General features: G+C 53.2%; 3 protein-coding genes across 6 annotated transcripts; 1 reads left to right on the top strand and 2 right to left on the bottom strand.

The window, feature by feature from the left end:
- Positions 1–3967: 3967 nt before the first annotated feature.
- LOC109561650 (CD209 antigen-like protein C) lies at positions 3968–7275 on the bottom strand. Its single transcript, XM_070792903.1, has 8 exons — positions 7121–7275; positions 6896–6970; positions 6690–6779; positions 6331–6420; positions 5992–6069; positions 5607–5758; positions 5010–5122; positions 3968–4398 (listed from the first exon to the last, which is right to left on the bottom strand). The coding sequence occupies exons 1-8, from the start codon at positions 7158–7160 to the stop codon at positions 4257–4259; spliced, it is 780 nt and encodes a 259-aa protein (XP_070649004.1). The 5' UTR covers positions 7161–7275; the 3' UTR covers positions 3968–4256.
- Positions 7276–25650: 18375 nt separating this feature from the next.
- EVI5L (ecotropic viral integration site 5 like) lies at positions 25651–58072 on the top strand. Of its 4 annotated transcripts, none has more exons than XM_070792904.1 (20): positions 25651–25807; positions 40127–40310; positions 41575–41764; positions 42095–42319; positions 42401–42475; positions 43068–43193; positions 44345–44488; positions 44628–44717; positions 45858–45955; positions 46043–46103; positions 49085–49138; positions 49965–49997; positions 51021–51161; positions 54016–54144; positions 55422–55562; positions 55642–55797; positions 55884–56030; positions 56109–56204; positions 56288–56383; positions 56557–58072. In XM_070792904.1, exons 2-20 carry the CDS (start codon positions 40174–40176, stop codon positions 56839–56841), a joined length of 2424 nt encoding a protein of 807 aa, XP_070649005.1. In that variant the 5' UTR covers positions 25651–25807; positions 40127–40173; the 3' UTR covers positions 56842–58072. The 4 variants fall into 4 exon arrangements, with proteins under 4 accessions (XP_070649005.1, XP_070649009.1, XP_070649007.1 ...); XM_070792905.1 differs by having other exon boundaries at positions 25665–25807; positions 40131–40310; XM_070792908.1 differs by lacking the exon at positions 56288–56383.
- A 2754-nt stretch (positions 58073–60826) lies between these two features.
- Positions 60827–65976, bottom strand: PRR36 (proline rich 36). Its single transcript, XM_019963392.2, has 6 exons — positions 65640–65976; positions 64825–65099; positions 64613–64712; positions 64265–64377; positions 61973–64183; positions 60827–61805 (listed from the first exon to the last, which is right to left on the bottom strand). Exons 2-6 carry the CDS (start codon positions 65090–65092, stop codon positions 61297–61299), a joined length of 3201 nt encoding a protein of 1066 aa, XP_019818951.2. The 5' UTR covers positions 65093–65099; positions 65640–65976; the 3' UTR covers positions 60827–61296.
- Between the last annotated feature and the right edge of the window lie 3245 nt (positions 65977–69221).

The raw sequence follows: 69221 nt of genomic DNA on the forward strand, positions 1-69221 counted from the left end.
TAATTCAAAAGCTAAAGAGTCAAGTACTGATGTGATGAAGAGATATTTGAATCAACTAGGGAAAGATATGGCAGAAAAAGACAAACTTATTTCAGAAATGCAGACTAAATAAGGTACCCAAGAGAGAATAAACGCAAATGAAAGTATAATAAAAAGACGTTGGAAAAAGACAGAAAAACAACAGAGAGAGGGACAATGACATAAAGAGGAAGAAATAGAAAAGCTTCGGAGGTGGGGAGAAATGAACGGCAATGGAATTTTGGACATTGAAGGAGAAATACACACTTTTGGGGATCCTTGAAGAAACAAAACAAAACAGCAAATATTTAAAGTCATAGGGAATCCCTTGGCAGTCCAGTGATTGGGACTCCACACTTCCCCTAGAGGGACCATAGATTCAATCCCTGGTGAGGGATCTAGGACCGTGCATGCCACACGGGCAAAAACAAAAATTAATCAATTTTTAAAAGGTAACATATGGGACTTCCCTGGTATGCCAGTGGTTAAGAATTCATTTTGTGATGCAAGGGATGTGGGTTTGATCCCTGGTCGAGGAATTGAGATTCCGCTGCTTTGGAGCAACTCTACCTGGGCACTACAACTACTGAGCCCACAAGCCATAGTTGGAGAGTCCGTGTGCTGCAATGAAAGACCCTGCATGATACAAGAAAGACCCAACACAGCCAGATGAATGAAGTAAAATCATAATAAAATTTTTTCCTGAAATAGAAAATCACCTGAAATTACACATTGAGAGGGCTGACTAGGTACCTGGGAAAGTAGCCCAGAACGTCAACTCTGAGGCATATTCCTATGTCTATTTGACATAGGAAAAGCTACTTGATTTTGAAGATTAAGATAAAATTCTTAAGGTCTTCCAAATCAAGAAATTTATGAAGTCATAAGAATTATACTGGTATTAGACTTTTCAAAGCTAATATTCAAAGCAATACAACAATGGAGGAACATTAAAAATTACTCAATGAATGAAAGTATGAACCAAGGATTTGATATCCAGCCCAGCTGTCTTTCAAACATGTACAAGAAATTAAGGAATTTAATCTATGTATGTGTGTGTGTGTATATATATATATATATATGTACACACGCACACACATGTGCTTAGTCACTCAGTGGTGTCCAACTCTTTGGGACCCCATGGACTGTAGCTCACCAGTCTCCTCTGTCCACGTGATTCTCTAGGCAAAAATAGTGGCCTGAATAGCCATACCCTTCTCTAGAGGATCTTCCCTATCTCCTGCAGCTCCTGATTGCAAGTGGATTCATTACCATATGAGCCACCTGGGAAGTCCCAATCCCAGGTGGCTAGGTGCTAAAGAATCTGCGGGTCAATGCAAGAGATGCAGGAAATGCAGTTTCAATTCCTATATCAGGAAGATTCCCTGGAGGAGGAAATGGCAACCCACTCCAGTATTCCTCCCTAGAAAAATCCCATGGATGGAGGAGCCTGGCGGGCCAAAGTCCATAGGGTTGCAAAGAGCCAGACACACCTGAGCATGCATGAAATGCACAAACAGGAGGGTGGTGGGGAAACACCAGGCAAACTCAATCTGAGGAACAGTGTACAGAAACATTGACCAGCACTCATCAAAAATGACAAGAGCATGAAGGTCAGGACAAGATTAGACCATTACAGATTGGAGGAGACTAAGAAATGACAATTAAATGCGATTTGACGTCCTGAGCCAGGAAAAGAACCAAATAAGTTCTGTAGTTTGGTTAATAATAGTGTATCAACATGACATTTCCTGGGTTTGATCATTATACTATGGTTGGTAAGATGTTAACATTGGTGGAATGTGGATGAAGAGTATTTGGGAATTCATGTCTATTTCCCCAACTTTTCTTCTAAGTCTTAAAATCATTTCACAGTACAAAGTAAAATAAATAACTGCACTCCAGTGCTTATTTCACTCACAAATTTTATCTTAGCATAACGTTTCTATTGAGTTTGTGCCTTTAGTGGTTACCCACCAGCTGACCCCACACTCAGGCGTGGTTTATTTGGGAGATGAACCTGAGAGGCATGAGTAAGGCAGTGGGGATGTGAGAAATGGAAAAGTGGGAATTAAGATAACAGATAGAAATAAGGTCTTTAATTGACTTATCTGAAAATAGTGAGTTTAGACTGCTTATCCAGTGTGTGTGTGTGCTTAGTCGCTTCAGTCATGTTCAACTCTTTGCAATCTTATGGAATAGCCTGCCAGGCTGCTCTGTCCGTGGGATTGGAATGGACGCCCTCCTCCAGGGGATCTTCCCAACCCAAGGATCGAGACTACGTCTTCTGCATCTCCTACATTGCAGGCGGATTCTTTACTGCTGAGTCACCTGGGAATCCTATGCTTATCCAGTGGGACCAGTGTAATCACAGGGTCTTTTAAATGTGGAACAGAAGAAGCAGTGTTTGAGCCACACAAGGTGAGAAAGACTGAGTCATGGCTGGCTCTGCAGATGGAGGGAAGGAGCCCCCAGCCGACAATTGCTGGCAGCCTCTAGAAACTGGAAAAGGCAAGAAAGCAGATTCTCCCCAGGAATATTCAGAAAGGAAGGCAGCCCTACTTGATTTCAAGCCCGCGAGACCCATTTTGGACTTCTGACTTCCAGAACCGTAAGATAACACATTTGTGTTGTCTGAAGCCACTAAGTTTGTGATAATTTGTTACAGCACCAATAGGAAGCCAATGTGTACTTAGTCACTCAGTCATGTCCAACTCTTTGGGACTCTATGGACTGTAGCCTGCCAGGCTCCTCTGTCCATGGGGATTCTCCAGGCAAGAATACTGGAGTGGGTTGCCATGCCCTCCTCCAGGCGATCTTTCCAATCCAGGGATCAAACCCAGGTCTCCCGCATTGCAGGCCAATTCTTTACCATCTGAGCCGCTGGGGAAGCCAAAACACATGCCTAGAAATAGTGGGTTTTTTCAGATTCATATGAAGAAAATCATAAAACTTTACTGAAGGACATTTTTAAAGTACCTGAATAGGGGAGGGTAGGTGGGGAAGGGATAGACTGGGAGTTTGGGATTAGCAGATGCAAACTGTTATATACAGAATAGATAAACAACAAGATCCTACTGTATAGCACAGGGTAATATATTCAATATCCTGTAATAAAACCATAATGGAAAAGAATACAAAAAAATATATATGCATAAAATCACTTTGCTGTACACTAGAAACTAAGACAACATTGTAAATCAAGTATACATTAATAAAATAAATTTTTTAAACCAAAGTACCTGAATAATAATTGGTTCATGAATAAATGAACACATAGCTAGACAGACACATATAAACATATACATATTGTATATATGCATATTCCCAACCAAAATTACAAACTGATTCAAAACCCTATCTGGGGACTTCCCTGGTGGTCCAGTAGTTGGGAGTCTGCCTGCCAATGCAGGAGACAGGGTTTCAATTCCTGCTCTGGGAAGATCCACATGCCGAAGCGCAGCTAAGCCCGTGTGCCACAACTTCTGAAGCCTGTGGGCCCTACAGCCCAAGCTCTGCAAAAAGAAGCCACTGCAATGAGAAGCCCGCGTATTGCAGTGAAGAGTAGCACCCCCCCATCCCATTCCCCACTTACCACAGCTAGAGAAAGCCTGCATGCAGCAACGAAGATCCAGCACAGCCAAACATAAATAATTTAACTAAATTCAATAAAAACTGTATCTGGGGGACTTCCCTGGCAGTCCAGTGGTTAAGACTCCATGCTTCCAATGCAGGGGGAGGGAAATACAGGTTCCATCCCTGGTCAGGAAACTAAGATCTCACACGCTACGTGGTGCAGTCAAAAAACAAAACAAAACGGTATCAACTACACAAAAAAGAAAAGCGTATTGAAAAAAGACAATGTCCTCCAGTGCATCAAACAGATTATCAAACTACAGTGACTCAAACAGTGGCAAAGGAACAAAAATAAGTTCAATGGGACACATAATGCAAGGTATGACTTTATTAGGGGGATATCATGGTGGGACAGAGTGGGGAGCTGAGCCTATCGATAGATGTAGAAAAATGGTCTATAGCTTGTGGAGAGATTGGTCTTAGAGAATCTCAAAGTCTTCTGAATACTAAGGGGATGGGCATTCACCAAAGGGGAAAACAGAAAGGGGTGGGGCCCAAGAGGAACCTCGGAGTGCATGTTCCAGTTGGCTGATCTCTGCTAACCGGGCAGGATCGGGGGTGGGGCGGGGCGGGGCGAGGTGGGATGGTGGAGGCAGCAGCCCTCAGAGGACTGGGCAGGGAACCGAGGGCTTCTCACAGATCCAGGGGTTTTCTGTAACACATCTGCCATCATTCCAGCCATCGTTGTGCAGTTCCACACAGTCCTCATCTCCGTGGTTGTTGGGCTCCCCTTTTTTCCAGAAGCTGTGAACCGCATCAGTGCAATGAGACCCCTACTCCACCCAGTGCCCACCCCCAATTTTGGAGGGCCTGGTCCCTGGACTTTGACAGCAAATTGCCAAGTACCAGCCAGAGGTTGGTCAGGAATTCGGAGGCAGGGTTTTTGAAATGTGGGTTCAAACACCACATCCACCAGAATCAGTTCTGGGAAAGTTAAATGTGGGCTTCCCCGGTGGCTCAGATGGTAAAGACTCTACCTGCAATGTGGGAGACCCAGGTTTAATCCCTGGGGTTGGAAAGATTCCCTGGAGAAGAAAATGGGTACCCATTCCAGTACTCTTGCCTGGAGAATTCCATGAACAGAGGAGCCTGGTGGGCTACAGTCCATGGGGTTGCAAAGAGCCTGACACAACTGAGTGATGACACTAACACAAAATTAAATGCAGATTCCTGGGCCTGTACCTAGACGTATAGAATCAGACTCCCACCCAACTCCTACCCCCTACCCCCAGATGAAGGCAGCACTCTGCATCTTCACCAAGCTTCTCAGGTGATGCTTTCCAGTCCAGAGTCTGAGCACCCTTGGTCTGGAGTTCCTGCCCACCTCTCCTGGGACATTGTCACTGGGAGGTTACCTGAGTTGGACAGGACTGTCATCCACCCACCGCCAGGAACCCTCACTGTGGTGGTCACTGAGGCCGATCCAGGTGGGTTTATTATTTCTGGGATACCAAAAGTTCAGGAATTTCTGGGGGTGGGTGGGGAGAGGGGTATCAGGAGGAAGATCCCTGGACGCCACACATCCCATGTCTGCCCACATCTCCATGGACCCCTACCTCCCACAGAAGTTCTTCTCACAGTCTAGCCTAGAGGCCTTACTCAAGTTGTATGTGTTAACATGTGCATGGAGGCTGTGGATGTGTGTTAATGTAATACACATGTGGATATGACTTGTGTCTCAGTTAACATGCATTGTATATGGCCTCAAGGGCACTCTGAATTCCCTTCCTGTCCATACATGGGCTCCTCTCATCCATGTTCTTCTCTCACATGACCTTCCTGAGTCCATTATGATTCCTCCTCCCAGAAGCCTTCCTTGATTGTATCTCACCTCTCATCCCCCCGCCAAACCCCCAGCTGCCCATCTCTCAGAGGGCAGAAGAGGGAAGCAGAAGGTTCTTTCTTGACCTGGCAATATGGCCCAGCCTCTCGGGAGACCTTGCCCAGCCCACCTCCTCCTCAGTACTCTCGATGATAACTAGGTGGGCCCCAATAAGCAGACAGGCAGAGACGGCAGATCTCCAGTCACTCTGGGTCCAGGAGAAGAAGTAGCAGCTTCCATCGAAAAACTCCCAATTCTGAGGACAAGGATGGCACAGGCCAGCTGGGGAAGAGGAGTGGAGTTGGGACAGAGACATTGCTTGGCTCCTAGGCTCCAGATCTTCGGAACCCAGGGCTAGGCCCTTCTCTTCAGCTGTCAGGTCAGTTCCTCAAGAAACCCATGAGGAACATTCCAGCTCTGCTCTGCCCTCCTCAGCCTGGCAGCTGCAGCAGGTGTGGCCCAGCCCCCACCCACCATCCTGTGACTTCCTCTTGACCTTGGTGTGGTTCCCTTACCCAGGGTGGCATTCATCCGGGTCAGGCGCTGTAGGATCTTCTCCAGGTTTGATTGCATCTGCTTCTCTGCAACTTCAGCTGGAGGGAGAGGACGTCAATTATTAAGCACCTACTGTGTATGTGGTGCAGAGAGCCCCATGAGAACATCGTGTGTGGATGTCAGGTGACCCAGAGAGCCCATCATACAGACGAGAAAACTGAGGCTTAGAGAGTGACTTGCCCGACATCGCCAGCTCACCAGGACCTCTTGCAGGGGTCCGATCCCCTCCCTGACTCCTGCCCTCTCTCCTCCACCCCTGGCAGTGGTGGCTTGTCCACAGCCATACAGCCCCTCCCTACTCAGACTCCGGAACCTGGTGTCCAGCCACTTATCCAGGCTGTTGTTCTCACGGTCTTCCGAATCTCTCTGCAGACACTGGATCCTGGAAACTACAACGGAGCAGAGAAATCCCTCTTTAAGCACTGACCCTGAGCCAAATCTGCTTTCAAGGTCTCCCCACCGGGAGGATGAACCACCTTTCAAATAAGGAAGCAGACTTAGAGAGGGAGAGTTACTGGCACATGGTCACACAGAAGGTGACACAGAGCCCGCACGACCCAGCCCTAGTAGGTCTAGGGACTGTGGAAAAGGGCAAAGACCATCTCAGAGAGAAAACCCAAAGGGACCGAGGACTCTAAGCCCCTAGATGCTCACTCACCTTGAACCAGAGTGGTCAGCTGGAGCGTGAAGAAGCCCAGTGAGACGAAGAGGAGCAGCAGGAGAAGCAGAGGGCCCCAGGTCAGACACTCTGCAGGACCAGCAGATGGCTGGGGCTCGGGGCTGGGGGCAGACTCTGCCCCCACTCCACCCCCTGCCTGCCCCCGTTCCCCTAGCTGCCTGCTCCTGAACCAAGCACTCCCGTACCTGACAAGCTCCTCAAACTGTGTAGTGGTCGAGGGTGTCTCTCAGCCAGTCTCTGGCCCCCAAATGTCTCCTCCTCTGGACAGAACAGAGCACATGCACTTGAACTTGGAAGTCGGCTGAGCCCTGCTCTCAGAGTTGCAAGCTGGCTGCCAGGCCCCAAGCACCATCAGGAGCCTGGGACCCTGTCATCCCCACTATCACCCCAGACTGGGGGCCCAGCCTCACCAGAGTCATCTGGCTCCTTGTGTTCATACATCTCTGCCATCCTTCTTCCCTTTCTGTTCCTCTTCCCAACACTTCTCTGGACTATGGTTTTTATAAGCTCATGTATTTCCCTCTGTAGCCCCTCCTCAGACCTGTTCTTTCTCAACTCACAGAGAATGAGGAACACGATAGGGATAACACTTCCTCTCAGAAAAATCTGGGGACCCGTGAAGCGGCTGACACAACTAAAGAGAGGTCACTTCAGGCGGGGCAGAGGCTGGGCAGTCAAGTTTGCAGCCAGAAGGCACTATTCCAACCCCTGTCCAACCCTGGTACCTTCAGCCTCATGTTTCCAGAGCCCCAGTTCCTTCACCTGGGAAATGGGACAATGAGCCTGCCTAAAGGAAACTGACCCTGAATATTCCTTGGAAGGACTGATGCAGAAGCTGAAGCTCCAACACTCTGGACACCTGATGCGAAGAACTGACTCACTAGGAAAGACCCTGATGCTGAGAAAGACTGAGGGCAGGAAAAGCAGGTGACAGAGGAGGAGATGGTTGCAGGGCATCATTGACTCAGTGGTCATGAGTTTGAGCAAAGTCTGGGAGAGAGTGAAGGACAAGGAAGCCTGGCGTGCTGCAGTTCATGGGGTCACAAAGAGTTGGACAGGACTTAGTGATTGGATGATAGCAATCCTGCTTCACATTATAATGATGAGGTTGAATACAGTGCACTAGTAATGGATATAAATGGCTTATTCTAATGATAAGTACTCAGTAATAACAGCACTTGAGCATGTGCCAACCATTCTCCTTGGTGTGTGTTCTCCCTCACTGCCCCCAGTAATAAATCCAGACTCGTTAACCACAGTGGTCTAACAGTTCTCACAATAGCCCTATGAGAAAGGTAGTTACTATCCTTCTTTATAGATGAGGAAACCGAGAGGGCAAGGAACTGCCTGAGGTCACACAGCTCAAAAGCAGTGGGGCTGGGAGTTGACCCCTGAATCCCTGCTTAACCACTACACAGGGCAGTTACTTTTTCCCCCTTTGTAACTACTAAATATAATATAGATAGTCACTTTGAAACTTTGTGTATCGAACTTCCAATTTATTTCTATACTGACCCTATCTGATTCAACTGAGTATATACAACTATCCTTTTCCCCTTAATCTTAAAGTGAGTCTTTTGTAGACAGCATATAATGGGATCATCTGTTTGATTCTTTCTGTCAATCTCTACCTTTTAGTTGGAGAATTTAACCCTTTTATATTTAACATAATTACTGATATGGTAGACTTTTTATCTGCCATTTTGCTATTTGTTTTTCATATGTCTTATTTCCTTTTTATTCCTCGGTTCCTTTGTTACTATCTTTTTCATGTTAAGTAATTTCTTCTTTTAAAAAAAAAAAAGAAGAAGAATTGATTTACAGTGTTAACTTTTATGTGAAATGGAAAACCAAAGAATTTATGTGGTTTGCTTCATTGCAGTATTTGCTTTATTGTGCTAGAACCAAAATTCACAGTACCTCCAAGGTATACCTTGTAATATAATATGGCAACTATGGATATCATATTCTACCTCCTTCTGAAGGTTTGTTGCCATTGTGATTTTCCATAGTAGTTGTTTCTTGTTGATTTAATGATTTTTCTGAATTAATTCTGCAAAGTCTCTATTCTCTGTCATGTACGATCACTTAAATCTCTACTTAGCTTGGTGTTTAGCAAGTGATTGAACAAACTTCCTTGAAAATCTGAAACTAAAAGTCTCCCAGTCTTCATCCAGGATCTCTGTATGTTTTGACACACAGTCAACACTCAGTCAGGAAACTTGCAACCCAGCCTTATCTGCCACTTCCCACTTTCTTGGAGCCTTGAAGTCAGCCAGAATTAAGAGCTTAGGAACTTGTCAGATCTTTCCTGAGTATGCACACAGCCCTCCACATGCATGTAGCCTTCCAGATTCCCAGGAATATGTTGGAGCTTTTCAAAGCCTCTTATGTTCATGCTCAGTCTCTCAGTCATGTCCAACTCTGCAATCCCACGGACTATATAGCCCACCAGGCTCCTCTGTCCATGGGATTTCCCAAATAAGGATACTAGAGTGAGTTGCCTTTCCTCCTCCAGGGGATTGCCCTGACCCTGGGATGGAACCCTTATTTTCTGCATCTCCTGCATTAGCAGGTGAATTCTTTACCACTGAGCCACCTGGAAAGCCCTTTCAAAGTCCCTAGGGACATCTCATTCCTTAACTTTTCTTTTTAAGACTGTTTGGTTAGGTTATTCTTTGTCCCAGCTGTTATCCACCACCTCAGGGAGCTGTGATGTTAAAATATTTGACAGACACCCCCTGGGGAGAGGTTTTTAGCATTGGGCAAGTTCGAGTGAAGTCAATGAAAGATAATCTTTTCAAGGGTGGTCTTCCAGGGAACCACTAGATAGATCAGGTAATACTATTCCTTGGGAACAGGGCTTTATAAGAGCTCTGACTCCGTTTTTCTTCCTGTACCAGAAATGTGACCTGTTATTTTTTAAGGCTATCTTGTTTTTAAATTTTATTTTATCGAAGTATAGTCAATTTACAATGTTGTGTTAATTTCGGCTGTACAGGGAAGTGGTTCAGTTATTCACATATATACATTCTTTTTCATATTCTCTTTCATTATGGTTTGTCACAGGATATTGAATAAGGCTCCCTGTGCTCTACAGTAGGAACTTATTATTTACTCATTCTATATATAATAGTTTGCATCTGCTAATCCCAAATTCCCAATCCTCCCCACCCCCTTGGCAACCACAAATCTATTCTCTATGTCTGTGAGTCTGTAAAGCTATTTCTGTGTTGGAGAGTGAGGAATGGGACTAGGGTGAGTTAAAATTCCACCAAGCTCACTGTTCTTTATTGAGATTCAGCCGTATTTCTTGTCTAAATACTCCCTGAATTACTGTAAGCTTTTGGTTGATTGCCAGTGTTCCAAAAGTGTTGATTCTGACAAATTCTTCAGTTTTTCCATTGCTTTCATGGAAGGGCAAAATTTTTACTCTGCCATTTTTGCTGACATTTCTTTTTTTTTTTTTTCTTTCTTTCTGTTTTTTTGATGGTTAAAGTGTCTTTGATTTGGCTAGTGGGAGCCTTTCACTCTGGCTCTGTGTCCATTCAACATGTGCTTATCAGTTTTTTGCTGATCAGGCTTTCCTTGCCCAAACCCTGGAATCACCCATTTTCCAAAAGAGACCCGGTTGCTTGTAAGTGGAGAATGACATTCAGAACCAAGACCTGAGTGTTGAGTGCATCGTTATTATTAGGGTGTCATTAATCCCAGGACCTCTGAGTAGACAGACAAGAAAACAGATACATGCACATTTATTTCTCTATCAGTTAGTTCAGTCGCTCAGTCATGTCAAACTCTTTTTCGACCCCATGGACTGCAGCACGCCAGGCCTCCCTGTCCACCACCAAGTCCCAGAGCCTGCTCAAACTCATGTCCATTGAGTCGGTGATGCCATCCAGCCATCTCATCCTCTGTTGGCCCCTTTTTCCCCTGCCTTCAGTCTTTCCCAGCATCAGGGTCTTTTCAAATGAATCCGCTCTTTGCATCAGGTCACCAAAGTATTGGAGTTTCAGCTTCAACATCAGTCCTTTCAATGAACACTCAGGACTGATCTCCTTTAGGATGGACTGGTTGGATCTCCTTGCAGTCCAAGGGACTCTCAAGAGTCTTCTCCAACACCACAGTTCAAAAGCATCAATTCTTCAGCACTCAGCTTTCTTTATAGTCCAACTCTCACATCCATACATGACCACTGGAAAAACCATAGCCTTGACTAGAAGGACCTTTGTTGGCATATTTCTCTATATATATCACAGAGTTGGAAACAACTGAGCGACTAAGCACACACACACATATGTTGAAAACCATGAGTTCACACCAACACTAAATACAGTAGAGTTCATTTCTAATTTGCCCTCCATTCTTTTTTTTTTTTTTTTTTTTCGGTCACACAGTTTTCAGCATCTCAGTTTCCCAAGCAGAGACTGAACTGGGGCCATGATAGTGAAAGCCTGGAATCCTAACCACTAAGCCACAAGGGAATTCCCACTCCATTCATCTTTGTAACACTCTTCTCTGATGGTGGGAAACCTGGTTCTCATTATCCTGGGTGCATTTATTTACTCATTTCATCAATCCCACCATATGTATAGCCAACCTCATTTTCCCATCACCATCCCTTATACTATGTAGATGCACTGGGCACTCACCCGCTCCGGCCAGGTAGACAGGCCCTCCTGTTGTTGTCCTTCTTACCTCACTTGGGCTCTGACATCGCATACCACTCATCTCTCCACTAGGATGCTCTCCTCCCCAAGTCTGGACTCCAGCACTCTCAGATCAGATCAGCCGCCATTTTGAATGCTTCCTTCTGTCATCTAAGAACTGGCTGACTTACCTTGTCCCCAAAACACCTCTCCATCCATGTAAGCCTGTCCATACCCAGAGCTTGTGCCTGCCTGTCCTCTCGTATAGAAGCTGCAACTGCTGTTGGATCACCTACAAGGAGTTTTTGTTGTTGTTGTTAATTAAAAAAAGAAAAAGTCACACCACATGGCATGTGGGATCCCAGTTCCCTGGTCAGGGGTTGAACCTGTACTCCCTGCAGTGGAAGCACAGAGTCTTAACCACTGGACTGCCAGGGAAGTCCCTGAAGGGCTCATTTTTATTTCTGAAACCCAGCTCCTCGAGGCTTCCTTGCATTTACCACTTTGACTAGTCCTATTGAAAAGTGTGGGGTCTTCTAGTTATCACCGTAGAAAGGAGGGTCTTTGGGAAATTTCTGCATTTTCACCAGTGGAAATCCTGTCATCACTCTTTCAACACTTACTTTGTGCTAAATGCTTTTCAGACACGACCTCAGCAAATCTCCACAACACAGCTACTACTGCCCTCATTTTACCTATGAGCAAACAGATCCAAGGGCTTCCTGGGTGATGCAGTGGTAAAGAACCCGCCTGTCAATGCAGGAGGTGAAAGAGATGTGGGTTTGATCCCTGGGTTGGGAAGATCCCCTGGAGGAGGAAATGATAACCCACTCCAGTATTCTTGCCTGAGAATCCCATGGACAGAGGAGCCTGGCAGGCTACAGTCATAGGGTTGTAAAGAGTTGGACATGACTGAGCAACTGGGTATACACATACATACAGAGGTTCAAAGGTCACATCAAATGTCCATGATCCATCAGCTTATAAATGCTGGGGGTTAATCCATGAAAACACATCATTTTCTTTTCTTATGTAGGTTTTGTTGTTGTTGTTTTGTTTTATTTTTTTAGTTTTTGGTCATGCCCTGCTGCATATGGGATCTTAGTTCCCCCAGCAGGGATGGAACTCACACCCCCTGCATTGGAAGCACAGAGTCTTAACCACTGGATCACCAGTGAAATCCCAAGCACATCATTTCATTCATCGCTGTGTCCCTCAATTCAAACCAGCTCAAAAAATACCCATTGGAGTGCGGAATGAGAATTGATCGCTTTGCGTCTCTTAACTGAGAAGTCTAAGAGAAAGAGAGCTCCAAAGAATTGATGTTTTTGAAATGTGATGTTGGAGAAGACTCTTGAAAGTCCCTTGGACAGCAAGGAGATCAAACCAGTCAATCCTAAAGGAAATCAGTCCTGAATATTCACTGGAAGGACTGAAGCTGAAGTTAAAGCTCCAATATTTTGGCCTCCTGATTCAAAGAGCTGACTCATTGGAAAAGGCCCTGATACTGGGGAAGATTGAGAGCAGGAGGAGGAGTGGGTGACAGAGGATGAGATGGTTGGATGGCATCACCGACTCAATGGACGTGAGTTTGAGTCAACTCCGGTAGATAGTGAAGGACAGGGAAGCCTGGTGTGCTGCAGTCTATGAAGTCACAAAGGGTCGTACACAACTGAGTGACTGAACAACAACAAGAAAAAGAGAGAAGAGGACAAAATTTGAACCTAGGTGTCTCACCCAGAAGGTAACCTTCTAGACCAAAAATTGGCAAATGTGTTTTCTGAAAAGGACCAAATATTCTAGGTGTCATTTCTGCCACAGTTACTCCCACTGTAACCCTGTAAAAACCGGGACAATATGTATCAGTGGCTGGGTGGGGCTGAGTTTCACTAAACTATTTATAAAAACAGCTGGAGCCAGCTGTTCAGAGGAAGGAGACCAACTCTGTTTTATTCACTACTACATCCCAGTGTTAAGAACACTGACTGGCAAGTAATGGGCAATTCAAAGATGATAATAAACGAATTATCACTTGTATATTCTTTTTTTCCCTTTATCTCTTTCTTTTTTTAAGTTTTTTTTTGGGGGGGGGGGGGAGGGGCACGCCATGTGGCTTGAAGGATCTTAGCTCCCTAAACAGGAATTGAATGCCCGCCCTTAGCAGCAAAAGCACAGATTCCTAACCACTTGTTGTTGTTCAGTTGCTAGGTTGCGTCCGACTCCACCACGCCAGGCTTCCTGTCCTTCACTATCTCCCAGAGTTTGCTCAAACTCATGTCCATTGAGTCGGTGATGCCATCCTGTCGCCCACCCCTCCTCCTGCCCTCAATCTTTCCCAGCATCAGGGTCTTTTCCAACGAGTCAGCTCCTCGCATCAGGTGGCCAAAGTACTGGAGCTTCAGCTTCAGCATTGGTTCTTCCAATGAATATTACCTAACCACTGGACCACCAGGGAAATCCCATTGCTTGTATATTCTTGATGGAAAAGTAGTGATACAACCAGAGTGAGCAGTGCTGGTGGGATGGTTGGACAGAGCATGGGAGATATAGCTGTGCAACATGTTCAAGGTGTTTTGGAGGAGTTTTTGCTCTTTAAAAAAAGGAGCAGGAATGGGACTCCCATGGGGGTCCAGTAGCTGAGATTGTGCATTCCAATGCAGGGGACACAAGTTCGATCCCTAGCTGGGGAACTAAGATCCCACAGGCTATGGCCAAAAAAAAAAAGTTTTTTTAAAGAAGAGAAAGAAATGAATTTTATTGGGCAATTGTTTGGTGCCAAGAGACCTAACTTTTCTCATGACAGACCTGTGAGGTGGGTCTGTATCATAGACTGAATGCTTGTGTCCAACATCCCCACCTTGGTATTCCTACTTTGAAACCTAATCCCCAATGAGATGGTATTCAGAAGTGGGGTATTTGGGAAGTAATTAGATCAAGAATGGGATCAACACTCTTATAAAAGAGACCCCAGGGACTTCCCTGGTGGTCCAGTGGTTAAGATTCCAAACTCCCAAAGCAGAGGACTACATGGTTCAATCCCTGGTCAGGGAACTAGATCCCACATGTTGCAACCAAAGGTTCATACGTTGCAACTAAGACCCGCACAGCCAAATAAAATTTTTTTAAAAATTTATTTTAAAAGAAAGACACCAGAGAGCTCTCTCCCTGCTTCTGCCACCTGAGGACATCGCCAGAAGGAGATGGTCTTCCATGGATCTGGAGGCATATCCTCAGGTTGTGCTAGTGGTAAAGAATTTGCCTGCATTGCAGGAGGTGAAAGAGACATGGGTTCAATCCCTGGGTTGGGAAGATCCCCTGGAGGAGGAAATGGCAACCCACTCCAGTATTCTTGCCTGGAGAATCCCATGGGCAGAGGAGTCTGATGGGCTACAGTCCATGGGGTCACAAAGAGTCAGACATGACTGAGCACACACACAGAAAAACACAAAATTCTCAGCAGACACCAAATTTCACCACATATTGATCTAATTTATTTTATTTTTTGGCTGCACTGGGTCTTTGCGGCAGCATGTGGGCTCTTTGTTGTATTGGGCAGGCTTTTTCTAACTTAGTTTCCAAGCTCAGTCTTAGTTGCTCCATGGCATGTGGGATCTTAGTTCCCTGACCAGGGATCGAACCCCCTGTCCCCTACATTGAAAGGTGAATTCTTAACCACTGGACTCCCAGGGCAGTCCCCTCACATGTTGATCTTAGATTTCCAGCCTTCAGAACTCTGAGAAATAAATGTTGGTTGCTTAAGCCCTTAGAAGTCTATGGTATTCTGTTATAGCAGTCTGAATGGACTAAGATGATCTGTGTCCCCATTTCTCATATGGGGAAAACTGAGGCTCAGGAGTTGAGGAGACACACCACTCATGGCCTCAGAGCTAGAGACACAGTTTGGAAGGTGGTGGCTTTCTCATATCCAAAGACACATCAGCAGAGTTGGAACACCAGCCTCTCAGAAAGGTGAGACAAGACACTCTATTGGATGGGCTGTTCCTACTACATTCATTACAAACCTCTCTGCCTTGTAGGGCTTCCTTGGTGGCTCAGCTGGTAAAGAATCTGCCTGTAATGCACGAGACCCAGGTTCGATCCATGGGTTGGGAAGATCCCCTGGAGAAGGAAATGGCAACCCACTCCAGTATTCTTGCCTGGAAAATCCCATGGACAGAAGAGCTTGGAGGGCTGCAGTCCATGGGGTCACAAAGAGTCAGACACAACTGAGCAACTCACACACACTGCCTGGGGTTCAATATTTTGTGATGGGATCCTGAACTGGCCACCCCGTTTTTCTCTCCTGGGGCTGCAGATGCTTGCTGAAAAACTTTCTGTTCCTCTAGGAAGCCACATTCTCTTTCACTTCCCAGCCTCTGCACATGCTGATTGCCCTAACAGAAAACACCCATTCTCCAACCACCCTGTCCCATCTCCTCTTGAAAAATCAGTCCTTCAGGATGTAACCTTTCCCCTAGAACATGATCTTAAGAAAGCTCTAGAGTATTTTCCAGCATCCTCGAGCCATTCTCCAAGTCTCACTGGACTCCAGTGGGATGTCCTGCAGACTGAAGGCAGTTCTGACACCATCCACCTGGAGACCAAATGAGATCTGTTTAAAAAAAAAAAAAAAAAAGCAAATGCGTATATGTTAAAGATCTCGCTGGCTTTATCCAATGATGCATGAATCAGGCAGCATCCAGTTTAGCAGACAGAAAGGAGCTCTGAAGGGCTGTACAAGGCTAGAGGTTTTCTAGGCAGACAGGAGCAGGGTCAAGGAAGTTGTACCTGAAAAAAAGTGGGTGGGTCATTGCAAAGTTACTTTCCAATAGAGGGATGGCAGGGGTCTATCAGATGATTCCTGATTGGCTGGTTTAAGATTTCATTTCTGAAACAGCTGAAACTGTCATGAAGGCTGAGTTAAGCTTTACTAAGGCTTTCACTGGCTAAGTCAAAGATCTCCCTTGGTATTAATAAATGTCACATTGCACTTGAAAATATGTGGGTTATTTTAAAATATTTTTGACATTGATTTCTGACATAATTCCACAATGATAAAAGAACAGACTCTGTATGGTTTCAATACCTTTAGACCACGAAAATTTTGCACCTGGTTTTATGTCCCTAGATATGTTCCAGTGTCTCCTAGTTTATAGTCTATGGGAACTTGAATAGAATTTGTATCCTACTGTTGTGTGAAAATTGTATAAATTTTAATTATGTTGGATTGGTTCATAGTGCTTTTCAGGTCTCCTATATCCGTCTACTTTTTTGTATATTCATTCTATTAATTTTTGAGAGTTTGATATTGAAACTCCAGCTAAAAATCTTAACTTATCTACTTTAAAAATTTGTAATATATGGTGGAACAATTGGAGAAGGAAGTGGCAACCCACTGCAGTATTCTTGCCTGGGAAATCCGATGGACAGAGGAGCCTGGCATGTTACAGTCCATGGAGTTGCAAGAATTGGACACAATTGAGTGACTAAACCACCACCACCAGGTATATGTAACTGTTCTGTATTTTCCAAGTCTCCTGTAAATGTGTTATCACACCTTCATAATTTAAAAAAAATTTTAAAAAGGAAAGAGAAAGAAAAGACTGAGTTATGTGTCATGAGACTTACCATAAGTAACTCCACTTTTGGTCTATTGTCTTATTATTTTTTAAATATTTATTTCTGTGCGTGCATGCTAAGTTGCTAAGTCATATCCGACTCTTTGTGACCGCATAGACTGTAACCCACCAGGCTCCTCTGTCCATGGGATTCTCCAGGCAAGAATTCTGGAGTGGGCTGCCATGCTCTCCTCCAGGGGATTTTCCCATCCCAAGGATCAAACCCACATTTCTTACGTCTCCTACACTGGCAGGCAGGTCCACTAGCACCACCTGGGAAGCTCCAGTTATTTATGCACGTACCTTTATTTTTGGCTGTGTTGGGTCTTAGTTGCGGCAGCGGGCTCAGTAGTTGAGGCCCTCGGGCTTAGTTGCACCCCAAGCATGTGGGATCTTAGTTCCCTGACCAGAGATTGAACTTGTGACCTCTGTATTGGCAGATGGATTCTTAACCACTGGACCACCAGGGAAGTCCAGATATATTTCTTATTCTATCACAAACGCTGTCCAAGGTTCCCTCCAGGCTGGGTCAGGTGCCTCTTCTGGGCAATCCCAACCCCTTTTTCAGGTATCACACAAAAGTTCTGTGCTTTCAGATCTGTGTCCCCCTCCAGATTGTGAGTTCCACAGAAGACCGTGTCCTTGGAATCAAAGCAGGTGTTCGACAAATGTCTAGTAAACAGATGAGATGAGTGAAGAAATGTCTCATTCTATTGCCTATTTCATCTTTACCGCCCAGACATGTGTAACTGCCCAGTCCTCCATTCCCACCCGGAATCTCACCTCTCTCTTCCACTGACAAATCACATCTTTTAATACCACCTCCTCCAGGAAGCCTTCCTTTCCCACCCACTCGGAGCCCCATCCAAAACCAGGTGAGGAGCAGACTCTGTCATCCCTTAGAAGGTCTCACCTGACAGCAGGAAGATTTCCCCAAAGACTTGCCCCAGGTTAGACCCCACCTTCCTCCACAACTCTCAGACGAGTGCCACCTGCTGCTTTAGAGGTGTCATTGAAATAGGGCTCAATGGGCTGGGCTGGCCTTACAGAAACTTGCCAGCACCAGAATTCCAGAACCTCAGCTAACATCGTAGACCAGAAGACCTATTGGGTTTCTCTCCAGGCTGGACAGCGCCACCCAGTGGTCAAGAAGGCTTCGACATAGGTTAACAGAACAGACACCTTCCTGCCTCCTTGACTTCGCGTTGGCTGGTCCTTTTGCCTGGCATCCCGCCCTTCCTTCGTCTCTCAATGTCTTACTTGCTCTTTAGAGTGACATCACAGTCCTCCAGTTTGCTTGTTTCCTCACCTTGAGCCTTAGCTCCTCTAAAGCCCCAGGAAGGAAGGTATGCCCCACCACAAATTCTGCCCTGCAGTAAAATGTCCTGAGTCAGCTGTTCCTCCAGCCTCAACAGCTCCACTCCTGGTCATGTGGGTAAATTGTGCCCCACGTCTTGGAACAGGAATTCCGGGAACAGGACCACGCTTCTTCCATCTTTGGGGGAAAACCTCTGGGTATCATCACACTTCTTAGAAGAGGTGTTTTCATTCCTGCCTTCACCCCCTCCCCAAATCACCAGTGACGGTATCTACCTTTCCTTTGAGAAAAACAGCAGACCCATTTTTGTCTTGGTCCCCCCTGTGATAGAGGTGGCCACTTCTTCCTTCCTGCCTGAACTCCACTTTCCTGGGACTCCTCTGATAGCCTCACCTGCTGTGTCTCCTTCTTCCTCCTGGGCTGCTCCTGCTCCATCACCCTTCCTCTTCTTTCGCCTGACCTTGCAACTTGCCTGTCATTGATGAATCTTTGCTATCCAAATCCTCTTCTTCTGTTGGGAGGACAAGAAAGGAAGAATGCCAGGGATGGACTAATTGTCCAGTTTCTCCAGGATTGCAGCCAGCCTGAGGTTGTAGAGGGCAGCAAAGTCAGAGGGAGACACCAGGGCCAGAGCATAGTAAGAAATCACCCAAGATCCAATAGGTCAAAAGTGAAAGCCCAGGGACTTCCCTGGTGGTCCAGACTTCACGCTTCCAGCCCAGGGACCTCCCTCCTGGCACTAGTGGTAAAGAATATGTCTGCTAATGCAGGAGATGCAAGAGACACGAGTACAATCCCTAGGTCAGGAAGGTCCCCTGAAATAATAGGAAATGGCACTCTGCTCCAGTATTCTTGCCTGGAGAATCCCATGGACAGAGGAGCCTGGCGGGCTACAGTCCATGGCATCATAAAGACTGAGGACACGCACACCTGTGCAAACACACACACACACACACACACTTTTCCAGTGCAGGGGGGCATGGGTTTGATCCTTGGTCAGGAAACTAAGATCCCACATTCTGTGTGGTGTCACAAAAAAAGCAAGAATGCCCAAACTGGTTTTAAACACCAAATGAGAGTACTGGAGTGGGGTGCCATCGCCTTCTCCGTATAGGGAGACCAGGGTGAGGCTATAAAACCACCTTATCCTGATGCTGTTTCAGGTACTTGGTCTTTAATCATCTTCCTTTTTAGTGTCTCCTATGATGTTTAGTCTGCTCAGTTTTCAAACCTCTCCTTCTTGGATCCTTTCAGATATCTTGTGTCATTCTATGATCTATTTCCAAATTGTTCTTTGATTTGTTTGTTTCAACTCTGGCTCCTCTATATAAAAGTTATCTATCATTGTATAACTAATTGCTACAAACTGAGTGGATTAACACACATTTATTATTCCAGGTTTTTGTGAGTCAGGAATCTAGCCATGACTTAGTGGATCCCTTGCCTAGGATCTTTCTTGATGACTTAGGGGGTGGGATGGGGAGTTGGAGGGAGATTCAACAGGGAAGGGATGTATGTATATGTAGGAATAGGAAATGGCACTTTGTTCCACAAAGCTAAACCCAAGAATACCGGAGCAGGAAGCCTATCCTTTCTCCAGCAGATCTTCCTGACCCAGGAATCAAACTGGAGTCTCCTACATTGCAGGCGGATTCTTTACCAACTGAGCTATCAGGGAAGACCAAAAATATGTGAAAGTGAAAGTCACTCAGTTGTGTCCAACTCTTTGCAACCGCATGAACTATATATATATAGTCCATGGAATTCTCCAGGTCAAAATATGGGAATGGGTAGCCTTTCCCTTCTCCAGTGGATTTTCCTGACCCAGGGATTGAACCGGGGTCTCCTGCATTGCAGGCGGGTTCTTTACCAGTTGAGCCACAAGGGAAGCCCAAGTACACTGGAATAGGTAGCCTATCCCTTCTCCAGGGGATCTTCTGGACCCAGGAATTGTACCGGGGTCTCCTGCATTGCAGGTGGGTTCTTTACCAACTGAGCTATTAGGGAAGCCCACAACCATTGTAGAACAGTTATATTTCAGTAACAAAATAACTACCTTAAATATCAAGCTGGAGGACTCATACATTCTGATTTTAAACAATGCAAATCTATGGTAACAAAACAGTTCAAAACAGTGTAGTTCTGACCCAAGAAAAGATGTATTACCAATGGAAAAGAATTAAATGTCCAGAAATAAACCCATACATCGATGGCCAGTTGATTTTTCACAATGGTGCCAAGTCCATTCAAAGGGGGAAAAATAGTATCTTCAACAAATAGTACTGAGGCAACCGGATTTCCACAAGCAAATGAATGAAATTGGACACTTGGATCACATTGCACATAAACATTAACTCAATGTGGAACAACAGCCTAAATATAAGAGCTAAAACTATTAAACTCTTAAAAGAAAGCATAAGGGTAAACCTGTATGACATTGAATTTGGCAATAGATTTTTAGACATGACATGCAAAGCACAGGTGACCAAAAAAATAGATAAACTGGACTTCCTCAAAATTTAAAACTTTCATGCATTAAAGGACATCTTCAAGAAGGCGAAAACAACCTACTGAGTGAGAGAAAATACTTGTAAATCGTATATCTGATAAGGGCTTGATATCCAGAACATATAAAGAAAATCTGCACCTCAATAACAACAAAAACATACAATTCAGTTAAAAAATGGGCAAAATACTTGAATAGACATTTACCCCAAGATGATGTACAAATGGCCAATAAGCACGTAAAAGGATACTCAATATTATTTGTCATTAGGTAAGTGCAAGTCAAAGCCACAATAAGATAACAATTCACACCTACTAGAATAACTATAATTTTTTTAAAAAAATAATAAATATTGGTAAGAAGGTAGAGAAATTGAAACCCTCAGACTTTGCTGCTGGGGATTTAAAATGGTGCAGCCACTGTAGAAAACACTTTGGTTGCTCCTCAAAAAGTTAAACATAGAATTGTCATATGGTCCAGCAATTTCACTCCTGTTGTTGTTCAGTCACTCAGTCGTGTCTGACTGTCTGCAACCCCATGGACTGCAGCATACCAGGCTTCCCTGTCCTTCACCATCTCCCAGAGTTTGCTCAAACTCACGTCCATTGAATCAGTGATGCTATCCAACCATCTTGTCCTCTGCTGTCCCCTTCTCCTTCTGCCCTCAATTTTCCCCAGCATCAGGGTCTTTTCTAATGAGTCAGCTCTTTGCATCAGGTGGCCAAAGTATTGGAGCTTTAGCTTCAGTGTCTGTCCTTCAAATGAACATTCAGGATTGATTTCCTTTAGGATTGACTGGTTTGATTGCCTTGCAGTCCAAGGGCCTCTCGAGAGTCTACTCCTGGGTATATATCAAAATAATTGAAAACAGGGACTGAAATAGACACTTGTATACCTGTGTTCATAGCAGCATTATTCACAGCAGCCAAAAGGTGGAAACGACTCAAGTGTCCATTCACAGATGAGTGGATAAGCAAAATACAGTTTATGCAAACATCAGAATATGACCTAAATTTTAATAAAAAGGACAGAAGTTTTAACACAACATGAATGAACCTGAAAATATTTGCTAACTGAAATAAACCAAACACAAAAGGACAAATATTGTACGATTCCACTTAGATGAAATGCCTAGAATAAATTCATAGAGACAAAAGTGAAATAGAGGTTACCAGGGTCTGGGCAGGGTAGGGGGTGAGTAATGGGGAGTTTTAAAATAGGGATGGAGTTTCTACATGGGAATGATGAAAAAGTTTTGGAAGTAGGTAGTAATGATTGCACAGCATTGTGAATGCACCTAATGCCACTGGATTGTACATTTAAAATGGCAAATGTTAGGTTACATATATTTTACCACAATCAAATATTCTAAAAAAAAAAAAAAGGAGAAGAAGCTGCCATGTCTCTTAAGTTCTAGGCTCAGAACTAACTAGCCCAGCATCACCTCTGATGTATTCTGTTGGTCAGAACAAGTAACAAAACCAGCTCAGATTCAAGTGATGGGAAAACAGACTCCACTTCTTCATAGGAGGAGCTATATGTATTATCCCCGTTTGCTCTTTATAAGACAAAGTATCAAGTCTGAGGCCACGGTGATCAATATTCACAACAAACAAATTTTGAGTTAAAATCTTAATCTCAAAACAAATTTTTTTGTGCTAAAACTTCTTATCCACTAAATACTGAGAGAAAAGTAACTTAATAAGTTGAAAGATGCAAAATTTGACTCTGAAGAAATGATAACCACCTCCCCCCTACTGAAAAAATCACAGAGGGAGAATTGACAGTTGGTAAAAAAAAAAAAAAAAAAATTGGACAAAAAGAACCCAATGAATCAAATGTTTACTGCAAAGATCACATGGAAAAAATGTTCCTGATAAAAATGATTTCAATCAAATAAAAGTAAACACTGAAAAAAAATTGGGGGCAGTTTAAGTGCACTGAATAAAAGCAAAGTTATCCAGGAATCTAGTTGGCCAGATGCAGCTTAGGGTTCAAAATCTTTTCCAACAGAATATGTGTTGGATTTTTTTTTTCTCACTGAGCTTTTAAAAATGGAATCAAAGTGTCCCCAGAATAAAACCATCCTTTGTGTGAGCATGGCAGGGTGAGCAAGAGAGGGTCAGAAGCCCTGGGCATCTTTCTGGCATTTAATTTTATTCCCCAGACACCAGACACCAATTATCTCCTAGGCAAATTCCCAGAAACAATCCAGTCCTTACGTCTTTCTGGGCTTCCCTGGACCCCACCCAGGTCTGTGTCTCTGCAGACCCCTGTCTCCCACCTCCCAACAGTCCAGGTATTTTGTTCCTTGGAAGTTGTAGGTCACACTAAACTGTTCTTTTCTGGGGGTGAACCCCAAGATTTTTCCTCACTCCTCCACACTGGGAGACCATGGGAAGCCAACTCAGAGATTATCCCTTGCTGGTTACGTGGCCCTCACCACATCCTGGGTATTATTCTTGCCCTCCTGACTTGAGACCATGTGTTCTATCTCTAGGGCTCACCTAGTGCTTCCCAGGTGGCACAGTGGTAAAGAATCCACCTGCCAATGCAGGAGATGCAGTTTCCATCCCTGACTTGGGAAGATCCCCTGGAGGAGGAAAGGCAACCCACTCCAGCATTCTTGCCTGAAGAATCCCACGGACAGAGGAGCCTGGTAGGCTACAGTCCATGGGATTGCAAAGAGTTGGACACAACTGAGCAACTGAGCACAGACGCACATTCCGTATCTAACTATGTCCACAGGGATCCTCCCCCCACCTCTTAAGTCTGCTAGGAATCAATGGACAATGTCCATGAGGTTCACTTCAGCTTCATATTCTGCAAATACAAGGCCACCTTGTGACTATGTCAGAACTGAAATGTCTAGCACATAAATTTTAAAGGAAGGGAGCAAATAGAGACTTCCCTGGTGGTCCAGTGGTTAAGGCTCCGCCCTTCCACTTCAAGGAGCATGGCTTCAACCCTGGCCCAGGCAATAAGATCCTCCTCCCTAAAAGGAGCGGTAAGGCAAAGATATGCTTTTTTTGGCCATGTGGCATGCAGGATCTTAGTTCCCCAATCTGGAATCAAATCCCAGGCCCTCGACAGTGAAAGCACAGAGTCCTAACCATTGGACTGCCAGGGAATCAAAAATATGTTCTTTAAAAAAAAAGAGAGAAGTATGGGGGAATATGGGCATGTGCAGGAGAAGGAATTCATTATAATTATTTTTACCATTGAGTTTTTAGAAATATGCTTCAAAGCTTTTCTGAACAGTTCCAGAATTTTAATAGATGCAATGTACAATAGATAGTAAGAGAGAGGGGGAGAGAGAAGACACCCAATGAGGGAGTATAGACAGTGGCAGAGAGGGTGTAGACAGATTCAGAGCGGGGACAGAGACAAAGAGAGAGAAGGCAGGCAAAATGTAGATTAGACAGAGTGTAGACAGAGGCGGAGACAAATGACAGGGGCAGGGAGCGTGGCCCGATGTCGTTCACTGCTCCCCAAACCAGAAGGTACCCCCTACCTACTATTTAGAAGACTGAGATCTCAGACCTCAGTAGGTCCTGACATGGCCCATCTTGGGTCCCAGGCTTCCCGTTCCCTTTTCTGTCTCTTTCCATTTTCAGCTCCCATTCTGAGCTGACGATGTCACCCTATCTTCTGTGACAGGGTCCTTCTTCCCTGCCCCAGCCCCTCCAGGACCCTTCCCTGCATCTTGGGGTGTAAGCGTGTCCTTTTTGCTAAGTCTTGCCCCCTGTCAGTAACTCCCCAGCCTGAATGCTCCTTCCACCCGTCCCTTCCCTGTTAATCATCTTGGGCCCGCCATTCATTCATTTATCAAATATTTTATAAGCAGTCCTATGTGCCGGGCCCCTACTCAGCAATGCTGGGGACCGCGGGAGGAAACCTGACCTAGGCCCTGCATCACTCCCACCCTGTCCCCGTGTGTCTAAGAGGTGTGGGGGGTGTGGGAGTCATGTAAGCAGTGATAACGGCATGCTCAGAGTTTGATGGAGGAACATTAGACACTTAAGAGAAGATATTTAACCTGGCCTAGACTAGAGCAGGCCCTGAGTCCCCGGTGTGACACCCCAACCCCCCCAAAGCCCCGCCCCCAACACAAATTGGGCGGTGTGAAGATGCTGTCCCTCAGCCGCAGGGACTTCTGGTAACGCCCCTTCTCAGACCCAACCCTTTAGCCTCTACCTGCTCAGCCCCTGTCCCAGGGCTGATCTAGGCCACGCCCCTCTCAGCCCCGCCCCTATTTCATTCAGGCCTTTCATTCAGGCCTTAAGTCCCACCGCCCGGGAGGGCAACTGCACAACAATATCGCAATCTCATTGGCCAGAAAGCGTTACTTCACCGCCCTCCTTCAGTGTCATTGGCTCGCTAGATGTCAATTTTCTTTATAGCGGCCCAACAGTTGCCATGGCCGAGGTTTGAGGGACAGATAATAATGGACGACCCAGGACGCCTCGTTATTGGGCAAAAAGCCCGGCTGTGGGCGGGGCTTAGCGCCAAACGCTCGCCTGCCTCTGTCTGCGGTTCCTCAGGGACGCAGTCTTTCCTCAGAGACACACCCCTCTCTCCTCGCTATTGGTCCTGCCAAGTGTTGATCAACAGGGCGCCACATTTCGATAGGCAAAACTACCCGTCCTTCACTGCTTCCCTAACTTCAATTCGCTTCTCTCCTTAAAGGCGGCAACCTTCTGGCCGTAGCCAGGGCCCGCCTTACGGTATGACCACAGATTGGCCAAACACGCCATCACTCCTTGACAGTGGGCGGAGCCAGAGCGGCTGGGGGCGGTGAATTGGCTGACTGGGCCTCGGGGGCGGGGCAGCGGCTCCTGTCAGCGGGTGAAATGGCAGCGGCGGAGCCGGCGGCGACCGCGGTCCCGGGGGGCGGCTGAGGGGGCCGGGCCGGGCCGGGGCTGCGGGGCGAGCGACACGGCGGGGATCCGGCGGCGCGGCCCGGGACGGCGACACTCGGCATGGCGATGGCGCGCTCTTTACAGGTAGGTAGGCGGCGCGGGCCGGGCCTCCCGGGCGCCTTCTCAGGCCCGCGGCTCCGCGTTGCGGCCCATGGGGGCCGGGCAAGACCGGGACTCCGGGCCTCTTGCCCCGGCACCCGCCCCGGGAGCCCTCGGCACTCCCAGCACGGACACAGGCCGTCAACCTCGGGCCCTGGCCCCTGCACATCCTCGTTCCTGGAGCTTCCCGACCCCTCTGGGCCCCTCCCAGGACCCTTCCAGGTGCCCTCCCCCCCAACACCGCCCCCTTCCCGGGAGCCCCCACTCAGGCCCGTGACCCCCGCTCACCCTCTTTACTGACCCTCAGGACCCCTTTCCAGGCCCTTCAAGGCTCCCCCAGTCACCACCCCACAGACCCGCCCCCTACAAGCGCCCCCCGCAACCCCGCCGCAAGCCCAGGACCCCCGTCCTCTCTCTCTCCGGATCCCCCAAGACTCCTTTCATCTGTAGACCCCTGGTCACGCCGTCCCTCTCCTCACTTCATATCCCATCCCTGGGCCCAGACCTGCCCCCACCCCCTTAGATACCAGCCTTAGAGCCATACCCCTCCAGTCTGACACCTCCTCAGCCTCTGTAAATCTGGATTCCTGCCCACAAGCCTCACTTCAGCCTGCTGGCCCATCTCCCACCCCCAGAAGCCCCATGCCCAAGGGCACCCCTGAAAACCACTCCTGGGATACTCCCCACACACACCCCTGATCCTGATTCCCCTCGATTCCAGCTTCCTGAAAATCCACCCTCACCTTGTGCTCGAGACAGCCCAACAGATAGTCTGAACCCCCTCCCCAACCAGTGAAACCCACCCCTCTGAGGGCCCCACTCACTTGCACAGACACACACACACATACACACACACACCTGAGAGCCAACAGAGGGAAAGCTGTGAATCCTCAACAGCTCATACTAATATGAGTATGAGGGGCCCATGGTGGGTGTGATAGACAGACTGGACCCCTCATACACAGACATTCAGGAGCCCTTCACACAAACACACACACACAGAGTCTGACTCTTGGATCCCCAACACACACAGAAACACTTAAGACCTTCAACACAGACCCAGGCAGTTGGGAACCCCCCCAACTTGCCTCCCATACACACACACACACACACACACACACAACACACACACACACTTGCCTCCCATACACACACACACATGTGCATGCGCGTGCACACACACACACTTGCCTCCCATACACACACACGTGCATGCTCGTGCACGCACACACACACACACTTACTTCCCATACACACGTGTGCATGCACTCACGCACACACACACACACACACACACACACACACACCTCCTCAGTACTTTAGCACTCCTCCTTGGAATTCATCTGCCCAAGTCCTCCTGGAAGCCGCCACCAGCTCCCAGCTCAGGCCGAGACTCCGATGTCAGCTGCCTGCCCTGCCCCAGGTGGCCAGCCTTTCCGTCCACACCAGCCTGCCTGAACCGGTGCCCCCACTGGGGCCTTGCAGGTGGCGGAGTGACCCAGAATCTCCCAGCATCCCTGTGGACACCTGCCCCAGACCTCTTCCCATTCATCCATCTCTCCCTATTTTTTACCCCTTCAGAGGAAAGGGTGCTCCCTCTTTCTCTCCCCTACCCCAGTCTCCCCCAAAGACCCAGTGCCTGCCCCCTGATTGATGCCACCCGTGGCAGAGGATGGGGTTGCCGGCTGCCCCTGGCCCCAGTCCTGAAGTCTGACCAGACTGGTAGGACCAGCATCCTGACCCCATCACGCCTGCTGGCCTCGGATGGCAGCAGCTACCCAGGTGCCGCCCCTGACTGACCCAGGAGTTCCTTCCCCCATGGCCAGTGTGTCATGAGAAAATGAAACAGCTTCCACCCACCCTGGCATTTGGGACCCGGTGGGGCTGGGTTTGGGCCTGCCAGAAGCAGGCAGCTCTTTGTTAAGGAATATTTTCAGATGGAAAAATGTGCTGAAGAGGCTTGTGTGGAACACGAGTGAGGAGTCGGCTTGGTTTTTGTTGTTTTTTTTCCCCACCTTGGCCTGACTGGGATGGAGCTGGGGGACCTGTGTCCACATGTCTTTCTAGGTGCTCTGGCTCTTTCTGCCCAGCTGGCCCTGGCTGGCTGACCCACAGCCCACCCCATTGTGTCCAACCTGTGGGTTCCCCTGGGCTTCAGCGGTTGCCCACAGGTGGTCCGGCCCTGGCACAGGAAGGGGGAAGTCACAGAGCGGTGCAGATCAGAGAACTGGGGAGACAGCGTGTCCAGGACCACAAGGTTGAGGAGGAGCCCCAGGTCCCCCCCAAGGGGAATCTGGATCAGTCCAGTGCTGCCTGCTGTCTCCTTCATCTGACCTGAGCCTGCCTGGAAAACCCCAGAGAAATAAGCCCAGCTTCTCTGTGGACATTCACCAGTGGTTTCTGGGTGGCTCTGGGGAAAACTGCATCTTGGCTTGAGGCCTTGACTTACTCATCTGGAAAATGGGGAGAGAAATTCCACGACCAAGACCTTGGACTTCAGGGGAGCCAGCGAGATTAGGATGTGTCCCTCAGTGTCTCCCTGGGCACCATGTGGAAGAGGGATCCAAGGGGTCTGTGGTGCTAGTAGAGTCACTGGCCTTCTCGGACCCCTGGTTGTAATTCGCTGATGCTTTGGTGAATAGTGGCTGTCCTTCCATGGCTGGGCTATGCTTAGGGCTGAGAGACAGTCTGTTATGGGATTTGTGGCCACACAGGAACCTCCCAGAGGGACAGAGGGCAGTCGGGGGCCCACTGGCTGGCAATGCCCACGCCCCATGGAGCCCTCTGACGTGGGGCAGAGCGAGGTTTGTTCTGTCCACGTGCTGAAGGGAGGAGAGAAGCGGAGACTCCTGAAGGTCACAAGGCACACAGGAAGCAAACTCCACAGCCTTGCTGGGGAGGGGGAGACTTTGTGCTGATGCACTGGAGTCAGGAGCCTCCCAGGACAGACTGTGAGCTCCTCAGGAAAAAACGAGAAGGCTCCCAAGGAGGGCTGGTGAGCCCTTTTACCCTGGTCTGGGGTCCGGGGTGGGTCTTTGTGTCTGTGCTGTTGACATAGGGTATAGGGGGCACAGAGGATCCTGATCTCAGTTTCCCCTTGCAGAATACAGGTGCTGGTTGTTCCAGGTGAGGCCCCCAACAGTGAACTGGGAATTGAGTCAGGGGTTAGGGTGTGAAGGAATGTCAGGTGTGGCCCATGCCCTGTGTCTAAAGCCCCTCTCTATTTCAGGAGGCCAGAGCTGAAACCAGTAGCTCATGCCAATCAGGCTGTGCCATGTGCCATGCCTGGTGCCAGCCCCATTTACATATCATCTCACTTAATCCCCCCAAACCACCCAGAAGAAGCGGCATTCCAGCCCCTGCCCTGACCACCACATCCCGTGTGGAAGCAGGAGACAGATTAATGGATGGCATGTGCTGGGAGCAGAGGGAAGGGCCCGGCGCATCCCAGAGGCATCAGGGAAGGGGGAGCAGGGATGACGTATGAGTTGGGAGAGGAGCTCTCTGGTTCTCCAGGCAGGCGTGGCTGGGAGGGGCATTCAGGCAGCCTGAACGCTTGGCCCAAGGCCTGGGCAGCAGGAGCAAGCATGGCGAGTACAGGGAGGTGCGCCTCCTGGGTGGGTTTCATCCTATACACCTTCATGTCCTGCATGCAGTCCACGGGGCACATACTGGGGGACCCTCCCTGGTCAAAGGGGTCAGTATTTGGAACTGAACTTGGAACAGCAGTCAACCCTGCCCTGCCCAGGGATGTCTACAGCACACATGCTGTAGAAGCCGAACACAGGGCAAAGGGGAGGTGAGTTAGGAGAGCTGACTGCCAGAGCCAAGGAAGAGATTGGGCCCTCCAGGGAGATCTCAAGGACCTCACTGGCACAGTTCACCTGCACTTCTATTTCATTTCTCATCATGATGTGTTGGTGAGATAATTTCTTTTCTTTTTCTTTAATCTTTTGGCTGTGCCATGCGGCATGTGGGAACTTAGTTCCCCAACCAGGGATCAAATCCATGCCTTCTGCATTGGACACATAGAGTCTTAACCACCGGACCTCCAGGGATGCCTCCATGAGATTGTTTCATTGGCGGCTGTTTTCCAGTCCACAAGTCCCACAAGGGCAAGGCACATGTCTGTTCATGGCTGAGTCCAAGGCGAGAACAGGGCATGCAGAAGATGTTCAGTAAACACTTGGTTGATTTCAGGAGCTGAGCATCCTCCCTATTCACTCACTTCTGCAAGAGGGCCTGGATCTCTTCTGCAGAAAGAGGTTGTGTCCATCTACTTGGAGAGCCCCCTAAGACAGGGAAGATGCACCCCACCCCAGCCCCCAGCCTAGCCAGCCTTCACAGCAGGAAAGCTACCATCTTGACTTGAAGAGCCAAGAACCTGCACAGGATGCCATTTCTCTTACTCACTTGTCCCTGGAGGGCTTCTGGGGGCTTTAAATTGTTTTCTTTGTCATCCTCAGGGACACTGAAATATAGAGAAATGAAGGATTTGCCTGGAAGGAACTTGTGACAGTGGCAGGAAGTATTAGCTGCTAACATGAAGGATAGTAAAGTTTTGGGGGTTTTTTAGGTCAGAAGAGATTCCAATGGTCATAATGGTCATCTGCCCCTCAGATTTTAGCCTGAGGTTGTTTATTGCTGCTGCTGTTACTACTAATAAAGATGATTATAGTTTTACTGCATTTAACATTTAAACAGAGCCACCACAGAAGGGATGGGCCTGCTGAGGAGGAGAAGTTTGTTTCTTCAGTCCACAAATGTCAGATGCCTGATGGTCCACTGGATGCTGGGGATCCAGTAGTGGGCAGGTCAGCCCCTGCCCTCATGGAACTTTCCAGCCAAGAGAATATTACAGGCCAGTTCCCCTCCTAGGCACTTGACAGGTTTTAGCTTGTACATTCCTCACAACAAAACCCATGAAGTCGGTACTATCATCAGCCATGTTTTCAGATGAGGAAATTGGCATAAAGTGCATCATACCCAGATCAGAAAGCAAGAAACTGGGAGAAGAGGGATTTGAACCCAGGCTTCTGGCCCCAAAGTTCTCCTTGGAGACCAGGAGACCTGGGATCGTTATCTACACACATGACTGGGGTGGGAGGTACATGGACATGGAAACATTCTGTGTGGCACAGAGGAGAGGCTAGAACTGGGGATGAGAGGAGGGCTGGCAGTGACCACCTGGATTCCAGCAGCCATCCTTGTTACCCAAGGGGCAGCTCGCCCATCAAATGCCCACCCCATTGCCAAGGGAAAAGAGCCCAAGACATCAGAGTCAGGGTGGTCTGTGTGGCTCACCTGACAGTCCATCAGGCTGGGTAGATGGAGTCAGGTATCTTTGAAGACTTCAGGTTCAGAAATGATTCTATGTCCCTATAATCATTAGAGGTAGAGCAGGGGACCTCCAGGCCAGGGACCAGTACTTCCTGTCAAATCAGTGGCAGCATTAGATTAGAAATAAAGTGCATGATAAGTGTACTGTGCTTGAATCATCTTGAAACCATCCCCCCGAACCCCTGGTCCATGGAAACACTGTCTTCCATGAAATCAGTCTCTGGTGCCAAAAAGGCTGGGGACTGCAGAGGTAAGAAGCTGGGGTGGGGGCTGGGGGGCAGAGGCAGAGCAGGTAGGGAAACAAAATTAAAGGGACTATGGGGTCTTTCTTCCTGCCTCAGAATGATGGAGCACACACACTCACTCTCCCGGGTGAAAAAGAGTAACTCATTTACAGAGTGCCCACTGCACTCCATGTTTTACGTGAGTTATTTCTAAAGTATGCAGAGAGTGGCAGCTCAGCAGATCAGCTTGGGGTCAAGACTCTAGAGTCAGAAATCCAAGTGCAGGGAATTCTCTGGTGGTCCGGTGGTTAAGACTCCGTGCTTTCAGTGCTGAGGGCTCAGGTTCGATCCCTGGTCAGGGAACTAAGATCCCTCAAGCCATGTAGCGTGGCATGAAAGAACAAAATGAAGTGATTAAAAAAAAAAAAAAAGTACTTGAGTCACTCAGTATTTTAAAAAAGAAATTCCAAGTGTAAATCCTTCCCCTAGCGCCTCATCTGGAGACCCTGTGAGTGACACTCTACCCACAAGGGGGCCTCTCACTTATTACCACTATCCTGGACTTTTCTGTCTACCCTGGTACAGAACCTTCTCTCTCTCTTTTTAAAAAATTTTTAAATAGGCTTTAGGGACTTCCCTGGTTGGTCCAGTGGTTAAGACTCCACAATTCCACTAGTTGTAGTGGAGGAGGCACTAGTTGTATCCCTAGTCTGGAAACTAAGATCCCACATGCCTCATGGTACAGTCAAAAAATAATAAAATTTTAAAATAAAGTAGACTTCGTTTTCAAAACAGTTTTAGGTTTACAGAGAAATTAAGAGAGCACAAAGTGCTCACACAGAGCCCACACCCACACCCAGTTTCCGCATTAGTAACGTTATCTGCTATGTTTGTTATAATGAATGGACCAGTATTCAGTTCAGTTCACTTGCTCAGTTGTGTCTGACTCTTCGTGACCCCATGGACCACAGCACGCCAGGCCTCCCTGTTCATCACCAACTCCCGGAGTCTACTCAAACTCATATCCATCGAGTCTGTGATGCCATCCAACCATCTCATCCTCTGTCATCCCCTTTTCCTCCTGCCTTCAATCTTTTCAAATGAGTCAGCTCTTTGCATCAGGTCACCAAAGTATTGGAGTTTCAGCTTCAACATCAGTGCTTTCAATGAACACTAAGGACTGATTTCCTTTAGGATAGACTGGTTGGATCTCCTTGCAGTCCAAGGGACTCTCAGGAGTCTTCTCCAACACCACAGTTCAAAAGCATCAATTCTTCGGTGCTCAGCTTTCTTTACAGTTCAACTCTCACATCCATACATGACTGCTGGAAAAACCATAGCCTGATTAGACAGACTTTTGTTGGCAAAGTAATGTCTCTGTTTTTTAATATGCTATCTAGGTTGATCATAACTTTCCTTCCAAGGAGTAAGCGTCTTTTAATTTCATGGCTGCAGTCACCATCTGCAGTGATTTTGGAGCCCTAAAAAATAAAGTCAGTCACTGTTACCACTGTTTCTCCATCTATTTGCCATGAAGTGATGGGACCAGATGCCATGATCTTCGTTTTCTGAATGTTGAGCTTTAAGCCAACTTATTCACTCTCTTTCACTTTCATCAAGAGGCTCTTTAGTTCTTCACTTTCTGCCATAAGGGTGGTGTCATCTGCATATCTGAGGTTATTGATATTTCTCCTGGAAATCTTGAGTCCAGCTTATGCTTCATCCAGCCCAGCATTTCTCATGATGTACTCTGCATATAAGTTAAATAAGCAGGGTGACAATATACAGGCTTGATGTACTCCTTTTCCTATCTGGAACCAGTCTGTTGTTCCATGTCCAGTTCTAGCTGTTGCTTCCTGACCTGCATACAGATTTCTCAATAGGCAGGTCAGGTGGTCTGGTATTCCCATCTCTTTCAGAATTTTCCACAGTTTATTGTGATCCACACAGTCAAAGGCTTTGGCATAGTCAATAAAGCAGAAATAGATGTTTTTCTGGAACTCTCTTGCTTTCTTGATGATCCAGCGGATGTTGACAATTTGATCTCTGGTTCCTCTGCCTTTTCTAAAACCAGCTTGAACATCAGGAAGTTCATGGTTCATGTATTGCTGAAGCCTGGCTTGGAGAATTTTGAGCATCACTTTACTAGTGTGTGAGATGAGTGCAATTGTGTGGTAGTTTGGGCATTCTTTGGCATTGCCTTTCTTTGGGATTGGAATGAAAACGGACCTTTTCCAGTCCTGTGGCCGCTGCTGAGTTTTCCAAATTTGCTGGCATATTGAGTGCAGCACTTTAACAGCATCATCTTTTAGGATTTGAAATAGCTCAACTGGAATTCCATCACCTCCACTAGCTTTGTTCCTAGTGATGCTTCCTAGGGCCCACTTGACTTCACATTCCAGGATGTCTGGCTCTGAGTGAGTGATCACACCATTGTGATTATTTGGGTCATGAAGATCTTTTTTGTAGTTTTTCTGTGTATTCTTGCCACCTCTTCTTAATATCTTCTGCTCTGTTAGGTCCATACCATTTCTGTCCTTTATTGTGCCCATCTTTGCATGAAATGTTTCCTTGGTATCTCTAATTTTCTTGAAGAGATCTCTAGTCTTTCCCATTCTATTGTTTTCCTGTATTTCTTTGCACTGATCACTGATGAAGGCTTTCTTATCTCTCCTTGCTATTCTTTGGAACTCTGCATTCAAATGGGTATATCTTTCCTTTTCTCCTTTGTTTTTGGCTTCTTCTTTTCACAGCTATTTGTAAGGCCTCCTCAGGCAGCCATTTTTCTTTTTGCATTTCTTTTTCTTGGGGATGGTGTTGATCCCTGTCTTCTGTACAATGTCACGAACCTCCATCCATAGTTCATCAGGCACTCTGTCTATCAGATCTAGTCCCTTAAATCTGTTTCTTATTTCCACTGTATAATCGTAAGGGATTTGATTTAGGTCATACCTGGATAGTCTTGTGGTTTTCTCTACTTTCTTCAATTTAAGTCTGAATTTGGCAATAAGGAGTTCATGATCTGAGCCACAGTCAGCTCCCAGTCTTGTTTTTGCTGACTGTATAGAGCTTTTCCATCTTTGGCTGTAAAGAATATAGTCAATCTGATTTCGGTGTCAGTCATCTGGATGTCCATGTGTAGAGTCTTCTCTTGTGTTGTTGGACCAATTTTGATACATTATAATTAACTAGATGGTAACATGGTAAAGAATTCACCTGCAAATGCAGGAGATTCAAGAAATGCAGTTTTCTATCCCTGAGCCCAAAACTTTCCCTGGAGTAGGAAACTGGCAACCTACTCTTAGTGTTCTTGCCTGAAAAATGGACAGAGGAGCCTGGAGGGCTGCAGTCCATGGGGTCACAAAGAGTCAGACACGACTGAGCGCCTGGGCACACACATGATTGACTAAAGTCCGTATTTTATTCAGATTTCCTTAGCTTTTCCCTTTTTCTGTCTTAGGACCACATCCTGGATCCCACAGGACATTTTGTCATCACATCTCCTGAAACTTCTCTTATCTGGGACAGCTTGCTTAGGCTTTCCTTGTCTTTGATGACTTTGACAGTTCAGGAGGACTAGTCAGCAATGCTCTAAAGCATCTCTTACTCTGGACTGGTCACATGATTTTCTCATAGTCTTGGGGAGGAAAACACAGAGATGAAGGGCCCTTCTCATGTCAGCATATTAAGTGCACATGCTCTCCACGTGACTTATCACTAATCCTGTTGACCTTGATCACCTGGCTGAGTGACAGAGGGACTTTTCTCTTGATTCATCCAGCAAAGACATCGAGTACCTGCTAACGGCCAGATGCTGCATTAGAGGCTTGGATTAAAACATTAAGAAGACAAGCTTTTGCCCCCAGTACGTTTATGACCCAGTAGGGCAGGCCAGTGGATATACAAAGAATTGCTGTAGAATGTGTCTCGGGGGACTTCCCTGGTACTGCAGTGGTTCAGAATCTGCCTCCCAGTGCAGGGGATGTGGGTTCAATCCCTGGTGGGGGAACTAAGATCCCACATGCCTGGTGCAGGTAAGCCCGTGTGCTGCAGCTACTGAGCCTGTCAGCCTCAACTAGAGAAACTCATGTGCCACAGCAAAGATCCAGTGCTGCCAAAAGAAACCCAAAAGTGTGTGTTGGGCTGGGGTGTAGGGTTAGATATTTTCAGAGAGAGGGGAGAAAAGTGAGCCCGCATACTGGGGGCGGTGGGGTGGGGGGATTTACCAGGAAAGAGTTCATCAGAAAAAGTCTGTTCCTTTTTATGGGTGAATACTATTCCGTCATATAGATAGACCACATTTCACTTACCCATTCATCCACCAATGGACATTTGGGTTGTTTCCACTTTCTGGCTATTGTGAACAATTGTATACAGGTTTTCATGTGGATGTATATTTTCCGTTCTCTTGGGTAGAATTCCTAGAAGTGGAATTGCTGGGTCATATTGCTAACACTTTTTTTTTTTTTAAGAGACAGCCTATTTATTTATTTGACTGCACTGGGTGGGCCTTAGTTGCAGCACACAGGATCTTTTCAGTTGCATCATAAAGGATCTTTAGTTGCAGCATGTGGGATCTAGTTCCCCAAATCGGGACCAAACCCCAGTCCCCTGCACTGGGAGCATGGAGTCTTAGTCACTGGACCACCAGGAAAGTCCCATATTGGTAACTGTCTACCTTTCTGAAGAACTGCCAGACTGTTTTCCACTCTTGTTGTTCAGTCGCTAAATCATGTCCTAATCTTTGCTACCCCAAGGAGTGCAGCACACTAGGCTCCGCTGTCTTTCACTGTCTCCCAGAGTTTGCTCAAACTCATGTCCATTGTGTTGGTGATGCAATCCAACCATCTCATCCTCTGTTGTCCCCTTCTCCTCCTGCCCTCAATCTTTCCCAGCATCAGGGTCTTTTCCAATGAGTCAATTCTTTGCATCAGGTGGCCAAAGTATTGGAGCTTCAGCTTCAGCATCAGTCCTTCCAATACATATTCAGGGTTGATTTCCTTTAGGATTGACTGGTTTGATCTCCTTACAGTCCAAGGGACTCTCAAGAGTCTTCTCCAGCACCACAATTTGAAAGCACCAATTCTTCAGTGCTCAGCCTTTGTTATGGGCCAACTCTCACATCCATCCATGACTACTGGAAAAACCATAGCTTTGACTATGCGCACCTTTGTGGGCAATATGATATCTTTGCTTTTTATGCTGTCTAGGTTTGTCATAACTTTCCTTCCAAGGAGAAAGAGTCTTTTAATTTCCACTGTGCCTCATCTTTTATTCCATGGGTTTCTCTCAATCAGTCATAGTAAGCTCGGGTGATCATTTCTAAGTCTCTTCTCCTCCCTGTTCCACATGCTCTGGGCGGGCAGGGGGCTGTGTCTCTCTTTGCCCAGCAGTCTTCAGTCCTCACCTCGGTGAGGTGAGGAAAAAGAAGGGAAAAGCTAGGGACATGGGTGTCACAATCACAGACAAGCCTTTCTGTTCATTTAAGTCCTGAAAACACCACCACCAAGGGCCTGAAGGGATAAGGGCCAAGGCAAGGCCTGTGGAAGAAGGGGCCTCTCGCTGGGCTGAGACAGAGGGGGAGCCCCAGGAGGCCAAGGAGCCCAGTGTCTCAAAACTATATGGGAGTGGACTTTGAGAAGGAGAAAGTGTAGGGGATTTCCCTGGTGGCCCAGTGGTTAAGACTCCAAGCTCCTAGTGTAGTGGGCACGGGTTCCATCCCTGGTCAGGGAACTAAGATCCCACAAGTCACATGGCATGGGAAAAAATTATATTAACAGAAAAAAAAAAAGTATCAGGAGGAAGAAGCATGGTTGTCAGTGTCCAAACGCTCCTGCAAAGGAGGAGAAAAGAGAGGTAGAGGGACCCTGGCATCTGGACCTTTTTGTACCAGCCCCACCCCACCCCTGGCCCCAGCTCACCAGCAGTCTCCTCCCACTCCTCTGGCTTGGCTCAGCCTCCAAAGCCATGCAGCCAGCGTTTGGGGGCATGGAGGGTAGTGGTGCCAGCAGAGGCTGTGTTAGGTGGCCCACCACCCACTCTTTAGGCCGGGACCCTGCTTTGGGTGGCCACAGTGGAGCAGAAACAAAGGGCATTGAAGTTGAAGCTCTTGAGAGGCTGGGACCCCAGACCTGGACGGTCTGTGTGTGGATCTCAGAAGCTAGTGGCTCCTCAGCACTCGAGGGGACCTGCCTTGTCTCTCTGTCTCTGTGCCCAGCCAGCAAAGGGTGGGACGGCTGCATATGCCCTGAGGAGGTGGGGGCTCATTCACCTGGTTCCACTCCACATCCCTGTCCCTAGGACAGTGCAGGCCCTCAGACAACACCCAGTAAGTGCCAGGGGAGGAGAGGCTGAGCCAATAAGAGTCCAGGTGCTCGGAATAGAGGGGGGTGGGAGACAGGCCTCCTCACAGAGCTCCGAGGGCAGAGAGCCCGCATCCATTCCTGTCTACTGGATTCAGGCATGGGGAGCCTTGGTCAGTGCAGGAAGGGTGTGTGTGAGTGTGTATGTGTGCGTGTGTGGGCAAAGGGGTGTGTGGGTGTAAGATAGCGTGTGAATGTGTATCTGAGTGTGTAGGCGTGCGATTGTGTGTGTTTCAGAGCATGTGTGCATGAGCATGCAAGACTGTGTATTAGTGTATCCGTGTATTGATATGTGAGATGGTTTGTGAGTGGGAATAGATCTGAGTGTGTGGGGTGTGAAGTGTGGGTAAATGTGAGTGTGTGAGTGTGAAGTAATGTGCGTGCATCAGCTTTCAGGCTGCACAGTGTTTAAAGAGTTGGGGGTGAGTCAAGAGAAAGTGCCTGAGGGATTGGAAGATCCCACCTCTCAGACCGCACATTTCAGCACTGAGTATGGGATCAGGTTTATTTCTTGTGTGAAATACACATTAATATGTGATAAGTATCTGAGCAAACTCTGCGAGCAGATGGCCCGAGTTGTTTCTTTTCATCAGAAACCCAGAGCTGAACCACTGGGCTCTTTTCAGGCCAGGGTGTTGGGTAGTGGGGGTAGGGTGGGGGAAGGCAATGCACTTCTGAGATTAGGGTTCCCCTGGGCACAGCAGGGAAACAGTGGGCCCCAGCCCCAGCCACATGTGGCCTTTGTCCCCGAGCCCCACATGCCTCCTCAAATCCAGCTGTGCTTCCAGGGCTCTGATCCTTCTCTCCACCTCTCCTCTCCCACCCCAGTCCTGATGTCAGGAAACCCACACAGCCTTTCCTGCCCCTGCCTGCCCACAGAGAGCCTTCCAAGTCAGCACTTCTTGTCCGCAGCCCATCTCTGTCCCGCAGCCACAGACTGACTCTGCGGGAAGCCCCAAGCGGCCCCCACGGTCCCTCTCTCAGGAATGATCAGCTCCTGGCTTGGAGGTGTATGTGGCTTGGTCTTCAAGGCAGGTGGTCCCCGGGCCAGGCAATGGGAGGAAAAGTTCTTCCGGTTCTGAGGGGAGCCATCACCTCAAGTTTGTACTGCTCACTAAAGCTAGAGCCCTTGGTGCCCACCCAACTCGGGGGGCCCTCGGGGGCCAGAGGGAGAACCAGTTCCCTGGGGAGCCACAGAGTCCTGGGGTGAGAGAGTTCTGGGCACCCCTACGAGGTGAAAGAAAAATGGTGTCCCCCTTCCACCCCATGACAGCCCTGGGAAAGGAGACTAGAATCAAGTGCATGGCCAGGGTCAAGTCCCACCGACCTGTGGGCTTGCAGGTGTTGGTAGGGGGCTGAACTTGGGCTGTGGGAAGGTGCCCAGTGACCTGAGGGTGCCAGGCAGCTATGTTTTTGTCCTGTCACTGTCCTGCTGCCACCTAGGGGACAAGATGCCCCTTCTCCAGAAACTGGCCAAGAGCCCCTCTGTGGTTGAGCTGTCCGAACCCTCACTGGGGTCCAAGGGAGCCTCACTTCAGACGCTGGTCCATTTGAGTCCAGAGCCTCTGTTTTTGGCATAGTGCTGAGCCACCTCTCCTGGGGCTGGCAGAGGGGAGATGCCAGTGTCCCTGAAGCTCCCAGGAGGGTGGGATCACACCCTCCACAGGCAGAACAGCAGAGATGGGCCAGCATCAACCTGGTACATGGCAGGCCAAGATCAGGACACCGACCAGAGCCTGTGCCTCGCTCTGCGGCCGCCAGAGCACAGATTCCCAGCACTTGGACGTGCCCCTGGCTTCCCAGCCCAGGAAGAGTTGGCTCTTCTGGCCATTGGCAGCACCAGACAATTAACAGTAGAGAATAATTGCTTTCTGGCTGTGCCAGCAGCCCACTCTGGTTGATGAGACAGGGCAGGTCGGATGCTGAGGCAGGGCTCTCAGGTCAGACCACAGCTGGGGACAGGGACCAAGGCTGACTAGAACAGGCACCAGAGCAGGGACGTCTGCAGGTCCTGGCAGGGGCCCTGAGTAACAAGCAGCCTTGGCCCCTAGCCCTGCTGAAGACTCAGGGGTGTCTGCTGAGAGTTGGTGTCCATGCCCAGGGAGAGCAGAATAGCACAGGCCCTGGCCGTGGCCCTCCTTACTCCTCGCTGGCGTCTGTACCATAAAAGTGGGGAGCCTAGTAGCCAGCACCTGGAGCAGAAGGAGCTAGCAACTGGACCGGGGTGCCTGGGACAAGGGGTGACCAAGTGGACAGACCCAAGGTGGGAAGCCTGGGGTGAGGAGATGTCTCAGGTGATCAGCAGGCTCACTGGTCCAGAGCCAGCAGGACAGGGCGGGCACCCCTCCCAGTGCTGATCACGCATCTCTGGTCCCCAGACAGTTCTGTGACCTGACCCTGCTCACAGCTGAGGAGCCTGACCGCCATGGCGAGCCCCACTCTGAGCCCCGACTCCTCATCCCAGGAGGCCCTGTCAGCCCCCACCTGCTCCCCCACCTCTGACTCCGAGAACCTCAGCCCCGATGAGCTGGAGCTGCTGGCCAAGCTTGAAGAGCAGAACCGGTGAGTTGGTCCCTGGGGGACCAGGTGGGTACAGCCTGGGCCCCAAACGGAAGCTCCTGGGTGTCCCCTGCACTCAGAGTCCTAGGCCAAGTAACACTTCCACTGAGGCTAGCATTTGCCATCACCTCCCAACAGACGTTCTCCCATTCAGATGAGAAGATCATGGGATCAGGGCCCAGTGAGCCCCGCCTGCACTTTCAGGCCTTTGTTGTAGGAAAGCGTAAAGCTTCTGACTCTGGAACTGGCCCTTCCCAATCTTCTTCTCTGGCTCAGCCCCTGTTTTAAAGTGTGGGTTTTATTATTATGCCAGGAAGTCGAGGCCAGCAGATCAGGAGATGACCCCAGGAAGTCTGGGGACTTCCCTGGTCAGCATTTAGAATGCTGAGCTTGGGTTCAATCCCTGGTTGGGGAACTAAGATCCTGCATGCCATGTGGTGAGGCCAAAAAAAAAAGACAGTTTGTTACTCACAGATTCCAAGAGGAGGGGCACAGCGCACCACGAACCCTGTAGGGCCACCCGGGGAAGCACCAGGACCAGTCAGGAGGCAGAGGGAGTGAGAAAAATGTAGGTGAGAGCTTTTATTGTGGTTTCCGCCAGGAGTGGTGAGGCAGTGTAATCAGGGTTAGGACTGGCTAGTCTGAGTAACTTCAGCAAGCTGGGGCACAGGGTCTGGGCCTATTAGTCTAGTATCCGGCCCTGGGTAATTAGGGCAGAGGACAGTGGCCCTGAGTGCTAGCACCTAACAGAGGTGGTTGGTTTGTGGACTCTGGATTGGTTGGTTTGCATATGATAGGTGCACTGACAAGCAAGTCTGTAACCATTTCTGCCGATCTGCTAGGCCTGGGAGGGGCTATCCCTCCAGGGTCAGGGAGGCCCCAGATGTCAGAGCATCAGAAACAGCTGGTTAATGCAGCCTCTTGTGAGCCGTGGGCCCCCAGCTAGCCACTCACCCTCTCTGTACCTCATCTGTAAACACATCTTAACAAAGCCTGCCCCTCGGGACTAAATGAGCTGATCCCCAAGCTTCTCAGCCCAGGGCACAAAGTGGGACACATGCATGGCAGCCTCTCCAGGGACCCAGGATCAAAACCAGGGCTCAGAGAGGTTAGAGCACCAGCCAAGGTCACACAGCAAGTGCCATGCAGGAAGAACAACTAAGACCCAATCTGGGACCCTAGGGAGGAGGGGCTGGGCTCTCTGGGGTCCAAGAGCTGGGGCTGGAAGTACCTGCAGCCACCCCTCACCCCCTGCCTGCCCACCTAGGCTGCTGGAGGCCGACTCCAAGTCCATGCGCTCCATGAATGGCTCCCGGCGGAACAGTGGCTCCTCGCTGGTGTCCAGCTCCTCAGCCTCCTCCAACCTGAGCCACCTGGAGGAGGACACGTGGATTCTGTGGGGCCGGATAGCCAACGAGTGGGAGGAGTGGCGACGCCGGAAGGAGAAGCTGCTGAAGGTGGGGGGACTGTGGGCCCGGGGCAGGCTGGTCAGTGGCTGGGGGCGGGCAAGGTCCAGGGCTGGAGGTGTGCCTGGTGGAGGGTGGGGAGGAGGGAGAGTGGGCGGGGCTGGCCTCCCAGACACCCCCACCTGCTTCCCACCCGTGTGCTCCGTGACAGGCTGGAGCACTGTGGCACTCTGTGCCATGAGGTGGCTTAGCCAAGCTCTCTGGGCCTCCGGGGAGGCGTGGACAGGCCCCATCTCCAAGGCCCGGCTGGACGGCCCTGGGGAGGCCACTCTGGGACTGGATCCAGCCCGGTCTTCCGCTCCCCCTCTGACCGGTCTCCAGGAGCTGATCCGCAAGGGCATCCCACACCACTTCCGGGCCATCGTCTGGCAGCTCCTGTGCAGTGCCACAGACATGCCGGTTAAGAACCAGTACTCAGAGCTGCTCAAGATGTCGTCCCCCTGCGAGAAGCTCATCCGCAGGGACATCGCCCGCACCTACCCAGAGCACGAGTTCTTCAAGGGCCAGGACAGCCTAGGCCAGGAGGTCCTCTTCAATGTCATGAAGGTGAGCCCTGGCCCTGGAGAGATGCCCTGTGGTTGCCAGCCCGGTGGGACCCCGCCCTGACTCCCGTGCGTTCCCGTGCAGGCCTACTCGCTGGTGGACCGGGAGGTGGGCTACTGCCAGGGCAGTGCCTTCATCGTGGGCCTGCTGCTCATGCAGGTAGGTGGCCTGGGCTAGCCCAGCCCGCTCTGTCGGTCCCCACCTCTGTCGGAGGTGGACAGAAGCAAGTGTTCCCTCCATCAGTGTAGGCCTGGGGTCAGAGCTTCCCCCTGCCCGCCTGTGACCTCTGACAGTCTCCCAACCAAGCACAGAAGGCTGGCAGCTGGTCCTGACCACTATCCCATCCTGCTCGGTCACCTGCCAGGGTCAGATGAGGAACCCAGGTGGGAGACTTGGTTTGGCCAGTGCAGTGTTTATGGGGCTGGGGGTTTCCTGTGGAGGCTCTGGCAGGCTCAGGAGGGGAGAATGGTGGGGACTGGACGAGAGGCTGCCTCCACCGTGGGCTCTGGGGTTCAAGTCCCAGCTCCACTGTTTCTTGCCAGGCGGCCTTGGGCTCGCGACTTCAGCCTCTAGATGCTTCCCATCAGTGAAACGGGGACTTTATTGACCGGAGGTTTGCCATGGGGGTCCAGGCAGCCTGGCACCATCTGTGTTCAGTCAAAGTAAACAGCAGAAACAAGCAAAGTCAGGAGAAGAGCAGCAGGCACCCCCTCCCATGCTACCCCCACTCAGAGACACCCCCTGCCCCCAGATGCCCGAGGAGGAGGCCTTCTGTGTGTTCGTGCGGCTGATGCAGGAGTACCGCCTACGAGAGCTCTTCAAGCCCAGCATGGCCGAGCTGGGGCTCTGCATCTACCAATTTGAATACATGCTACAGGTGAGCAGGCCCAGGTGGTCATGCCCACCCACTCTGCCCCCCCATACCCTGCCAGCCCACACTCACGGGTGCTGACCTTGGCCCTCCCAGGGAGTCTCTTCGACTGAAAATTCCAGGCCTGAGAACCCACCCAGACATACCAGGGCAGAAAGGGGTCCTACTCCCCAGGGGGCTGTGGAGCACTGCCTGAAGGATGCTTCAGGGGCCAGTCCTTACAGTGGGGGCTTCTCAGAACTCAGGGTTCCCAGAGTCATTCAGGCCAGGATGGAGAGGTTGGCCTGCCTCAGACACACCCCCACACTGTCCCTTTCTATCTGCTCCCCAGTGTGGTGGAAGGGGGAAAGTGTTGTCTGCCTGCCTTTGCTGATTACTAGAGAGCTGTAGCCGCCTATTTATAAATAGTAGCCCCCGCAGGGCCCGCTCCTGGCTGGCAGACAGCACCGGTGTACACACACACACACACACACACACACACACACACACACACACACGCACTCTGGCCTGCTCCGGAAGCCGGTTGCAGGTGGAGCTGTGTGGCTGGGCACCAGTGGGCAGGATGCCTCTGGTTGTGAAAGCCCGCTCCTCAGGCCTGGAGGACCAGGAGGTGCTGTCGGTCAAGGGGACCGGAAATGCCAGCCAGCAGGTGGCCCAGGGCCACAGAGAAAGAGCCGAGAGCTCCCGTGGCAAAGTAGCTGGCCACCACCAGAGAGTCCCTGAGTCCAGAGGAGGCCCAGGGCAGGCCAGGGGACAGCCAAGGGTCCGTTCTTCCTGTGAAGGACCAGCAGGGCCTCCTAACATCTCCAGCCTCAGTTTCCCCAGTTTCTGTCACTTTCCAGCTGTCTAAAGTTCAGGCCAATCAAACATCCCTTAAGCATGTCTGGGCACAAAATGTAGAGCATTGTTGGGGGTGGTGGTGAGCCTCCCCGGGAAGCTGGGCCGCCTGCTGTCCCTGCCTGGGTCCCCCCTCGTGCTGCTCAGAGCTCTGGGGTGCTTCTGCCCCACCCAGGGACAGTGTGGCAGGGGGGCTGCCCAGGGTAAGTCAGGGAAGGCTCCCTGAAGATGCAGGCACTTCCGGGTAGAGGGAACCTGAGGGTGTGGACTGCTGTGCCCAGCACCCTCCTCATGGTGTCTGGCCTCCTCCCTGACCCCAGGAGCAGCTCCCGGACCTGAACACCCACTTCCGCTCCCAGAGCTTCCACACGTCCATGTATGCCTCGTCCTGGTTCCTCACACTCTTCCTCACCACCTTCCCACTGCCCGTTGCCACCCGTGTCTTTGACATCTTCATGTACGAGGTAAGGACCCCTTCTTCTCCTGGGCACTCTGGATGGAGTGACTCAGGTCCCCACTGGAAATGATCCCAGGGCTCAGGGAGGGCTCAGAGGCCCCTGGGAAAGCAGAACTGGAGATGCACTGCCCCCGCTGCCTTTGCAGGGCCTGGAGATCATCTTCCGGGTGGGCCTCGCCCTGCTGCAGGTGAACCAGACGGAGCTGATGCAGCTGGACATGGAGGGGATGTCCCAGGTGGGCAGGGGTCCAGGGTGGTGGGTTTGCCCCCAGCAGGGGCACCTGGGCAAGTGAACCCTTCCTGAAAGATGGGGAGACCCTGGACTTCCTGAGTGCCCTGATCCTTTCCTATCATCTCTGCCCCCTAAGATCTCCCTGAAGGGCCAGGGCTGAGGCGGGGGCAGTGCCTGAGGAGCCCCCAGCTCTGCCAGAGTTGGGCCAGGGCCAGCAGCCTGGCAGCAGGGAGAGAAGAATGCCAAGCCCGGAAGTCCACCCCCCTTCACCTGCCCCCAGCTCCAGGTCCCCTAGAGCCTAATGTGACAAATAGCAATACTAGCCACACCTGGAGGCCTTGGGTGTGGTTTCAGCCCCAGCAACTAGGTCAGACGAAGGCCCAGGAGGGAGTGAGGGTCTGGGGCTGACCCTCCCCTTGCCTGCCCCGGCTAGCTGCCCTGCCTGCGGAGAGAGGCCAGCCTGCTTCTCACTGCCATGTCCCCATCATGCAGGCCCCTGCCCCCTCCCAGTGTTCTCCAGCTGGTGGTTTGGGGAAGAATGCACAAAGGCCACAGTTGTGTTCACGAACACGGGCACCCATTGTCCGCAGCTGCCAGAGGGGGCCAGCTGGGCTGTGGAGCCCAGCCCAGTCCCAAGCCGCAGAAAGCTATGTCCACCGGCAGCGTGCGCTTAAACTCTGCGTGGAGGCCCCAGGGGCCCTGGGCGAGCAGGCAGGCCCCCAAGGGCTCCTTCTTTCAGCTTCCTCCCTGCCACCCTGATCCTTCAACCTCTTCCATCTCTTTTCACTGCCCTGGGTCAGCGGCATGGCTCCCCCTGCCCCCGCCATGAAGGACCCTCTTCTCAGACCCCACCCCAGCCTTCCCCCTCAGGAGTTCCTGAAGCCTGCTTCTCCTGCAGACAGAAGTCCTGGCCACAGGCAGCTCCTTCTCACAATTCCTGCTTCTCATACTTGCTCATTCGATCCACATACACTGATGGAGCGCCCACAGAGGGCCAGGCCATGCAAGGCCCCAGGCCAACGGGCTCTGGCTGACACTTCTGGCATGCCCAGGCCCCTCCTCCAGGGAAGCAGGGCCTCCCACGGGCTTGGGTGGCCCCAGGTGGTCAGGGCCCACATGTCAGTGACCACCCATGTCCCCACAGTACTTCCAGAGAGTGATCCCCCATCAGTTCGACAGCTGTCCAGATAAGCTGATCCTCAAGGCTTACCAGGTCAAGTACAACCCCAAGAAGATGAAGAGGTCAGTAGCGGGCATCCGGGGTGCAGGCAGTAGGGGGGTCCCTGAGAGTGGGACAGTGAGCACATCGGCCCTCCCCTCTCTCTGCAGGCTGGAGAAGGAGTATGCGGCCATGAAGAGCAAGGAGATGGAGGAGCAGATTGAGATCAAGGTGAGTTCAGGTGGGATGGGCCAGGCTGGGGCAGGATGCCCCGGAAGCCCCCTGATGAGGGTGGCCCCACCCAGCATGGGCCACACAGCAGGGTGTCCCATGGCCTCAAGGGGTGATCCCTTGGCCCAGCTGCCCTTTCACTCACCACCAGGCCACACAGAGTGAGAGCCACCCCCACCCCCTGAACTGGGGACATGGTTTAACAGGTGGACAGTTCCCTGGGCCCGGAGATTCAACTCCCAGCCCTCTCCCTTCCCTGAGGTCAGGCAGAAAGTTCCAACCCTCTCATCACAGGATCTGGTCACCTGGCTACCAGCCCCATGCTTAGGTGACCTGGGGGATTTCCAAAAGTCACCTCATTAACATAACAAGTGACACCTTGATTCCTTTCTAAGAAAATTCCCAGGGTTTTAGGAGTGCTGTGCCAGGACCAGAGATGAAGACCAAATATATATTCCTGGTAGGTCACAATATCAGAGGGGCTTTCCTGGGCATGCAGAGCCTCTATACACAGACTCCCTTCCATCTCCTTCCCTCTGCTTTTGACCCTCCAGATGTGATCTTGGTTATCTCTCCACAGGGATCTAGCAGGCACCTACTATGTGCCAGAATCATGGCAGAGACTGAGGGCCCCCAGTCCAGTGGGGGTGGGGGTCAGACACAGATGCAAACCCCAACACAGCCTGGCTCTGTCTTCTTCAGGGACAGATTCCCACAGTGCCTGGGCCTGGCGTCCCACAGACCAGAGTTCAAATCTCAGCTCTACTACAAACCAGCTGGGTGACCTGCCAGGAACGTGAATGCACCTCTCTGAGCCTCAGTGTCCCCTTCTGCAAAATGGGGATGACACTTGCTCTACTGTTCAAATTATTATTATGAACCACCACCATCATCCCAACTTCCTCTCAAAAGACAGAAACAGAACCTAGATGATAATCCAGGTTACCTGCTGCCCATATCTGAGTGGGGAAAGAGGACCTTATTGTCCTGGCCCTGTTGGTAGGTTTTCTGAGAAACAATTCTGTGTCCTAAACTTTTAAGCATCTCCCTTTCTCAGGAATGGCAGCATTACTGATGCACCAGTCCAAACATGTACATGTGTCTTGCTCATGCAGACAAGGGCATGCTCTCACCTGGTGGCCAGGAGGGCTCAGCAGTAGGGAGGGATGCAGCAGACCCTCAGACCACATGTCCAGCCTGGAAATGTCCCACAAGACAAGCCTGAGCACCCCCAAGGGCAGGGCAGGACAGATGCCTTCTCCCTTGTCCCTGCCCTGTGCTCTTTCACCTTTTGCCTGTTTTAAAGCAAACCTGAGATTTGTTTTCATCAAGTACAGTGAGGTGACAAACACAGACAACCGCCTTTAGAAGGACAGTTTGTTACTCACAGTTCCCAGAGGGGCGCACCTCTGCTGTGTGTGCAGGGCCACATGGGGAAGCATCAGGGCAGGGCAGGAGAAAAGCCTGGGCCAGAGCCCATGCTGGGATTTCCATGGGAAGGGTTGGGTCAGGGTTCAAGAGGGTGTGTAGGCAGGTTCAAGAGAGTCAAGATTGGCTGGTTTGAATAATTTCCAGGGCTCTGGCCTATAGGAGTGGTCACCACCTGTCCTGGGACAATTGAGGGCATGGGAAATAATGGTTTGTGTGTGAGAGGTAAGGGAGGTAGGCAGGGGTGTGACCGCTTAGTGTGTAGAAGGCAGACCAGCAGGCATGCTGTCTACTGTCCCTAGGAATTAACTAGTCCTAGGAGCAGCAGTATCACCGGGATTAGCAAGGCAGCAGGATATCAAAGTATCAAAAATACAGAACAAAAAACTTTTCAGTACTGTGATTAGTACGTAGGCCCCCACAGTCCTTGTTCACACCCTATCGGGTTTTCTCCTGGGAGGAAGAGGAGCAAGGTGAGGTGTGGTCAGCACACTCAGCTCCTCCAAGGATGGCTGAGCTTGGCCATCCGTGCGTTGAGGCCAGAAAGTAGACAGAACCCAGGGGTCAGGGGTCAGGACTCTGGTTCTGGATTCCTGTGACGGACAGAGACCCAGGCCTGCAACAGCTCTGACTCCGGCAAGCCAGGAGCCTCCGGCAAGACCCTGCCTGCCTCCAACTCAGTTTCTCTTGACATGAGTCAGCGCCCATCAATCAAGTCTGTGATCCTCTCTGACATAGCTGCTTCCAGGGTGTGTTCTGCATGTTTCCATCACCTTCTTCTCTCCGGAAGAATGTCCTGTGTGATACACAGGGAAGCAGGACTCTCGCTGACCTGCTGATGGAAACGATTTCTGTACCCACTGCTTAAAGGACTCGGGGGTAGAAACTAGGGGTGAGGCGGATGTCAACCTCCCCCGCTTCCCAGAAGGCTGCGGGGAAACCTACAACCACGAGTACCCCCACCAAAACCACCAGCACAGCATGGAAGGTGGAAGGAAGACTGCCTTGAAAATTAGAGGGGGTGGGGGCAACGGTGACAACTGTCGGGCGCAGCTGGTTCTCAAAGGGACGCAGAAATGTAGTCATCAACAGCACGCACGTTCGCAAGACCCCTTTCCTTTCCTGGACCTAGACTCCAAGTCTGTCCTCTAAGCCCTGGGGCTCAAATCCAAGCCGTGAGGGGTGGGGACTGTCTGCCAGCAGCTTCCCCCAGAACACAGAAGGCTCTGCCCTTGACAGGCCCAAGGCGACTCCACAGGAGGACACGGGTGCTGACTGCCCCCTCCATACCCCCTCACACAGTGCATATCCACCCAAGCCATCACATTGGTTTTCCTGAACCAAGATTTGTTTGTTTTTTTTTTTTTAAATACCTAGTGGGCCATTCCAAATGAGAATTGGCCTTGACTGTTTTATGGAATCACTAACTTGGACCATTAAACGCTGGTGCCCTCCTGCCTGAAGATGGCCTGGCTCCAAGGGGACAGACTTCTGGGTGCACAGGAGCAGGACATGGGGCTCTGACGCACTCTTCCCTCTTCCCCCCACTACAGAGGCTTCGGACGGAGAACCGGCTCCTGAAGCAGCGGATCGAGACCCTGGAAAAGGTGAGGGGTGCAGCCGCCAGCCTGTAGCACCAAACCCTCCCAGTCCTGAGCAGGACCTAGCAGCCGGAGGGCCGGCCAGCCAGCCTCCTGCCCCAGGCACGACCCCACCCTAAACTCCCACCATAAATCCCACAGGCCCCACCATGTGTTTCCCTGAGACTTCGGCTGCTGTGTAAATTGGGGACCAAGGGGAAGCTTTGCCTGAAGGGGGACTGAGTTATAACCCCATTAACTGCAAACACAGAAATCCATTTGGGTCTGGCGCCCTCCCGGGCTGCCTGGGTGTGGGCTGCTTTGACAAAAGAAAGGAGAACAGGGTGGCTGTGCACCATGGAGGGGGTGCCATAGCCTTGACCCTTGCCCCCAACCTGTTTTTAAATATGAGAGTAGAGACGGGGGCTCTCAACTTCCAGCTCCCTGCTCAGTCTCACTTGACCCACTACTGACCGCAGGTGGAATTTGTCCTTGGCCCAAAGCCTTGAGTCTTTTTCTGCCTCCAAATTAAAACTGCACTCACGGGGCCCAGGGCTCCCCCGCCAACCCTCTTCAGGTGAGGCCCCAGCCCCGCAGCTCCCATGGGTGACCCTGCCCCCACCCCCTATTCACACACAGACTCCTCCCCAGGACGGAGCTTGCTCTGGCTTTGGTCTTCCTCCCGGCCCTCTCCTGCTGGTTCTCTGGTTCTCCGGTCTCACTCCTCTCTCCCGCTTCTAGAGATAGCCCACCGCGTTAGTGACATGTGGTTCTTGTCTGTCTCCCCTCTCCTGTCCCCGCGCCTTCTGCTCTGCCTCCTCCCCCTGTCGCTCGGAACCCCTCCGCCGGGTAGGAGAGCGCTGCTCTGGCTGATAGGTTAATACAGGTACTGTAGCTTTTCCTCTCCCTCTCCCACTTCTTCCCAGTGCCCACACATGACCACCAGACACCTCTGCCCTGGCCGCTGCCATCCCTTGGGGGAGGAGGGGGGAGGGGGCAGGCCTGGCGCTGTGCATGGGGGCGGCTGGGGACCGCTTCTCCAGGAGACAGAGGCTTCCCTCTGGGGGAGGGGGCATGCGTGTGAAGGCCTGGTGCCTGTGGGCGCGTGTGAGCGTGCACGCAATGCACAGGTTTCCTCTCTCCAGGGGACCCTGGTAGGGATAAGGGTGGGGACCCTGAGGCTACATTAGCAACAGGCCCTGGTTGGTGTGTGCACAGCTGAGCCACCCCAACACACACACACACACACACACACACACACTCCCCTACCCCTTATGGCCCCTCACGCTCTTCTCTGCTCCAACCTGCAAGGCCTGTCCTCTTCTCTCACTCGCCTGCTTCTGCTGCTGCCTCATCCTGAATGGCTTTCTCTGGAAGCTCCTGCCTCACCACCTGGTGGCTCTGAGCCTGGAATGGGGGGCCTAAATTGGGGGTTGAGGGGATGAGGCTGGGGAGTCTTAGTCTTGGGCAGGTGGAACTCTGGGGGCCAGGACTGAAGAAGATTGGGGGAGAGGTGTACCCCCCAGCCTGGCCCCCAGGAGCCCGTCCTGAGCCTCCTGGCCCTCGGCTGTCCCCAGATCCCCGTCATTCCCAGCAGAGCCTGGCCTCTGCTGTGCTGTCCACCCTAAGTGGACAAGGACTTATTTCTCCTTACCTGGGACAGAGGCTGCAAGCCAGAGCCTGGGTCCCGGGTGGGTCTGTTCCTCCAGGTTCCTCCTGGTTCCTGTTCCTGCCTGCCCCCCCAACATCCCCAGGCCCTAGGGGGCACCCCATCCCAGGCTCTTGAGTGTGGGAGGTCCTCCTCCTCCCACCCCGCCTCCACCCTCTCTGGGCCTCCCCACTGGCAGGCCCCAGGCAGAGCTGGGGGTGTGAGCAGAGAGTCACGGCACCTCATCCTCGCTGTCCTCAGGGGCAGGTGACACGCGCACAGGAGGCAGAGGAGAACTACGTCATCAAGCGGGAACTGGCTGTGGTGAGGCAGCAGTGTAGCTCGGCAGCCGAAGACCTGCAGAAGGCGCAGAGCACCATACGGCAGCTGCAGGAGCAGCAGGTACCAGGCCGGTGGCGGGGCCCAGGGCCAGGCCACGCCCTATGCCTGGCTGCCTGCAGAGCTCTGGGGCACCTGGCCCCAATCAGCCCTGGCCCTCCTGTTCCTTCCTTGGGGACAGGGGACCCAGAGTCTCCTCCAGCCCCACACCCGGGGCGATCCTGTGGTTTCCCTTTCCCACCCCGCAGTGGGGCATCCGGCCTACCATATTACCACACTGAGGGCAAGACAGTCAGCCTCCACCCATCCCCCAACTGTCCCTGCAGGGACCCCGCCCTCCACTGATAGATCTGTGATTCCTTGGGGGAGCCTTGATGTCTCCCCAGGGTCTGAAGGGCTGTTGGGCTGTTACCAAACCAAACCTAGGTCCACTCATCTGACATGCAGCAAAACCAGCTACCAACACGGCTTGTGGTGAAGGAAACCACAGCATCTTCTGCAAACAAGGAGAAAGGGCAGCTCATGCTCAAAAGAACCCAGAAAGTCCCTGATGCCTTTTCAGCAGGGGATTTTTTAGTATTTTCATTTATTTATCTGGCTGAATCAGGTCTTGGTAGTGGCACTCGGGACCTTCCGTCTTCACTGCAGCACGTGGGATCTCTAGTTGCAGCATGTGAACTCTTAGTGGTGGAATGTGGCATCTGGGTCCCCAACCAGCGATCAAACCCAAGCCCCCTGCATTGGGAATGTGGAGTCTTAGCCACTGGACCCCCAGGGAAGCCTCTAGGCAGGGTCTTTTTTTAAGACAGTGCCAGAGGAAAGGGTCCAAGGACACAGGGTCAGCTCGTGGACCTTCTTCTGATTGGTTGGTGGTGAGGAAACAGGGTCATGTTTAGGGAACCTCAGTCATCATCAACCCTCTTGCTACAACCAGTCTGGGGTCTGGTGCTGCTGGTCAGTGTGTAGTCACCATGCTCCACCTGGCTGGGGCTCTTAATTTCTGCAGAAGAACTCAAAGACCCATGTCAAGTAGTTATCTCTACTCCTTCAGGAGGGCCTAGGCATCCTGGGACTCTATGATCCTCATCATTTACTGCCTGAGGCTGCTTTCTGGAACTCAGCAGAGGTCTTGGAGACTACAGCCTTTTTCTACAAACAAGAAACAGGGACACGGAAGGGCTTTTGTACCCAGGAGGGCCCACGGGATCCTGCTTGGTTTCAGCCCGCCATTTTCTTTGAAACTCAAGGGAGGCACAGGAAAGGCAATAAAGTTTTGGGGGATAGAGAGGTTAATCATACACTCGGGAGGGGAGCTCAGTTTCAGGGCTTCCTCAGGGGGTGGGTAGGCAGCCATGCATGGTAGGAGCTGGGGTGAGGGAGGGTAACCCCCTCCAGTGCCCAACACCTTGCCCTCAGAAGAGGGTCTGGTCTGTGCCCGCCACCCTGAGCTAATGGGTTGGAGATGAGGTGGGGGCAGCCCAAGTCTGTTTTGGAGTCATGAACTCAGGTGGGTGGTGGAGAGCCCATGAGCTGAAGCATGGCAGAGTCCACTTCTCCCAAAGAAGGCTTCCAGAACTCTCCTCCAGCCACACCCAGCAGCTGCCTTCCTGATGTGGTAACACACTGGCAGCTGTGGCCTCCAAACTCAGCAGGTATGACTGAGCACAGGCCCTGAGGGGCAGGGAAGGGCGCTGTCGGCTCCCCATACCCCAGGGCTGAACCAGCAGGGCCTGGCAGTGAGGTGAGGGTCCCTGATGTGGAGAAACCACAGGGTGCTTGAGAAAGGGTGAATAGAAGGAATGGTCATTGGCTGAGGAGAATCCCTCCCCTACGTGTTGACCCTCTGCTCCTGGGGACAGAGGGGCAGAACTTCACTATTGCTGACCCGCATCCACCTCTGGCTCAAGTTCAAGTGCTATAGCCCCACCTGGCTTTAAAGCAGCCAGGCCAGTGGGGAAGCTGAGGCTGGGCTAACCCTACCCATGGCACAATGCCCTCCATCAGGCCAGTTGGAGAGACATTCACCTGCCCCCTCAGGGCTCCTGCCCTTAGGCCTGCTGCAGAGCTGGGTGAGGCAGGGAGGTCATTGCAAGGCAGAGGGAGGCCGGGAGGGAGTGTGGGAGATGCTGGTGGGGCCCCTGGAAGAGATGCAGCCGGGCAGAGCTGCCACGGGGCCCAGAGCCCATCTGGGCCGAGAGAGAGCCACCCACACCCCTGGACTTCAGAGACCCCCAGTGGTCAAGGGTAGCAAGCAGACCTGGGCAGTTAGGCAGGAGGGCCCCATAAATAAGACCTGGTCAGTGGGGAAGCAGGGGGTGGGGCAGCTGAGGAGCAGGGTGGCTGGGGCAACTTGCCAGAGAACTGCCCTGCCAGGCCACCCAGGCAGCAAGATGCAGGCTGTGCTCCGACCCCAGGGGCTTCCTCCCTCACTGTCGAGGTCTTCTGTATGGGGCCCACCCATCACCCCTGGGACTCCCAGGTACCTCTGAGAAGCCCCTGGACACTGACCAAGAAAGTGGTCTCAGCCAACTCTTTCCCCATCTGCCCCTCACAACCCCCATGGTGTGGTCAGGCCACAGACCACACAGCAGGAAGCAGCGCCCAGAGAACTCGTTCTGCATACTCACCCCAGTGATCCTGTGAACCAATCATTGGTGTACCTCAGGGGGCCTCCTGAGGCCATGTGTGGTGTCCCCAGGACCCCAAGACAAAGCATCAGGGCCCCCGTGGTGTTCTGCCCTTCCAGGGGATATGGGCTTTCTCCTTGCCCTCCTCTCCACCCACAACCTAAGCCCCCACTCCTGGCCATGGGGGTGGAAGAGGTGGGACCAGGCCTGGGCCCTCACCTGGCTGGCAGGAAAGCTGCCCACCTCTGGCCACAGCCTGTCGCCCAGCACAGCTCTCTGCCTGCCCCCAGGATAACCCGCGCCTCACCGAGGACTTTGTGGCCCACCTGGAGACGGAGCTGGAGCAGTCACGGCTTCGGGAGACCGAGACCCTGGGGGCCCTTCGGGAGATGCAGGACAAGGTTCTGGACATGGAGAAGGTGCGACTGGGTGGCCGCTGGGGGCACCCTGGAGACGGGGCAGTAAGGGCGCCCCTGGGAGGTGACCACTGGGCCCTTGCCAAGGATAAGGGGGGCAGCCCCAGGGACCTGAGGGCCAGGCCCTGGAGTCAGAGCCCTTCCCCTGCCTCCTCCCCCATAGTCTCCACAGCACGGTATGTACCACTCAAGCCCCGGAGGCGCACACACACACACACACACACACACACACAGCAGCAGCACGACTCCGTGAGAGCCACGCCTGCCCTCATATGCCAGACATCAGGCCAGCAGCACAGTAGCTGTCATGGGCCCCCTGGACAGCCCATCCTGCCTGTGTATGTCCCCCTCAGGCCCTGAGCTCCAGGGGGAAGGGAAGGCGCAGGCCCATCAAGGCTGCTCCCCTCCACAGCCCCACCACCCAGGGGGCCGCCTTCTCCCACCTGCAGCCCTGCAGGGAGCACCAGGCCTCTTGGTACCTTCCCAGTTCCTTCTACCCTGGTTATTGTCTCAATTCCCTTGAGCCGCCAGAAGGGAAATGCCCTGGCCACCAGAGGGCAGTACTCACCCACTAGCAGAAGCCACGCCCCCCCCAGCTTCAAGCTGCAGTTTGGGGTGTCCTCCTAGGTGGGGTGTCTCTGCCACAGCCTTGCATGGGGCCATTGGCCTCACAGTCCCTGTTGACCCACTACCCAGACTGGGCTTTCCTCTCTCCTCTCTACATCAGAGGGAAATGTGGGTCCAGAAGTTCCACCACCCTCCCTCCAACTCCCAGACAAGAGGCAGCGAGAACCTCCTCAGCGAGTTGGCTTTTGGTCCAAGAGGCTGGAGCACAAATCTCATCTCTGAGCCCTTGGGAGGCCAGGATAGGGCCTAGGCCGGCCCTCTGTCCCCAGGGACAATGCCGAAACCTGCCATCTGCTCAGCTTCTGCTGGGCCAGGTCTGGGCTGGGAGGGCGAGGATCTCAGATTCCCAGGTGAGGAGCACCTGGCCTCGCTGCCCTCCTGGTGTTATCAACAATCACGTGTGGTGTGGGGGTTGCCCTGGACCAGCCCCCTGAGAGAGCAGGTGCTGTTACTACAGCCGGCTTTACAGACCAGGATTTCCAGCAGGGGCTGCGAGGGTGGGGTCTCCTCCCCTGGGGCCTCCTCCTCATTCCCCTGGGCATCCGGGCGTCCAGGGTGCACCCTCTCCCAGCCCGGCTGCCAGTGGTGAAGCCCAGAGGAGGGGGCCGGGGAGTGAGGCCTGCGGGCAGCTCTGAGCGCTCCTCTCCCCGCAGAGGAACAACTCGCTGCCCGACGAGAACAACGTGGCTCGGCTTCAGGAGGAGCTGAAGGCGCTCAAGGTTCGGGAGGGTGAGGCAGTGGCCTCGGCACGGGAGCTGAAGCTGCAGCTGCAGGAGCTCTCGGACACCTGGCAGGTGAGGGCGGGCCTCGTTCCAGGGGGTCGAAGCGGCCTTGGGCCCCGGGCGCAGGCCGACCGCCGACCTCTCCCCGCAGGCCCACCTGTCCCGCGGTGGCCGCTGGAAGGAGTCCCCGCGGAAGCTGGTCCTGGGCGAGCTGCAGGACGAGCTGATGAGCGTGCGGCTGCGAGAGGCCCAGGCGCTGGCCGAGGGTCGAGAGCTGCGGCAGCGCGTAGTGGAGCTCGAGACGCAGGTGGGCCGAGGCCGGCCCAGGGAGGGAATCCGGCGCCCGGGGTCGGGCCCTCGGCAAGGCCTTGACCCCCGCCCATCCGCCCCCAGGACCACATCCACCGCAACCTGCTGAACCGTGTGGAGGCTGAGCGCGCGGCGCTGCAAGAGAAGCTGCAGTACCTGGCGGCACAGAACAAGGGGCTGCAGACGCAGCTCAGCGAGAGCCGCCGCAAGCAGGCTGAGGCTGAGTGCAAGGTGCCCGCACCCCCACTCCCCCTATCCCCTAAGCCCTGCCGCGCCCCTTGACCCCTTTTCCCCCACCCCCGCCCCCAGAGCAAGGAGGAGGTGATGGCCGTGCGCCTGCGGGAGGCGGACAGCATGGCGGCGGTGGCCGAGATGCGGCAGCGCATTGCGGAGCTGGAGATCCAGGTGAGCGGTGAGGCCAGGGCGGGGCGCGCTGCGGACTGGCTCGGGGACCGGACCCCGTGCTGACTGGCACGGCCCGCCCTCAGAGAGAGGAGGGCCGCATCCAGGGCCAGCTGAACCACTCGGACTCGTCGCAGTACATCCGCGAGCTCAAGGACCAGATCGAGGAGCTGAAGGCCGAGGTGAGCGCGGGCGGGGCGTGAGAGCCCTGGTGGCCGCGACCAGTGATGGGCCGGGCGTCGGCGTTTCGGGGAGCGGGAGAGGAGGAGGGCCCGGCGGCCGGACTCCATCCATGGGGACATCGATGCACGCCTCCAGCGCGCGGGTCCCACCTCACCCCAACCCCCCGCCCCAGGTGCGGCTGCTGAAGGGCCCGCCGCCCTTTGAGGACCCGCTGGCCTTCGACGGGCTGGGCCTGGCGCGGCACCTGGACGAGGACTCGCTACCGTCGTCCGACGAGGAGCTGCTGGGCGTGGGCGTGGGCGTTGGCGCCGCGCTGCAGGACGCGCTCTACCCGCTGTCCCCGCGCGACGCGCGCTTCTTCCGCCGGCTGGAGCGGCCGGCCAAGGACAGTGAGGGCAGCTCCGACAGCGACGCCGATGAGCTGGCCGCGCCCTACAGCCAGGGCCTGGACAACTGAGGCCGTGCCACGCGTGCTCGGAGCCAGGGCGCGGGGGTAAGGGGGTAGGCCGCCGCCAGCCCGCTCCTGCGTCGGCGCCAGCTTTTCACAGACTCCACGCCCTCGGCAGTTTCACCCACCCAGAGGGCCAGGCCCAGCGCACAACCGGGCACAGAGGGCAGGGCCGGAGGCTGGGGATCCTCACAGTGCCCTGGCAGACCCACCCTCCCCAGCAGTGTTTACCCATCTTGGTCCGTTCCCTTCTCGGCCCATTTACCTGGAAGGTCTGCCCCTCTTAACAGCCAGGGCCAGGACGACCCAAGGGTCCCAGGACTGCACCAACGGAAGCTGCCCCTCCTAGCCGGCCTCCTCCTGGGACAAGAGCGGCCCTGCTGGGAAGGGCCCAGGCTCTGGGGCAGGCCTGAGGAGGAAGGTGCCCCTGTAGGCCGGACTTTACCACCCATGAAGGCCCTGGGGATCCTTGGCCTCTGGAGACAGATGGCCAGGCAGGGCTTCCCTGCCTGGTTGCAGGCATTGTGGCCCCTGCAACAGAAACCAAAGTCCCTCCTACTGAGTGCAGGGCTGCCAGGGTGTGAGTGGCCAACTGGAACCAGCCAGGGCCTGGGCAGTATCTGTCCCTACTTCCTAGGGGCCAGAGCAGCTGTAAGGAAGTGGAGACACCTCCCCTTCCCCAGCACCCCACCTCTTCCTCTGTGGCAGTCCCATCACCCCAGCTTGGCCAGTGACGGGGGGAGAGGGGCTCCTCATGCAGGCTAGCCTCCTCTCCAGGGGGTCCCCAGCCTCCAAGTCCCTTCCTCCTCTGTATCCCTAGCCCCACCATCCAGCCCCAGGGGAGGAGGCCTCCTGGCTGAGTGCCCCCCCTACCTGCTCACAGTGGTCCCGTGGTCTCTGCTGAGTCAGAGCCAAGAACGGTGCCAAAGTCCAACGATGCCCCCAGACCCGACCCCCCCCGGGACCTCATGACCCCCGGGCTGACCTTCTCGGTGCTCCTGGAGCCTAGAACAGCATCACAAAGAGTCCCCCTGGCGCTTCCTGGGGTGGGGATCCATGCTCAGTCCCCCCTTCCCGGTCGCCCACTCAGTGTTACAAAGCCTGGGGACCAGGGTGGGCATCCCAGGGGCTCACCCACATGCCCCCCGCACTGCCCACCACCATTTTGCACACTGCCTGTTCACACTCCACATGTCGCCCAGGCGGGAAAGATGGAAAATAAAGTGTATTTACACAGTCACGACAAGGGGCGCTGAGCGGGGCAGGCCTGGGGGTCCCTGGCCCCTTGTGAAGCAGCGGGGAAGGGAGGAGGCTGTCTATGCCCTTGGGAGCCTCCCACTGTCTAAGAGAACCAGAGGCACAGGTCACAGCAGGCCAGCAGGGGCCCAAAGAGGCTGCCCAGGACGGGGTGCAGAGTGGAAGAGCAAAGTTCACACCATGCATGTGAACATTAAGTGTGGGGGTAGGAAGAGATAGGTTGGTATTGGAGGAACAGGTCAGATGCACCCTTAGAGCAGGCATTTTCAGGAGGATGGCTCTGGACATGGGGAGAGTGGGCCATGATTTTCCACCAGGGCAATTCAGCCAGGGCCTCCCTTGAGAGTCATGAAGAATGAAGGGGCTTGGGCTTGGGGCCTCAGGAGGATTCAGGATCTACTTTCCTCCATTCGGCATGTACTTCCTGAGGCCTTTAGGGTTTTCTGCTCTGATTCTGGTTCTGAGGGGTCCCAAGTGCAGTGGAGGAGACAGACACTGGGGGGGCGCGGTGAGGGATAAGTCTGCGCTAAGAATGGTGAGTGCCTAGATGAATGTGTAGGGAGATCAGGGAAGGTTTCTTGGAGGAGGTGGGGGTGGGGGGAGTGCATCTCCAAGGGCAGAAGCATAAGGGTGAGATGTGGAGGGATCAGCAGGAGACATGTGAGATCTGTGAAGAAGGAACAGGAGAAAGTGGGCATGGCCAGACTGGGAAGGGGGTTTTCAAGTCAGGAGAAGAAAGACTTTGCACTTTGAACTGAGGGTACTGGGGAGCCATGGAGGGCTTAGGTGAGAGGGGCACCATCAGAGGGACTACAGTCTTGGGGGTCAGCACAGAGACAAAACTGAGCCAGGCAGTGGGGACTGCCCTGGGGAAAGAAGACCCAGAAAGGCAGGTCTTTTGTAGGATTGCCCACAGAGCTGAGGCGTAGTCCCAGCTAGCACAGGAGTCAGATCCAGGGATGGCAAAGAAGGCTTCCTGGGGGAGACATTTAACTGGGTCCAGCCAGATACCAGCCTGGCCCTGACCTCTACGCCCGGTGTGGACCCACAAAGTGTGCCCTGCTCTGCTGCATGATACCTGCGGAGCAGCGAGCAGGACACCTGTCATGCACCGGGACAGCTGAGCCCTTCTCACACCACAGCTCCTGTGGACCCATCATCATCCCCACCACACAGTTTGAACACTGAGACCTTGACCGTTGCTGCCTGCCTCTCCTGCTCCCACCAAGTAACTCCACCCGGTTAGCTCCCAGGATGGGGCAGGAAGTTGGGAGAACTGGGGCTCTGCCCTGCTCCTTCTCGAGGGCTGGCCTTGGGGTCTCAGCTACCCAACATGTCACGAGTCAGCCCCTACCCTCGGGCTTGTCTCAGCATCTGGAAACAAGGACACCCGGGTCCTCACCAGGGCCCAGCTTAGAAAAGGAAGCTCTGTAGTTTGTCACCTTAACTGATTGGCTCCCAGGGATGGAGGTGACAGTATCCCATCAAGACTGGGCCAATTTCTCTTCAGATCCTAGGTTGGGAGGCAGTTGCTTCTGGAGTGGGGACCAGCAGGAACCCAGCTTCAGGGACTGGGTCTATAGACAGAGAAATAGCCCCACAGGGGGTCCTTCTCTGTCCATCTACCTGTCCTGAGGATTGTGGTTCCCCTCCGGCCGCCATCATTTTGGGTGTAAAGCAGGACACTCTTGGGGAGGAAAGGCCTAGGGGATCCATTTCCTGCACGGGTACTTGGGAAGAAAGAGGGCCTGGGCTGTGGCTTAAAGGAGCTACAGTCAGGATGACTGGACTCTGGGAGGAAGGGCAAGGAATTCTGACTCGGGGAGATAAGCAAAGGCAGTAGTTGGCTCTGGCGAGGACCCTCGACACTGGTGCACAGGCAAGGATGCCCGGCTAGAGGGCTTGGGGGGACACCCTAAGTTGAGATGAAAGGCGAGGCCCATGGCTGGGAAGCAGGCCCAGAGGGGCATGGTGAGGGCTCCTGGAGAGGAGTGGGCAATGGAAGCATGCCCAGATCTCCCACCAGCCTTGGAGAGGCTGCTCCTTCCCTGTGCTGCTCAGTGCGGTCCACCCAGGAGGCAGTGACTCCCCTTCCCAAGCCCAGGGCTCAGCTGCGGGCCTGCCTTTTGCACTGCAGCCTCCTTGGTAAGCAGAGGGCAGTGTGCCCTCTTGGGAGGCCCTGGAGGGACCCGAGATGGCCATCAGTCTCAGGCCTCCCCTGTCTCCAACACCCCAGGGCGTGGAAAGTAAAGGGGTGCACACTGTGAGGAAGAACCTCAGGAAGTGGCTTGCGCCCTCTCCTGAGATTCAAGCAATCCCTCCCCAAGTGTCTTCCCTGACCCCCCAAGGAGTGCCTACTGCTGTGGCAGAGTATGGGAAGAGCTTAGTCAACTGGCCACAACGGGCACACCTCGTTCATTCACTTGGTCGCGCAGTCCCACCTGGGCCCCTCCTGCACTTGATATTTCCATGAAAAGTTGGGCATAAGAATGCCTACATTAATGCACGCTGGTGGGTGCGCGGCGCTGGACCACGGGACTCTCAGCATTTCCTGATCCCACCAGCCCCTCCTTGTACGCCCCTACCCTCAGCGGAGGAACTTTGGGGAAAGCCTTCAACCAGAGCTACAACCTGCTGTGCACAGCCCCAAGGCTCGCCTGGCCCCTCGCGCCGCCCTGCGGTTGGATGCGCCCAGGAGGCCCCCAGCCCTTGACCGCAAAGAGGAAAGTAAACAGGCCTCGGTCTCTGCTTTATTGCAAACTCGGGCTGCGTGGTAGACAATACACTGGACACCGGGAAGAGCCTAGGCCGAGGAAGGTACGGGGCTCGAGGGGTGCGGGAGCGCGTTCTAGGCCAAAGGCGAGGGGTTCAAGGGGAGGGCCTTGGCCAAAGGTGTGGTTGGGTCGCAAGAGTGAAGTCAAGTCGCTCAGTCGTGTCTGACTCTTAGCAACCCCATGGACTGCAGCCTACCAGGCTCCTCCGTCCATGGGATTTTCCAGGCAAGAGTACTGGAGTGGGGTGCCATTGCCTTCTCCAATGGGTCACAAGCCTGGACCAAAATTCTAGGGCTCTAAAGGGACTGAGACCAATTCACGGGAAGCCGGGCTCCTGGAGGAAGGGAGGAGGAGATCTAAGACCTTTGAAGTGTAACCTGAGGGGCAAATCCTAAGGCAGGGGTGGAGTGGGCGGGCGGGGACAGGGTGGGGCTCAGTGGAAGGTCTCCACCTCTACCACGGTCCAGTCACCCTGCGGGGAAGCCACGTCATCCGGGGAGAAGCTAGTGACTGAGGTGATGCTGGCGCGGGACTCGTCCAGTGGAGACAACAGTTCGGCCCAGCGACCCAGTTCGGCGTCGCTCAGCGCAGTGCGGGCGCCGCCCGCGCTGCCTCCACCCCCGGCGCCCCCTGGACCACCGCTGCCTCCCGCGGCCTCCTCGGTCGCAGCTAGCAGCAGCGTCCGGCTCAGCAGGTGCTGCACGACGCTCGCCTGCAGCGCTCCCAGCGGCAGCTCTCCCAAGCGCGCCGGCTTCGCGCCACGAGAAGCCGCACCAGCCGCAACTCCAGCCGCCGCTTTCCCACCTCCCGCGCCGGGCCCGGGCCCGGGATCCAGCGCGTCTGTGGCGGGGCTCGCCGACTCGGGACCTTCAGCCTCGTAGATGGTGCACAAGCCATCAGCAGAGCCCGATCCGGATGCAGGAGACCAAGGCAGGGGAGCTCCTGCGGGGAGAGGGGCCGGGATGCCCAGAGAGAGCGGGAAGCCCCAACCCCGCCACGAGACTCCGCCCCTCCCTTCAGCTCCGCCCTCAAACCCAACTGTGTCCTACCCCCGAGCCGAGCCTCCGACCCTGCCCTCTCACATCCCAGACCTCGCGAGGACTGCTTACCTGGGGTGCTGCGGATGGCCAGAGGCGGCGCGGAACCTCGGCTCCAAGCTGCCGGGTGGCAGGCGGCGAGCTCGGCATCAGCAGGCGGAGAGGCTGCGGCACCGCCCTCAGGCCCACTGTCGTAGCCGCGTAGCTCCTCGGGCGTGCTGGTGGCGCTGCTGCTGTGGCCCGCCAGGTCCGGGCCACTCAGCGTACTGGATGGGCTGCGCGACGGCGGCGGCGGTGGGCCTGGGGCCAGCGCCAGGGTCAGCCGTGGGCCAGAGATGGGGGCATCGGGACCCGGGGTTGGAGGGCGGCGTGGGGCCTGCTGAGGAGGTGAGGCAGGGGGAGAGGGAGGGGTCTGCAAAGTCGGCAAGGCCAGGGAAGGTGGAGCACGTGGTGGGGGCGTGATCAGAGGAGAGGGAGGGTCTTGCAGAGGGGGTGAAGCAGAGGGAGAGGGACCAGCCTGCAGAGGGAGCGCGGACAGAGAAGGTGGAGCCTGGAGAGGAGGCAGGCTCTGAGGAGGAGTGGCCTGTAAGGGGGGCGTGCTCAAAGAAGGCGGATCCCGCGGAGGGGGTGTGGCCAGGGGAGAGGGAGAGTCTTGCAGAGGGGGTGAAGCTCGAGGAGAAGGGGCCTGAAGAGGGGGCAAGGCCAGAGAAGGTGGAGCCTGCAGAGGAGGCAGGCTTTGAGGAGGAGGAGTGGCCTGTAAAGGGGGCGTGCTCAGGGAAGGTAGAGCCCGCGGAGGGGGTGTGGCCAGGGGAGAGGAAGAGTCTTGGAGAGAGGGTGAAGCAGGGGGAGAAGGGGGAGCCTGAAGAGGAGGCGAGGCCAGAGAAGGTGGACCCCTCTGTGGGGGCAGAGCCCGAAGAGAGGGAGGACCATGCAGAGGAGATGAAGCAAGGGGAGGAGAGGATAGGGCCTGCAAAGGAGGTGAGACCAAAGAAGGTGAAGCCAGCAGAGGAGGCAGGCTCTGAGGGGGAGTGGCCTGTAAAGAAGGCGTGGTCAGAGAAGGTGGAGAGAGCGGATGAGGCACGGCCAGCGGAGGAGGGGTCGCCCGCAAAGGTGGTGAGGCTAGAGATGGGGCCTGTATAGGAGTGGCCTGTCGAGGGGAAGTAGCCAGAGGAGGTGGAGTCTGTAGTAGAGGCCTGACCAGGGGAGAGGGAGACTCTGAACGGGGAGAACTCTGCAAAGAGAGTGTGGTCTGAGACGGTGAGGCCTGTGGAGTGGGTGTGGGAGGTGTGTCCAGTGTACAAGGCGTGGCCTGAAAAGGTGGAGACAGAGGACTGGCCTGCGGAGGGGGCGTGGCCAGAGCGGAAGGAGCCTGAGGAGGGGGTGTGGCTAGGGGAGAGGGCAGGTTCCTCACAGATGCTGCTTGAGACAGAGGGGCTTGTAGGGGGGCAGCGGCTGGTGGTAGAGGACCTGCCGAATGTGGTGTGGCTAAGGGAGAGGGGAGAGCTGGAAAAGGAGGTAAAGTCAAAGACGCCTCGGTGGGGAGTACACTATGCAGAGCGGGTGAAACTGGAGGGACTGATGCCAGAAGAGGGGCCATGGCCAAGGGAGAGGCGGACCCCTCCGGAAAGGATGTACCCAGGTGTGTGGGTGGAGCCTGCAAAGGAGGTGTGGCCGGCGGAGAGGGGAGGGTCAGCAGAGAGGGTGGAGCCGAAGAAGAGGGAGGGGCTAGTGAATGGGGCGTGGTCAAAGGCCGGCTGAGGGCCTGAGAAGGGGGCGTGGTCGGTGGAGAAGGAGGGAGCGCGTCCCGAGAGGTAGTGGCTGGGACACACGGAGGTGGTGCGGTAGGACAAGGAAGAGAGGATGTGGCCAGAGGAGGAGAAAGGCCCCTCACTGGGGCTGTGCCCTTCCTGGGGGATGTGGCCTGAGGGGCGCGAAGGGCCTGCAGTCCTTTCGACTTGGGCTGAACAACAAGAGCCCGGGGTGTTCCAGCCGGGGAGGCTCCAGAGCGGACTGGGGAGGATAGAGGGGTGACGCTAGAGCCCAGGGGGCGCGAGGTTGGCCTCTGGAGGCTCCCGCCGGCGCTGGGTCGCCTCCTGGCGGCAGGGCTCGGCTCCGCCGCGCTGCGCTCTGGGGCGCTGCTCACTGACTTCCTGGAAGCCTCAGTCGTTGGGGGCCGGAGCCGGGCACTTGGAGCTGCCCGGGGCACACCCACCTCAGCGCCCGCAGCCCGGGGCCGACGGGAATTGACCGGGGAGGGGATGGCTGGGGTAGACCCAGAAGAATCTGGGGACAAAACAGAAGGCCAAAGGTCACCAATACTTCACAGCTCAGGAACCCCGCCGGTTCCTCCCCCAGGTCACATACCTCTCCGGGCCCCGGTACTCAGGGTGCTCCTTCTGGGTGAATCTGTGGCTTTTCCTCTGGCCGCAGGTTCCTCAGCTGGGGGACGGAGCCCCTTCTGCCCAAGAGGGCCTGGTCTGAGGACAGGAGGGGCTGCGATCAGGGCAGAGCTCCAGTTCCTGTTTCCTCTCCCAAGTCTACATTTCCCCATCTGTAAAATGGGGCATATGCTCTCTCTGCCACCCAATAACAGCTTTCACCAATTTGTGCCCAGTGACCAGCAAGTGCTCCCACACACTTTAATTAAAGGCTTCCAGAGGGAGACACTAACTCTTGCCTAAGGGACTAGGGGGGTGGGGGCGGGTGTGTTACCTGGTGGGCGCGCTGGCATGCCCGGGGCTAGAGATACAGCCTGAGCCTGGGGTCCTGGCAGGGGCCCGCTCCCCTCTCCCAGCCGCTGGGGGCCTGGAGGCTGTGGGGAGAAGGCCGAGTCAACGCAGGTGCCCCAGAAATCAAGGGGATGCTGGTGCCTCAGAGGAGGGGAGGCAAGATGGGGTCAGAATCAGGGAAAGAGGTTGAAGTACCTGGGCTCCGGGGGCCCGTCCCAGCGCTCCGCGTTGGCCCCAACTGGGGAGTAACCTCCGGGAGAGCGGTTCCCCGGATACCCCCGGTTCTCTCTGCCAGGGGCCCTCGCCCTGCGGCTGCTGCTGCTCCCAGAACTCGGAGAGCCGCGCTGGTTACTGGAGGAGGGGGTCGTGGAGACCCTGCGGGCTTGGGGATCTGAAGGCCTGGAGGGCGAGAAGCGGGCGGGCGACCGGCGGCCGCTGCCCTGGACTTGTCCCTCTTGTCCATCCAGCACCTGACGAAGAAACAGATTAATCAGCATCCCAGGTCCTGGACCGCTATGCTGCCTGCAAGGCTCTGGGTCCTGGCACCTCTCTGCTCCTTCTCCTGCGTCACCACCCATGGGCGCCCAAATCTCTGCTTGGATCCACTTCCTTCCACCCACCCACCACTCACCAGCGCAGCTGCTCACGGTGGTCCCCAAGTCTCGTCCTTATCGCCTTTCCTCCAGGCCACACCTGCCTCTGCTCCCTCTCAGGACTAGAGATCAACCCACCTACCCCTCGCCCCTTCAGGGCCTTGACCACCAGCGTTGGACCAGGGGGCCTGCCACTGGTTCCAAATGAAGGGATGAGCATACACCCCGGTCCCCTCGCCAGCCCCCAGAGCAGTCCCGGGCCTCCGGGAGAGATGCCGGCACCTGCCGGGAGGAGGAGCGGTCCCGGCAGCCCGCGCACGGGCTTGGGAGACAAAGAGCCGCGTTCTGAGCCCGTCCGCCTGCGCCAGCTGGGCCCTGGTCCGCGCCGCCCTTCCACCTGCTCGCGCCACTGCTCACCTTGGGCTTCGGTCTCCCTCCGCTCCACGCTGGGTCGCCTTGGGTGCGGCCGGGTGGGAGCGCCGCGGCGGTGGCTGCGGCGAGCAGAGGGCAGGCGAGGGGAGGGGGCGGCGGGCGGCGGCGCAGTGAGGCGGGCCCGGCCCTTGGCGGCGGGCGGGGGAGAAGGGGGCGCGTGCGCTGGATGCAGACCGGGAAGGCGCAGGCGGGAGCGCGCGGAATTGAGTGGGGAGGGGGGAGCGCGTGGGAGGCACAGGCGGCTTCTCTGCGGCTGCGCCTGAGGACCTCAGACACCCAACCGGAGGGGCTTCGGGGAGGGGGTAATCCCTTGGGGTCTGCGATCCAGTCTAACCCCCTCTTCCCCACCCGCTGCCACACACACACCTGCCCAGGCCCCCACCCAACCACCTGGAGACCCGAGGCCCGCCTGACCGCGGATAGGCTGGGCCCTGGCAACCAGGGAGGGGGGCGGGACCATCGCCCCTCGAGCCCAGTTCGCCAATCCGGCCTCTCGATGTCCCTGGCCCAGTCTTCGCCTTCGCGACCGCAGAGGCTGCCCCCGGACCCAGGTTTCCTGGGGCTTCCACCACTCTTTTACCCTAAGCTTTTTCACAGACCCAAGGAAACCTCCTATCTCGTTGAGCTCGGGGGACTGGTGGGAGAATGAAGCCCTGGGAAAGTAGGGGTAGACCCCGATTTGGGGGAAGAGAGGAAAAAAGAACGAGGGGGAGAGAGAGACCGAGGCTGGTGAGAAGTGACCCAACCTTCTACAGGGCAGCGCAGCCCCACTCTCCACACCCTCCCAGGTCACATAAAGTCAAGTCAGCAAAGGCTTCCGGATAGAGCCAGGCTTTGGGGAGTTGAGATTATTGGAGGCGTGTGGGGGGGGGCCGCTGGAGGTGTCAAAACCAGTGCATGAAGGAGCTGAAGAAATCCCGTTCGAGGTTTCCCAGCCCAGCCTGAGGTAGTAGGGGTGTCATTTTGGTGATTTGCCAACTGGTACAGGGGCCACCTGGAGTACCTTGATCGGGGGATTGTGGCATGGAGGGGATGGAAGCATGAAGAGGGACATGGCCATCTTCCGCCTCCCTGAGCTGGGGGACAGTGCCAGGCGCCCTCTTGCACCTCTGCTTATACTCAAAACCACACTGGGGACTTCCCTGGTGGTTCAGTGGCTACCCTCCCAACACAGGGAACTAGACCCCACATGCTGCGAGTTTGCCTGCTGCAACTAAAGATCCCGTGTGTCGCAACACAGACTGAATGAAGATCCTGTGTGCTGCAGCTGAGACCCAGTGCAGCCAAATCAATTAATTAAAAAATAAAAGACCACATCGACCCCACAGAAACACTGGGCTCTCTGCTCCCAAGCCTAATCTCTCCAGACTCTTAGCTACCCACTATCCCATCCCAAAGAACCAGCTCCCTCTGCCCCACCTCCTCCCCATCACATTTGTTCATACAGAGAACTTGAGAATGCCCTACGTGGTCCCATTCATACAACCTTCTGGAAATTGCAAGCTAATCTATAGACAGTGACAGAAAGCAACTCAATGGTTGTTGGGGTCCAGGGAAGGGAAACTTGAATAGCCACTCTAACTGATTCCTGACCCTGAGAAACTGCATGTGTGCTCAGGTTCCTCAGTGATCCTATGGACTATAGCCCACCAGATTTCTCTGTCCATGGGATTTCCTAGGCAAGAATACTGGAGTGAGTGGCCATTTCTTCCTCTGGGGATCTTCCCAACCCAGAGATAGAACCCTTTTTCTCCTCTGTCTCCTGCATTGCAGGTAGATTCTTTATTGCTGAGCCACCAGGGAAGTCCTGAGAGACTGTCAGACAGTAAATTCTTGCTGTCTTAAGGAGCTAGGGTTTGGGGCAGTTTGTTACACAGCAATAGATAGCTACCTCAGGTTCACAAAACCTTAAAACTGGTTATAAACAATCAAGTACTGGTGAGAATATGGAGAAATAAGAACACGTGTGTACCATTAGTGGGAATGTAAAATGATATAGCCACTGTGCAGAGAAGGCAATGGCACCCCACTCCAGTACTCTTGCCTGGAAAATCCCACGGACAGAGGAGCCTGGTAGGCTGCAGTCCATGGGGTCGCTGGGAGCCGGACACGACTGAGTGACTTTACTTTCACTTTTCACTTTCATGCATTGGAGAAGGAAATGGCAACCCACTCCAGTGTTCTTGCCTGGAGAATCCCAGGGACGGGGGAGTCTGGCGGGCTTCCATCTGTGGGGTCGCACAGAGTCGGACACGACTGACGAGACTTAGCAGCAGCAGCAGCAGCATAGCCACTGGACCCACTAATATGAGGCCCCCAGAGGATTCAGATTCATTGAGATGGACGGTATAATGCTGAGTGCCAGGGGCTGGGGGAGAGGAATAGTGAATTTGTGTTCCATGAGGACAGAGTTTCAGTTTTTGCAAAATAAAAAAAGTTCTGAAGATGGATGGTGGGGATGGTTGCCCAACACTGTGAAATTACTTAATGCCACTGAAGTGAGAGTATTGGTTGCTCAGTCATGTCTGACTCTTTGGTGACCCCAAGGACTATAGCCCTCCAGGCTCCTCTTGTCCATGGGATTCTCCAGGCAAAAATATTGGAGTGGGTTGTCATTTCCTTCTCCAGAGGATCTTCCTGACCCAGGGATCAAACCTGAATTGCAGGGATCAATCTGCATTGCAGGCAGATTCTTTACCTCTGAGCCACCAGGGAAGCCCTTAATGCCAGTGAGCTGTACCCTTAAAAATAGTTAGGATGGCAAATTATGTGTGTGTACGTTACCACAATCGTTTAAAACCCTGGATAGTGTGCATGTGGGGAAACTCATGAACTACTAATGGGAATGTAAAGTAGGGGATCTTTCTGGAGGACCGCTGGGAAGCATTGCATGATGTCATATGGCTAAGACATCCCACTCAAGCATTTGTACCTGTGACAGATCCCGTACAGTCCCTCCCATATCCTCTGAGCACCCAGTCCCCACGTGCAGGGAAAGTCAGGAGTCCCAAGGCATGGAGTCCCTCCACTCCCGTCTCCAGAGAAGCCCTCAGCCACAACAGACAGAAGCTGGTGCAACAATACTTCCACTTCTCCGCCACTTGGGTGGGTACACCTTGGAGGTGCATCTGCCAGAGCTACCCTCATTAACACTTACTGGCTTACTGGCTTCCTTCTCTTCCCCACTGGCTCACCATTAATGCTTCCTGAGTTCACCTTCCAGAGAAACTATTGCCATCTAATTCCTTGCCTCAGGGTCTGCATCAAGAAGAGCCTGAACTAAGCATCCATCCATCATTTACTGAATGCCCACTGTGTGCCAGGCACCATCTGAAGTGTCAGAAAAGATATGTGTCTAGGGCTCATGGGGCTTCAGTTCCGATGACTGCAGAGACTATTGCACAAGAGTGTAAAGCAGTGTGTAACAAGACACGCATCCCAGCATATAGCTGAGAACAAACCCTCAGGACATGGATCTCAAGGAGCTACTCCAGAGGCTAGGAGGAAAAGGAGAAACTATTCATCTCAAAAGGCCCCTTTGCTACCACTTCACCTCACCCTGTTTTG

The sequence above is a fragment of the Bos indicus genome, chromosome 7 (assembly GCF_029378745.1).
Source record: "Bos indicus isolate NIAB-ARS_2022 breed Sahiwal x Tharparkar chromosome 7, NIAB-ARS_B.indTharparkar_mat_pri_1.0, whole genome shotgun sequence".
In the NCBI taxonomy this organism is placed as follows: Eukaryota; Metazoa; Chordata; class Mammalia; order Artiodactyla; family Bovidae; genus Bos; species Bos indicus.

Coding starts and splice junctions, on each gene's coding strand:
- LOC109561650 (XM_070792903.1), bottom strand. CDS start 7,160: ATGGCAGAGATGTATGAACACAAGGAGCCAGATGACTCTG. Junction 5,123..5,606: donor TCGAGAGTACTGAGGAGGAG/GTGGGCTGGGCA, acceptor ACCCACCCCCAG/AAATTCCTGAACTTTTGGTA. Junction 4,399..5,009: donor GACAGTCCTGTCCAACTCAG/GTAACCTCCCAG, acceptor TGCGGTTCACAG/CTTCTGGAAAAAAGGGGAGC.
- EVI5L (XM_070792904.1), top strand. CDS start 40,174: ATGGCGAGCCCCACTCTGAGCCCCGACTCCTCATCCCAGGAGGCCCTG. Junction 42,320..42,400: donor TCCTCTTCAATGTCATGAAG/GTGAGCCCTGGC, acceptor GTTCCCGTGCAG/GCCTACTCGCTGGTGGACCG. Junction 45,956..46,042: donor AACCCCAAGAAGATGAAGAG/GTCAGTAGCGGG, acceptor CTCTCTCTGCAG/GCTGGAGAAGGAGTATGCGG.
- PRR36 (XM_019963392.2), bottom strand. CDS start 65,092: ATGGACAAGAGGGACAAGTCCAGGGCAGCGGCCGCCGGTCGCCCGCCC. Junction 64,713..64,824: donor GACGGGCCCCCGGAGCCCAG/GTACTTCAACCT, acceptor TTCTCCCCACAG/CCTCCAGGCCCCCAGCGGCT. Junction 64,378..64,612: donor CATGCCAGCGCGCCCACCAG/GTAACACACCCG, acceptor TCCTGTCCTCAG/ACCAGGCCCTCTTGGGCAGA.